General features: G+C 31.7%; 1 protein-coding gene across 1 annotated transcript; it reads left to right on the top strand.

Moving 5' to 3' along the window:
* Positions 1–18,771: 18,771 nt before the first annotated feature.
* On the top strand, positions 18,772–31,585 carry LOC111692132. The gene is made up of 3 exons (XM_023455895.1): positions 18,772–18,945; positions 19,726–20,080; positions 31,389–31,585. Exons 1-3 carry the CDS (start codon positions 18,772–18,774, stop codon positions 31,583–31,585), a joined length of 726 nt encoding a protein of 241 aa, XP_023311663.1.
* Positions 31,586–61,637: the final 30,052 nt, after the last annotated feature.

The raw sequence follows: 61,637 nt of genomic DNA, 5'->3' as shown, positions 1-61,637 counted from the left end.
ATTATCATTATCATTATCATTATCATTATCATTATCATTATCATTATCATTATCATTATCATTATCATTATCATTATCATTATCATTATCATTATCATTATCATTATCATGATCATCATCATCGATATTTCAGTATACCCGTTAATATTCTTGATCGTACTCATTTAAATATAACGCAATTAAAATTTCATGAAATATATTACTTATAACATGTAAGTGACATTAATAAGGCTACAAAGTTTTTCCATGTATGAAATGAAAAATATTCTCGCCATTCCTCTCAAAAGAACTTCTTCCCTGTACAAATCTATTGTACCGCACCACAAATGTATTCTGAGTTGGTGCTTAAATCACAGGGCACGTAACGTCTTGCAAGTAATTTCGCGAAAGAAAAATATGGGGTTCCTTACGTGTGACAACAAATTGATGGAATGTAAATTTCCACAGTTAATTTAACATTCTCGCATAAAAAATATTTGCAGTATTAAACTTCCGTTTCTTCTTTAATCTGACGTAAATTGAAAAAGGCATCATAATAACACCTTTTAATTTCCAATTAATTCTGCTTTATAAAAATCAATTGCGTTCAGTTTTTCTGTTACTAGAAATTAAGATACCTACATTTACATATTTATTTACATATTATTTGAAAAACAAAAGAAAATATTTAGATATCAATTATAATGGTGAAAGTAGTTTTAAGCTAATGCAATATGCCAAAAAATAAGGTCAATTCATACATTGAAATTTTTTTGGACGAAATAATAACGAAATTATTAGAGCAAATTTGTGACCAAATGATAAACCATTATATTATAAGAGTTCAGTGATTCAATAAATAATGGCATCTCTTTTAACAAATGAGGATTGTTTCTGAGATATAAGATGATAAAATATCCAGAAAAAAAAACGAATTGATATCTGTACAATAATACATTTCGTCGCAAATTATCTCTTTTTTTTGTATATATCGGGTCAATAATATATTATTACTATACATATACTTACAGGACGGACCATTAAAATACCAATTGCAGAGACTACTTCGATTTGAATTTTGAAAATTTGGTCCCTATGGTTTTCGGGGTGGTCTCTTTAAATAAAAGAATGCCATTGTTATACCGGAAGCCGTCATCTACTTGCTTATTTTAAATGGAATTTCCCATATATTTTTGCATATTTAGATTCTACGGGTAATTTTAGGGGGATTTTTATTAAGTTTCCCTATATTTATCTCTAATGGTCTTCCAAATATTTCAATTCTATCAAAAAATGTTGCTTTTCGACAGCCTAATTCAAAATTGCTTGTTTTTTATAACATGCAAGTATTGATATTTGGGAAGGAGATAGGGGGATGCCTATTATTTATTACAGTTACTTTAAAAACTGTTTAATTTCACACAGGGTGGTGAAAATTTATTGGCGAATTTGCTAAATGGAACACCCTATATATTTCATCAAAATCTATTTAGAATTATACTCTCTATCTATCCATACTATACCTCCCTATACCTATCTCTTTTAATTTTTCTGTTATTGACGGTTTTTTGTGATGATCAATTAAGATGATCCAGTTTCTTGCAAGGACGGCTGTGAAATTGCTAGCAAACTTAAAAACAAAACAACCAATATGTTACAAGGACTCATTTTTCTTAATAAGGGCAATTACCAAAATAAGTTGAAAAATTTACGATAAATGCGTGTAATAAGATATGTACTTGGGCACGATATATGCCGATGAAATAAGTATATCAACAATAATATTTGTTTTGGGACATTATCGATTTGAGCCTGCTTTAAAATTCAAATAATTATTAATTTCATTCTGAATTGATTGTAACCAGTATTGTCACTTTTCTCCGTTTCTTCGTTACAGTTTCAGCACCTGATGCTAATCTTAATAGAAATAGAACAGCTCAAAAGACTAATCTTCTTAATGGTTTATAGGATAAAGTTCCAGTTAAGATAATATATTACAATCTACGTCAGTTCGTTAACGTACCAGTAGATATACTAAAATAAATTTGTGATGAAACATCGTGGTCCGGGATTTTCGTTAATTAATATAATCTTATCAAAAATAATAAAAAAGTATTAATAATGTTACATTTATAAGCTACATAATTTTAAAATACAAATGAGAATTTTTATAATAATATTTGATAATAATGATAAGTTGAAGGTATTCTGGTATTCTGGTATTCTGCGATACCAGAAATCTAAGCATGCAAAAGATATGACCTAACATACAAGATTCCTAACTGTTGATTTTGCGGGAAACAACTAGGTACTCTATGGGTTGTATGCCTAAGTAGCATTAAATTATATCAGCAATATCTAGTGAATAGCTACTGATTGATAATTAAGGCTGTCAGAGAGAACCGCAATTCAATGGCGTGCCAAGCGGGTCAACCGAGACATGCGTGAGCCACTGCCTCAGAATGCACGTTCACGTCGCGTTAGTGTATAGAAGTAACATACATATAGTATACTTACAATTAGTTATCGTGCGGCTGTTGCGTAATTAATTCCTATCTGTTGGTGTTTATGGTAGTGTATTATAGACAATTTAATTTATTGCTTTTTAATAAATAATGCGTACGCCTATGTCCCGCGGCTCAGTTCTGACAGCTCCATTGATAATTATCAAAAATAAAAATTAAATATAACGAGCGTTCAAATAAAAACGTGGTCGAAGTCGGCTCTGACACATTGGACGTAGGGAGTAGCTTATAGCGACCAACTTAACCTCATTTCTCAACGAGTTGTATAGCAGCTGTCAGTTTCAATAACGTTAATGACTATATAACTTTATTTTAAAGAATAATCGTGATAACAATAACAAACAATTAAAGGAGCTGCGGAAAGTGTCCCCCTCCTTGTTATAACAATAAATTAAAGCAGCTGCTGAAAGTGTCCCCCTCCTTGTTCCAAGCACTTTTCACACCTGTTCCTCAAAGAATTAAAGACATTTTCTAAGATGCTCGGGGTATTGTTAATTTCACGAATCTTGTCTATAAGTCGAGCCTGCAGATGGTTTAAATCAGGAATAGGCAGTTCAAAAATAGTGTTTTTAAGGTAAGGCCACAAAAAGAAATCACACGGCGTAATATCACATGACCTCGGTGGAAATTCATGTTCAGCATTGAGACTTATTAGTCGATTTTGGAAAACTTCCCTCAACATATTCATCGTCTCGCCTGCCGTATGTGCCCTTGCGCCATCTTGTTGAAAGTAAAAGTTTGTAATTTCGTTTTCTTCCAGCTGGTTAACAAAAGGAGCGATAATTTCTTCTCTATACCTTTGCGCAGTAAGAGTACCATTAAAAAAAATAGGTCCATAAATCCTCCTTCGATTGAGAGCACACCAAACTCCAATTTTTTGAGCGTGTAGAGGGCCCTCGACAAAAAAGTTATCTGGTTTTTCAGAAGACCACATTCTCATATTCTGTGAGTTTACGTAACCACTTAAATGAAACCAGGCTTCATCAGAAAAAAAGGTGATATTATGAAGTTCACCGTAGTTGTTTAAAAACCATTCACAAAATACAGCCCGTCGCGGAAAATCAACTTCATGAAGTTCTTGCTGACAAGTTAAACGATAGGAGAACAAACGCAAATCTTTTTTTAACACTGTGTGGCAGGTACCGACTGATACTCCCACCATTTGTGATAAAACACGTACAGAAGTTCTTGGCGCATTTTCCATTATTTGTTGGACATTTTCTTTTAATTCTTCAGTCCGCTTTTTAGGTCGGCCGCTTCCTTCTTTTCTTGTTACACTGCCCGTTTCACGAAAAACATTAACACAACGCTGAACTGCACTTTGAAAACTTTTGTACTCAACAACGCCGGGAAATTGATTTTGAAATTCTATGAAACATTCCTCAATAGAATACTTCCATATTCCATCAATCTTGCGTCCATTTCTAAAGTAGGACTCTATGATAAACACTTTTTGTTCTTGAGAAAACACCATTTTAAACGCTTTTTAAATATGGCTAAATACATATTAATATGTACAAAAATATATACCTGACTTTGCGAAATTTTTAATTTAATTGTAATTTTTCAAAGATACAGGGTATCCCTGGAATGTATGTACCAGCGAGCCACCTTAGATTCTTAAAGTCAAACTACGACGATTTACGCTAATTTATCTACATGCAAAAATGCACCGTAATAATCAGTTATAAAACGAAAAAGCGTTGAACGATTAAAATGGCTATTGTAACGTCAATCACTGATTTGCACAAATGCCTTAAACTGGATACCTCAGTTAAAAAAATATTCATTTTTTGTGTGTATTATCTGATTGTCACAATTTTTTTCTGGTGAAAGCTACAACTTTTTAAAAGGAATTCTGTTTCTTCCAAAATATTAATAACTCGTACCGTTTAGTTTCAAAAAATTCAACAAACGTCCGCCACATGCAGCCCGGTAATTAAAGCGCCTTATGCATTAGAAATAATCAGGTTATGGGATATGACATAGTTTGTTAAACTAATTTTATTAAACATCATTAACAAAAATAAAAATAAATAAATGTGTACTAATGTAGAAGATGTAGGAAATTTTATAACAAAAATTAAAAAAAAAATACGTAAATAATATCATATTAAATGTTCAATAAAACCTCTATTTTGAACAATGCACGTGTTTATTCGTCTTTAAAAAAATTAATGTACCCTCAAGTACATTATCATTTTTAAAGGAGTCAAATCCAGTTACTAAGCGCTCCCACAACTCTTCCTCTGAAGTAACTAGATTGGTATATTCTTGAGCTCATAACGCACCCCACAGAAAAAAATCCAAGGGATTTAGATCTGGTGGTACCCATTGGATTGCAGCACCGTCCTCTACCAATCCATCTGTTTCCAAACTGTTCATGCAGATGGGACCTAACATTTATTGTAATGCATGAACCACATTTCCTTTCTTATAATGGGGGTACATTATCTAGTTCAACAGGTAAAATTGTTTGTAAGGTATATGCTCCATCTAGCATGATCGGGCGAACTGGATTCGGACATATGCACCCAAATTTTACAAGATAGCTACTAGGGAGGAGTAAGCTGACCAAATTTGCTTGCTGGCCAGTCTATTTCTTCAGTGGTTATTATCGTCCCTTTTATCACGTAGAGGCGTATAATCCAAGAAATGGATATACACATACGCCTCTACGTGATAATAAGGACGATATGATCGACAACTGTGTTTCGCGCCAAGTTTTTAGAAGACCTTGGAAAGTTACTGTTTTAGGAAAAGTCGCTACTCTTCTGTTCTTTAATTTCTTTGTTTGTTCGTTTGAATGAGAGGAATCAATCCTGAAAGTTTATGGCAACCTTTTAAAATTCAACAAAAAGCGAAATTTTAACTGTTGTGTAAAAATAAATCAAAACAATTATAATTCATTGCGTTAATCTACTTTAGAAAAAATAAGAACTAATTAAACTAGTTCTATATTCATAAATAATACCGAGCGCAGCTGTGAAACAGATATTAATTTAAATTTAACAAATTTTAGACATTTATCTTCTTCAAATTTATGTGCTTCGGTTTTAATAAGGGCAGCGTATTTCGCGAATGTATTATAAAAGCAGACTGGCGCATCCTTGTGTCACTCTAAATTGAATTTAAATACGGAAATCGCAAATGAAGTATAAATACAACTGAGAAAAGATAAAATGCTACTTCTGTTATAAGAAAACGTACAGGGTCATTTACGTAACATTTTTCTATTTAGAAAAAAATTGTAAAGACAAAAACTTCGAGTTCAAAGAACTATATAAAAAGTGATTGACTCAAAGATATAAACCAAACTTTTGTTTTTTTTTAACGGATTACCCTTTTAAATGGAAGGGGTTTTATAATAACCTCATTCATCAAGCCTATCTTTTACTGTCCCTAACTCCTGCTGGACTTTTGTGTAGTGTTGAAACTTCCCTTTCTCTGTAATACCTTAACATTGCGATCTGTTACATATGAACGTGACATGCATGCTACCTGATGATCCTCGACCAGTTTGTCACATTCTTTTTGTGTACATTTATAATCATTTATCCTGTAAAACTCCGGTGAGGTGTTTCAGTTCAGAATCTAAATGCTTCGGTCCGACGTGGCCGTTATTCTGTTGACTAATGTTTTGATTATAGTATTTTTTCGTGTTTGGTGATAGTTCGAGTTCACTTGTAGTATCACTATTTACTAAGACATCCAAGGAAGCCAGTTGTCCCCCTTTATTTCCTCCATAGTAATAATAATAATAATAATATCTCTACTCCTCATTCTAATTACGAGAATTAGCCCAATAGTGAACCAAATGTTTGGTTTTGGTTTTACCGCATGGCCAAATAATAAACATAACTTCCACATATCGGTACCAATGTGATGGTTTTAGTTTAGCTGTTTGCAATGTTGCTCTTTCAAAGTTTTTTCCAAAATTTGCCATTACCGGATTTAAGATGCTCCCCATAGAAGAATCATCGATTTGTACATAGTAATCTTTTTTTCCATAAGAAGTTGCAGGAGGTTAGAAACAAAGGAAACAACTCAGTAACACGGTTTTGCATCTCATCTGGTGATAAACAAAGTTTATTTATAATAAACAATATTTAAATATAAAATAATATATATATATTATATTTAACAATTTTACCATTTATCTACATAGTATAAGAACAATAGCGTAACAAATAATGTAATATAGAATATATTAAGAATATAGAACCAAAAATAAAAGATACTTCCCTTGATTTTATTAATTTGTTTTTATTTTTTATTATTAAAACTGTATAAATTAAATAAAATTTTTGAGACAGTTTTTCTGATTCTCAATTACAGTCGATGAAAATAGTATTCATAAAAGTGCTGAAAAAATATTTCCATAATCTAACAGAAAAGGAACAAATAATTCCATTTCAGAAATATTTTCTACTTATAAATTAATGTAGTTTGTATTTAAATGAAAGAAGAATATAAAAATTCGATGTTAAGTTTTTTTGAGAAAATCAAATTTGGTTACGTATCATTAAGAAGAGAGGAAGAGGAAGAGAGAAAGACTAAAATTGATGAATGAAGATTCAATGAACGTCTATATTGAACATATTTTGATACGTGGTGGTCATCCATTGGACCTCCAGTATTGGATTTGTTTTGTTAATACAATGTTTTTCCATTTCGTGCATGTAAATTATATACCTATTTCTTGGCAGAAGCGCTATTTTAATACAAAGTGGAGAATATATTGTTTACCTATTTATTTATGAAGCACTGACCATTGGACATTGCGATCTATTGCTAAGCAGATGAAATGCATGTTTATCAACTTCCATGTGGAAGAAAAGTATTTTGAATAGTTGCAAATAGACGAACATATTAAACATACCATCAGAAGGATACCTAAGAATAAAACAATGGATGAATAGTACTCTAAGAAACATTTAGAAAAATCAAAATTATTTCAACCAAGGCAAGGGCTTGGATCTACTTGGAATTTGTAGAAAACATTAGGTATGGATACACGAGGCAATGTCAGCAAGATTAATTAATTTCAAATATCTACTTTATTTATGTTACGTAGTAGTTTTTGTAAGAAATGTTACCTGCCTGCCTTAACTTTTGTTATTATAGCATTTAAAGACTAACTGACAGCTTAGGAAAACTTTATCAACAATTTTGTGCAACTAGTTCAGTATTGTTGAATCGATGCGATTGTAAAACCGTAGATCAGCTACAATCATAGAGAGGAATTAGGCGCCCTCTCTGCGGGTATGGTAGGGTGGAAAAACGTTGACTTAGGTCAATGTGAGAGATTGATTCCAGTCGACGCCGGCGTTTGACCTTCCCCTAATAACTGAAATTTTCCAAGTCGTTCCTGAGCGCACATGCGGCCTACTAAATAATAATAGATAGATATAGATAGATATTTTATTTGACCACTGTTTACATACATCCGTACAAATGTGGTATGTCAATTTTCAGTTAAAATTTGAACTGTACAGTTGATAATATTATAAAAAAAAGTACAATGTATAAATCATTAAACACAACGTTAAAATAATTTAACAAAATTCACACAGAACATAAAATTATTAGATTAATTAATAATTTATTATATTATTAATTATTAGTAGTTAAATAATAGTTGTATCCTCAAAATATTCCCTTACAGAATAGAAGGTTTTATTTGTCTTTATTTAGCCATGGCTAAAGTACGAATTATTTTCTTTTGTTGACGAAAAACTTTTCCGGCCGCACTGGAATTACCCCACAAAACGACAGCGTATGAAATGCCTGAATGAAATAAACTAAAATAGATACCACGTAAGATATCACTATTTACGAGCATACGTAACTGTCTAAATAAAAATATTATACTTGACAACTTTACACAGAGGTTATTTACATGATCTTTCCAGGATAAACCTGAATCAATATCCACTCCCAACACATGCAATGAATTATTATTATTATGTTTGGTCATTTTATTAGACAAAAACAATTTCTGAGTTTTTTCTGGGTTGATGGTTAAATTATTTGCAGAAAACCAGTTTTTTGCCATCTCATCAGTAACCGACAGAGTCCATCAGGGATTCTAAACTGTCATTTGTATTAAACAGAGTTGTATCATTAGCAAAGAGAATACATTTTTTTGGCGACATAAAATGTATAAATTAATTGACATAAATTAAAAATAAAAGTGGTCCTAGTACGGAACCCTGAGGTACTCCATATCGAACTAATTGAATGCTAGAATTACCATCATTAATTGAAACAAATTGTTTACGATTATTTAAATATGATTTCAGTAACAAAGCTGGTAGGCCCCTTACCCCATAATATTCCAAATTTTTAATTAATATATCGTGTGAAACACAGTCGAATGCCTTGGTTAGATCACAAGCTATAATAGCACAATGTAATCCTTCCTCACGTCCTTCAACAATAAATTTCGTTAGGTTGGAGAGAGCATGGGTAGTAGAGAGGCCACTTCTAAAACCAAATTGACATGCATTTAACAAAAGATTACTTTCAAAAAAAACTAGTAAGTCTTTGCTTTAGAATAATTTCTAAAATTTTTCAAAAAACGGGTATGATAGAGATGGGACGATAATTATCTACTTTATCACCTTTCTTAAATAAAGGCACCACTCGTGCAATTTTAAAAATGTCAGGAAAAGTGCCCGTACAAAAACATATGTTAATTAATGATGTAAGTGGTTGCAATAATATATCAGCTGTAGTTTTTACAATTTTACTGTTTATGTCAAATACATCCAGACTGTGAGAATTTTTTAACATACTAATAGCCTCATTTACTTCAAGGGGAATAACGGGATGTATGTAAATAAAAACTATTTTTAGATGCAAGAGTACCCTTAAGAAAAACTTCGGCATCTCCTTTACTTACAATAGAGTTAATTAGAGATTCGGCAATATCGCAAAAATATTTATTATAATCATCAGGAGATAAGCTACTTTTGGGCTTATTTAAATTATAATGCTTATTTCTTTCAAAATTTACCAACCTCCATCCGTCTCTATTTATATTTGTTGATGTACTGATAAATTCACGCTTTTTGTTTAGTATTTAAGATAAGCTTTTTATAATTTCTACGAAAATTTTTATAAAACAACCAATCAGCTGGATTTTTTGAAATGTTACAAACAAGTTTAACAGCCATAAGAGTGTCTCTCGTACTCCTTAGAGTATCATTAAACCAAGTTACTGCTGACTATTGTAAGTATTAACCTATGAATTAGCCAAAAAGTTTACCTGTTTCGAGGGATATTCAAAGATACTCCAGTCTTTCTCCATCAAAGATATTCTAAAATATCTCAAACCAGCCTAGGTGATTATCCTTTTTTCCATTGTATAATTTGGAGTTGTTTCCAATTTGTTATTGAAAGTTATAAATTGACCTAAGTGGTCGGAAAGACAAGGGTCGCATACCCCAGATATAGTATCATCGTTATTTAAATTAGTAATAATATTATCGATGCACCTCCTGGATGTAGGCGTAATTCTTGTGTAGTCAGAAATTAAAAATCTCAAACCAAATGCAGAAATCAAACACAATAACTATGTTAAGTTATACGAGCTATTATTAAAATCAATATTAAAGTCACCCATAATAATTATATTTTTGTCTTTTAATGCATATTTACTTAAAAGCAATTCCAGTTTAGCCAGAAATTTTTTAAAATTGCCCTTACCCGTACGATAAAAACTAAAAATCAAAATTTTACTAGATATTAATTCTACTCCACAAAATTCAAAATTTATCTCAATGTTAAAATCGTCTAAATTCAGAGACTTATATCTGTACCTCAGAGCTAAACTGTATTAAGTGCCAAAAATGAAATTTTAGATTAGATTTAAATATTTAAATTTTGCTTATCATTCCATAACTTCGAACTCTTACTTCTCCTTGATAAAAGAAATTAGTATGATGTGAAGTTATACGTCTATTTTAATATTATTTATTGTAATTTAAAGAATAATTTTCTATTCGTATTTTTTTTTCGAAAAATTGGAGTTAACACTATTTGGCACAAACATGATTTAGGGATTTTATATTATAATATTTACTAATTGTGCGATAATACACGATGAATGTGGATATAATACTAAAGTAAACCAACATGATTTTGATATGTGTGGAGTTAATACTCCGAAGTCAAACTAATAGAATATTAACTCCACATACACCTCTGTTTGGCTCGGACTAAATTGATGTAACAAGGAACTTAATACTGTGGAAATGAGATACGGTTAATATTAAATACACATACGATTCTTTAGCTTGGAGACAGGTTGGGACTTATTATTATTTAGCACTGTCTATTTTCGAAAGTATCATGAGTGGGAGTTATTACTGTTTAGCACGTGAAAGAGCATAAGAAACTGTGTTGGGCTGTCAAATAATCCCATTTTCGTAAAAAATGGAGTTAATACAGTTTAACTCTGAGGTACAGATATAGAATATTATTTTAAAAGAACCCAAATTATATTCAGGTATGTTAACTTTTATAATATTGTGTTGATTTAGCCAATGTTCAGACACACATAGGATATCATACTTAAATTTATCAAGGAAAAGAGAAACATTTTCAAGTTTATTTGAAAGACATTGTATGTTAATGAGAAATGCACTTAATCTACTGTCATCACTCACATGTTCCTTGTGTGAATTAACTACGTCACAGATACGTCCTCCCTTTTTCTCAATTGAAAAAACCCATGCTCCCTCAGGCCATAACATAGGATCCAAATCCCTACGGAAATTGTCCTCATAAACTATCACTTTAAATGACGAACATAAATTTGGATATTTTGGATTTATTGCTTCACAATGAACTTCTGGAAAGGTACTTTTTAATGTCTTTTATATCCATAACAGAGGTACCAACATCTAATCGATTATTTCCAACAACTATCCTCTTCCGGCGACTTTTTTGTTGACTTCTTTCCAGTCCTTCTCGTTGACTTGTTGGATTTGGATTTCATTAACAGAACAAGGCGAGTTATTGCCACTGACATCATTTGTTAAATTTATAATCTCACTGCATTTTAATTTTGTCTTTATATTCAGTATATCAGCTGACATTTGTTGCTCGGTCAGTCCGTTTTATTACAGCAGTTTTTGTTTCTACAATACTTTTTGTAGCTATGTCTTTGTCTTTTATATCTGAGACATTCAATTTTAAAAATTGAATTTGTTCGTTCAATAATTTTATTTTATCATACAATTCGTAAATAATTGTATCCTTCTGCTTAATTACGTAAGAAAATATATTGATATCTACCTTAGTGTCCATTGAAACACTCTCTAAAGCGTCGAAGAAGGCCTCGTTGATATCACAATTTTCTACACTGCAACAGTTTATTGCTGCATTATTTAACACTTTTACTTCTTTTGATAATTTGGCACAGCTTTGATGAAATATACTTTCACACTTAACACATTTTAAAACATTTTTTACAACGTTTTCCCACATCTTTTACAAACAAATGATGGGAGCACATTTCGTGTTCCTTCAACGTCAGCCATATTTTTCGTGATGCCGCCCGCTAATTGCGATTAGAATGAGGAGTTCATATATTATTATTATTATTGGATAAAGCAGCAACTTGCATATTTCTTTAATCATCTTCAATTTGTTGTTAACTACAGCCAACATCTACAATGTAATAAGTAGTTTTATTTTCTAGTCAAATTAATACTTTAAAGAGATTGTTCAGCAGTTCCTGCCATTTTAAATTTTCAGAGTGCAAATCAATCCGTGCTGGAGATTGAAACAGAGCGGATGAAAGCTATGTTCCCTTCGAAATAGAAATTGACATGTCCAGACATTTTTCTTTGTTTCTATTTAACTGGCTCAAAGCGACTGTTTCCAGGGGCTACCTTATAAACCGAAAACTTTGTTGACAGCTTTCAATACTGAGGGTAGTATTATGTTTTCTTCTGATTTTAGGTTTATATATTGTTTTATTTTGTAAATTAATTGTATAAATATTCTATTAGTTGCATAACAAATAAAAAGTCTCATATAGTTTCAATATTTGGATTTATTTTAAAATATTATTGTCTTCGGGCTTAACAAAAGCACATATACTTTTAATATTTGAAATTGTAGATTTAAAATTGAAAATTATGAACTCTTTAAAACACAATACTTTAAAATTATGTCGCCCTGATTTGCAAAAGTTTTAAAATAAACTTATTTACAGTGATTACCTTTCTATATGACGTCATTATAAATAATGTAAATATAATCTGGAATGCCTTGTATTAAAGAATTTTCTGGAAAAATAAAATCAGCCAATCAAAATCAAAATCACATTTTTAACAGTGTACATATTTTATATAAAGGAATAAATTACCCAAAAGAAGTGAACCGATTTACATTCGTGAGTATAATTAAGTCGTTGAGGTCTGAGGATTTAAATATACGTTACAATAATATTATTTAAAAATTCATTAAATTTAAATATGAAAGTCAACGTTTAAAACATTTCTTTTAAACATTTCATTTATGTTAAACTAATAAAAATCGGTTTTTAAATAACACAGGTCAATATCTGAAAAAATTGTGAAAAAAAAATCTGAATTTTTCAGTTTTTTAAATACGACCCTGGAAATTTTATTACATTTTTTGCAAACCTTCATGACCCCATAAATTATTCTACGTCCTAAAAACATAACATTTATTATTCACAGTTTATCTCGAGCTCTCGTAGCGTAAACAAGCCTTTGATCATATTACAATCATAATAAAATGTCCTATCCATTATTATTTTAATTTAAACAATATATATATGCCCAAACCAGATTCAGACGTTTTGTCTCGAAAAATTCATCTTTGTGTTTCGTTTCAAATTTATCTAAAATTTTTATTTAGATTTCTGTTTATTGAATTATCGTTCAATCTATGCTCGGCGGCCGAAATTATAAAGAATGACTAATACATAATATAAAAACACTATTACCGTAATGCGTATAAAATATAAAATGATTTCTATACGGTTCAATACTATTTATCTTTGTGCCGCTCCCCATGCACATCGGTAGAATCTATAATCGTGTATAGACTGAGTTACACTGAACGTCGATCTATATTTTATCTCTGTCTTTTGCACTTGGTAGGGAATAGGGAAATGCTTTTTTAGTGGGTGTAAACGGACTTGATTTGCCCGACCTGAGAAACGTCATAGCATAAGCGTAGACGAGGGGTCTAATTCCATGGCTATAATAAATTTATAAATTAAAAAAACACAACTGGGACGTTTTAAAATGCTGTAATAATTAAAATTGATCAAAGTGCCGGTTATAGCAAACCGTAAAAAATATTAGATGTTATGTTTTATTATGTTTTTTCAATATTTTCTATATCTTGTTGCCTTTTACGCAGACACGCCAATGGATTTTCGTTCCCGGCACGCTTCATCCCCCTTACTAGTCCAAGAGCTAGGATGAATCACTATCTATAATTTTACAATTTAAATTAGTACCACCACGCATTACAATAAAACATTATTTGAGTTTTAATCCCGTGCCCATAATTATTTCTAGGCTTCTCGAGTGTTCAAAATTCAAACAAATTCCGATTTAATTTTTTTCAGGATATTCATACAAATACATAACAGATGTGTTAAGCTGACATGCTATTTCACAATTGCGGTATATTAAATTCCGATAATATTACGCTGATCTTCATTTTCAACTTTGTTAAAACGGAAATGTTTTTGAACATTTACTGAAATTTTTGAATTTTTGGCGTTTTGGTTGTTCATATCCATTTTTAAAAATTAATTTGTCATAATAAAATTAAAATTGTAATAATGTTTTAATTTTGACGCAACAACTTACCGACTTATGTATAATCAGGTGATGGTAACAGTTAATAATAATAAATGTTTAATAATAATAAATGTTTTATTGTAATGCGTGATGGTAATAGTTTAAATAACTAGATGGATTTCACAGGGGTTTAATTCAATAAAAATAGAAATCTAAATAAAAAATTTAGATAAATTCAAATTTAATGCTGGTCCTGGAAAGACGAAACGTTATACATAAAAATTGATCTTGCCATTCGATAGAGGGCAAGAAGTTGCTATAAGAAAGTGTTCTTCTTTTTTAATATCACCTCAAACAAGGCTGATATGAAACAAAATCGAATTTTCAAAATTTCGATTTTTTTCAAATATTTCAAAAACTAAGCATGCCGGCCTTGATTTTTTAGAGGCATAATGTTGGTCCCCTGATTACTTTGCCCCCATTTAAGCTAGTTCGTATTTCTTACCGTTTTCGAGATCCCTGTCGTGAGAAGCGAGTTTGTAACAGCCTGTATATATCAATATATTAAATACAAATAATGTCGAAAATTTTGTCAATTAATATTTTTTTATCCGCTCAACAGAAATTAATAACTTCTATAAAGATAATAAATTTGCTCACTATATTTGAGATTAATTTCTCCCATTTTGATGAAATTGCCTAAGAAGGGAGTAAATCATTGTTCAATTATTCAGAAGATAAGACTCTTGGATACCATAGTGAAAAGATTCCAAACAAAATTTATTAACATTTTAATGAATACGAAAAAGTTGTAAGTAAAGTCTAGTACTAGCATTACTAGCGAGTGAAACTTCAGATTATCAGATTTCCAATGAAACTTGCCAAGATAAAAGATTTAAAAACTCTATTTCAGATATTTTGTTTACGATGTTCATTTTATAAATCTTCTGAACAATTCATACATCTTTTATAATCTCGAAAAAATAACAGTTATCAGTGTAAAATAAAACGAAAACACCATACATGAAACAGATTAAATATAAATGTCAAAAATCTCACCTCATCAAAATAATTAAGAGTATATTTTCTTTATTTGTCTATATTTTCAAACAATATACTATTAACTTTTGCTGACAAAATTATATACGAAAGATAAATGCGTTGATATTATATAAAGAAGTAATTCGCCATCAAAAATTTAATGTAATGTATAGATCAAGAATATTCCTTCTACTAAAGCCTTCATATATCTTCATAAACAGGACATTCGAAGACATTATTATCAAGGTTGTGTTTAATGAAAGAATATTATGAGTACTTTACTTAATACTTATAACTTAAAGACGCCATATTCTTTAAATCGTGTTTTCCACAAAGACAAATAATTTTAAACATTTAATAACTGAATAATCTAAAGCTTATCAAATAATAGGAATGTTATGTCATGCTATTTGGTTATTTTCAAAGACGCCGCAGTAAAACGAATAAACAGGTGCAAAAAAACGATCAAACCATCAAGGTTTTAGGTACTGAAATCTACGAAAATTCTAACTTTTTTATATATATAACACATGTAAATATTCTTATAACATTTACTTGTTTAGTCCTACATAAAATTGTTTACTTTTATTTATAAGTACGTGTAAATAATTCTTAAAATGTGGGATTAGGATAACAGCAAACGCATGTTTTACAAACGTTTTTTTAAGTTATTATTTTATTTGAGTAAATTTAAATAGTAGCAATGAATAAACAAGACACCAAGGATTTTATTTTTGTGCTTACTTTTGTTCTACATGTTTTACTTTTCAAGATTTCAGTACCTAAAAACGCCAGGAATTTGACTATTTCTCGGCCAGGGATATGGTCACCTTAACTGGGTGATGATTCTTATAGAGCTAAAGTTCAAAGCAGTAGCTATATTGCTTTCAGAGACCAATTCAAGTCTTATTGAGTTATATCCTTCCTTTTTATCTCAACCATTCAATTCTCAGACATTTTAAATTGTTTGAACTGTTCTACTTATCTACTTTTAGTCTATAAGTCAATATTACTCATTTTTCATATACAAGTATCAAGAGATATTTAGTGATATACGATTGGCAACATTGCGTTGGACATAATCTCCTCTGCAACCATGTGTTCTTGAATTGTTGATATCTCATTTAGTTTTCGTGATATTATTATTTGAGTGCAACGTGTAGTGTTATTGACGATTTTTGAAATGTTATATTTTCTGGAACTATGCGACATAAAATTTTCCAAGCTATAAGAGATTAAATGAGATTGACTAATCCGTCCCGTGTTGCTACACGGAGTCACAAGAGAAAGGTGTAGGGTAACTTGTAAGTTCAGTTTAGTCCAAAATTGTCCATACAATTGTAAATTCAGTCAATTAGGTATTAACAGGGTATAGTTAAGCCACTTCAACCCCCGATATTCAGGGAGCCCACCAATAAGATAAAAACAGAAACTTCTGGATCCAAGAAATGGGCGTGTCGAAGTGAGGTGTCGAATTCAGAAGAGATCTCCGAAAAAAGGGCAATTTCTCCTTGGATTCCACACAGGGTAGTTTTTTAAATTTTAGAGTCTCGGGTTAATTTAATAATGGATAAAGTCTTTCCAAATTTTGCCATGAATTCGCGTTAGGTTCCCTGAATCTCGGATTGCGTTATCGCGTGTAGATTAATCCATAATGTTTGTTCGAATACGCTGTGTCTCCGTTATTTTCTTGTTCTTTCAACTTAAGTGTTACCCTATACAACCAACCACTGGATTACATTCTACATGAGCGACGTACGGTAAGTGTGTGAAATTCATTCTCTGAACGTACATTTCTAAGTTCCCACGTATTAATTAATGTGTAGATGATAATGATAAACGCCCTTTCGAGAAGTAAATGGTAAACTCTTTGCAAGTTAATATCGTTATGATACTGCTTATAACGGTAGATGGTTAAATAAAGAAATAACCCCTCCGGTTACAATCGTGTGGACGTTTGTCGGCAACTCCTTGAACAATCCAATGAAGAAGAAACATTCATTGAAAATATCACAACGGGAGATGAAAGCTGGGTTTACAGCTACGACATTGAAACAAAAGTTTAATCATCGTAATGGATTGGCAAAGGATCTCCACGTCTCAAAAAAGCACGTCACTCTCGATCGATGTCAAAATGATGCTCACTGTTTTTTCGACCCTAATGGAGTTGTGCATTTTAAATTCTCGCGTCAAGGAGTTTTATAATAGTTATGGTAAAAAAAACGCAAAAAGAGACCAGAGTTGTGACGAAACAACTCATAGTTCTTGCACCCTGGCAATGTGTCCGTACAATCAACTTTGTCAATTCATCAGTTCTGTTCCAAAAATCAGATTATTGTCCTCCCTCATCCCCTTTTTCTTATTTCCGAAATTAAAAGCAGCGCTGAAGGGACGCTGGAATACCACTGGGAAAAGTGTGTGGAGGAAAGTAGTACTTTGGAGACAAGAACCAATAAATGTATAAAATTAATAATACTCATACTCATACTCATTTTATTGATACAGTTATAGTACATAGGTCACTAATCATGAATTAACAAAGTTAGATAAAATAGCTTGTTAGTACTTAAAATAGTAGTTAGTTGTTAAAATGAAATAAAATAAAATTATGGATAGTGCTACGCAATAATTGTTAGGAGTTAGGAGAGAATAATAACTTTAAAAAAATAAAGTTCGGTTATTTTCTGAATAGACCTCGTATTCGAATATATTATTAAATTAAATTACCTATTATTCACTACGAAAATATACAACGTCAATGTTTCTAGACATTCCTGTTTAGTTCTGGTTTCTTGATCCAATTTTGGAATAATTAAAGTTATGTAGGAAACAAACTGTAGGAAAGTTCTAATTTATTGAAAAATTATAATAAGTACCTGAGAAAATTATGTATTAACAGTTTAATTTTAATTCAAGAAATCTAGGGCTCACAACCCCACTTTCAATAATGCGATTTTAATAAAAAACAACTTTTGAAAGAGTTGATATAAAAACTGAGAGACTCGTAAAGTTGGGTTTCGACTTTGCGAGGCTGCCACGCGAGGGAGCCTCGCGCGGCAGCCTCAGGCAGCAGCCGCGCAAGGTTGCCTCAAGTATAATTTCAAAGGTTCGAGGCAAGCCTCGCGAAGCAAGGGTGAGCCATTCTGCCATCCAGTTAGTGCGAGGCAACAATGACACCTACATGTGGTAGTGCGGCGATGGCGTTTATTTTAATTCACACAATTTTGAAAAAGAAGAAAAAGCAACGACAGAGACCGCGTTGGTGGATGAAATATCTATTTAAAAGTAATTTGCATTACGGTAATGGATTATTAGAAGACATGACGTTTGAATCAGTTGAAGATACTGTTAAAAATTTTGTACGTATGTCAATGTGTGATTTCGAATCATTAATAAGTTTAAAAACGAAAAAAACTAATACATATATGAGAGAAGCGATTACTGTTAAAGAAAGACTTGCTATCACATTAAGATATTTAGCTACTGTAGATTCATATACAAGTTTACAATATATTTTTCGTGTGTCAAAACAATCAATATCGAGAATTGTTCCAGAAGTTTGCGATGCAATTATTGAAGCATTGCATGATTATGTAGAGGTAAGTTGATAAAGACAAATTATATTTTATAAGTTTATTAGTTAGTTATTATAAAGTTAAAAACTCGGTAGTATTTTTAGTAATGGTCTCTATATCAGTACTGTCTTGCCTATAGGGTGAATACTGTGAAATAGATGAAAGATTGCGAATTGTTTCAGCCGTCGAAGTTTCTGCAGGTGATTGTATATTATATTCTGGAGATGAATACGTAGGAGTTGAAGTAGCTATAGATGTCGAATTTTGTGCAGGTGAACAGGTATATGTTGAAGATGCATATTTATTATATAAGTACCCTACATTTGGAGACACTAGCCTCCCCATATCGGCTTCAAAAATAATATTATTGGAGGCTTGTTTTACAATAGAAAGTGTTCTGACATCATATTTTCTTAGTTCGTTTGCTATATGTTGACCATATATGCTATATGGATCCATATTACCTACATCGGCACTCTTTTGTAAGAGTTCAAAGGCTCTTTTTAACATAGGATCTTCAGTTGTTGATTTAGATGTGGTACGCTTTTTTGTCGTCAATTCATTCGGAGGCATACTACCTAAACGTCTTTTATTCGTTTTAATATGTTCAGTAGAGCTAGGTTCTAACATAATTTCTTCAGGTTTTTGGGAGTTCTGTCTGAGATTCATTAGTTGTTTGAGAATCCTTGGCAATTTGAAAATTGTCTTGCGAGGATTCCCCCAGTTCCTGCAACAAAAATAAAATGTATTCACATACTTTTATTTTCTCGAAATAATTAATGATATTTTAATTTTTCCTTGCAGTTACCTTCAACTGAGGAAGAATGGTTAGCTGTTGCCAAAGAATTTGAAGAGAAATGGAATTTTCCATGGAACAGCGGTACAGAGTATTATAATTATAAAAACTTCTTCAGCATTGTTTTGTTTGCTTTCGTAGACGCTAACTATAATTTTATGTACGTCGATATTGGATGCCAAGGATGGATATCTGATGGCGGAGTGTTCAAAAATACTAATTTGTATAGAAAACTTGAAAGAAATGAACTTAATATTCCAGCACCATGTCCCTTGCAGGTTCCATATCTACCAGAGGGGCCGTACATGTTACTAGGTGACAAAGCATTTTCATTAAATGAATATACTATGAAACCATTCGAAGGTACTCCAGAAAAGGGATCAGTTGAAAGAATATTCAATTATCGCCTTTCTAGAGCACGTAGAGTTGTTGAAAATGCGTTTGGAATTGTGAGTGCTGTCTTTCGTGTTCTGAGAAAGCCGATAATGTTACAACCAGAGAAAGCATCGAAAGTTGTATTAACAACCATATACTTACACAATTTTTTACGCAAACGGTCAAGTTCATGTAACACGTATACCGCCTGGGACTTTCGATATAGAAAAAGATGGCCATATTCTACCCGGTAGATGGAGGATAGAACAAGAAATACCATTGCGGTCCATTCGTAATGTCCCTCGAAGAACATCACAAGTTAAAAATACACGTTTACATTTGGCAACACATTTTACTACAAATGGCGCAATACCTTGGCAAAATAATTATTAAATAGGAAGTAAACTTACCGTTGTAGATGTTGTATCCAGTGTCTGGCTAGGATCGTTACGGTCAGATAAAATATCAAACCACTCAAATGCAAACGATTTAGGTACATAAACACTGTCTCTCCCTGTAATACAAATAAAATGTTTAGTTATTTTTATAATTGTGCTGCTTTCACATATTAAATAAATTTATCAAACATGCTGCTTTTATGAAAAACAAATACATACCTGAACCTGTTATTTGACTTTGTTTCTGTCTTGACTTTTCCCGTCGGTAAGTACCCATCAGTGATTTCATTTTAGCTTTTAGTTCACCTGCAGGTATTTGAATAATATTTTGTATTTCAGTCCAGCAATCTTCGCGGACTCTCTTATTAAAATAATGTTTGTGTTGTGGATCCCATAAGGCAAGATAAGGATTTTTATATAAGTCAATTAAAAGTCGACATTTTTCATTATCCATTTTTTAACGGAACAGAAAACTAAACGCGCTAGGCACATAAAACAAATACTTGACTATTTACGGTCCAAACGAAGTGAGCTGCTCGCAGCGAGGCGCCTTTGAGCAGAATAGAAAACCGACTAATCTCGGCTCACCCTGCGGAAGCCTCACGTCGCGGCAATAATCGGTGCGAGGCAGGTATCCACAGTGCGAGTCCCGCCTCGCGAGGCTGCCTCGCGCGGCAGCCTCGCAATGTGGATACCCAGCTTAAGGATAAGCCGAATTCAAGTATAAAATAAACCATTCCATTTAAAAAAATCATAAATTTGGCTTCCATTAAAAATTTTGAAATGTAAATCTTAAGGCCCTGGACAACTTTTCTGAATATTGTTTTCAAAAAGGAATTTACTGAAATGTGTAACACTATTGAGACATCCTGTATGTCGATAAATTATTATTTAGTGCCAGAATGAAGAGAACCTCATTAGTTAGGGAGATAGTTAGATGCCATCTAATCTTTTAATACGTCAGATCAACAGACATTTCCTACCCTAGGTTAGCCACAGAGTTGGGTTAACCATTTCCTTAAAAATTGTTCCGCCGCCATTGCTTAAGCTTGCTACTTTTAGGTCGAATTTTTGAAGCATTTAATCATTTAAGTAACAACAGAAGTCGCAAATTAGTGACATTAGATTTGCCCTACAATTTGTCCCTGTCTGAATAATTGAAGTTAATAGAGTACAAGCTTCATATTGTTTTTTGTAACTAAAATAAATGTAGGTAATATAAACATTAACGAGCTGCTTCTGAATAATCTTCTTTTAATTAAGTAATTCAATTTTTCAATTTTATTATTAATTCAAAATTTTATTTCAAATACTTTTTATTATTTTGTCTTTCGGAGGAAGTTTTTAACTACTAAATGATAACTGTTATAGTTTTTATACAGATTGCGGCAAAATTTCTTTTAAGGTTAATTGTGGCTGTAACTTACGAGCGAAATGATATGAAAGAATTGTTAACTTGAAAAAAAAAATAAAATTTATTATTTGTGGAAAGTTGTGTATTTATACAGGATGTTTGTAAATAAGTGTGAAATATTTTAGGGGGTGAGTGCCGAAGTTATTTTGTGAAAAATTGTTCATTTAAACGTAAATATGCTTCGTTTCCAAGATACAGTTTAAATTTTAATTTTTTATTTATTTTTATTTATTATTTCAAGGAATTTTAAAGATATTGATTCGCAATTTGATGGTTGTATTTTATTTAGAATTACTGACAGCAACCTTCTACATAATGTTTCAATAGAAATTAAAAATACACAATAAAATATGTTTTATTTTTTCTTCAAAAACGGTGCATCCTACGAAAAAAATTGAAGAGACCAATTTCATACAGAATTGATGGCGGACTTCTAAAAAAATATAAAATGGGAAAAAGTCAGTGGCGTACCATTTTTTTTATTGAAAAAGTTTATTGCATTCTCGCACGAACGCCACTGGTGGAAGTAGAAATATTCGGATCACCCCAAAAAATGCACATTTATCCCTCCAAATCGTTTTTCAAATTTCGAGCAATACTTTAAAACTCTGAAATTATTAATAAAAATAAATAAAAAATTAAAATTTAAACACTCGGGATCTTGGAAACGAAATTTATTTGAACTTTTTTCACAAAATAATTCCCCTAAAATATTTCGCACTTATTTACAAACACCCTATATGTGAAATGTTACGTTTAAAGGAAGTCCTTGGATTCAGTGAAAGATAACGTGCCTTGATTACCTCGATGCCATGGCCCCGATTTATGTGTCCCTACTGTTTCCTGTGAGGCCAGCTTAAAGATAGAGTTTTCGCTGATAATACTCAAATCTTACAAGATCTAATAACAAACACAAAAGCACAAGCAAAGATGACTGGTATTTAAAAGACACACATTATGCAAGCAAATAAACATTTTTCATATTAACGGTTTTTTGTTTCACTTTATTCGTAACTTTTGCCACATCCTTTATATATCACTAACCTCTCTATTTATTGTATATCGACATTGTCTAACCAAACAGAATTATTTCATCGGTTCCACAAAAGGTTCCATTATTCCTATTTTTTCTTCTGTTTGTCTCCATTGATTGAATTTGACTTGAACTACTTCAGTCCACACTAGTCTTCAATTTTTAAAATTATTAACGGAAGTTTATTACCATTCTATATGAAACGCTTGCAATGTTCGCAATAAAGAAAGCGCCCCATTTTCTATAAAGCTAAGCTGATCAATAAAGTGAAATGTGGAAAGATGAAAAAAAGTACAACATACATTTCTTTTAAAATCTCTGTTTTGATTGTCAACAGATCCTTAAGTATACAAAATATTTGTTTAATATTTAAAAGGTAAACTGAAAACCTCAAAAAATATCTTCTAAACTTCCACAGTCAATATGCCGTTTAAGAATTTTTTTATCTGAATCTATGTATATTAGTATTTAATATTTTCAGAAAATACACGACAATGCCTTATGCTACTATTATTACACTAGATGATTTCATTATTTTGTAAAAATAATGTACAGGGTTTTCCATCGAATACGATCACCTATTTTTTAAAAAAAAGTTTTATGATCCTTTAAGGGCTCACTTCTAGAAAAAATATTTTGGAATTTAAGGGGTGAATTTTAGGGTCGCGTATTCTAAATAAGAAAATACCTCAGCCGTTGTCAGACAAACATATAATACTGTCTCTACAGACGGTATCTAACGCAAAATACCTAAACTACAATATTTAAGGAATGTCAGAATTAGAGTAAAATAAATAACAATCGGCCGAAATTCAATTGAAGATTATGAGTTTGGTCCTTACTTGAGTCGTCTTCTTCATGCATTGGTTCGTCACGTATGTCGCCATGACGTGGGACGTATGAGGAAATTGGTTCATTGGTAGCACGAGCACCACGTTGGGCGCCATGTCGTGGAATATGGGGTTGGCTATAAGCAGTTCACAGTTCACAGTTCAAGATTTGTATTTGAGGGATCCAAAAATTCATTTTAAAAAAAATAATTGAACATATGTAGCTTCTAGATTCTAGATCAAGTTAGGTTTCCTTCTTTTTTAATGAAACATCTTATATCTTCGTCATATCACTATCGTTAAATTTAAATTAAACTGCAAGGGGATGAAATCAACAACTTGAACATGTTTCAAAGTTTCAACAGTTTTTTTAAATATATTTCTATTCAATTCTTTATTTTCTCTGTATTTAATACAGGGTGAGTCAGTTTTTTTAGGTAGGATTTTAACAGTTGATAGAGATTCATTTTTTAATAAGAAAAGTTCCTATAAACGTAGGTCTTAGAACGCTTCGTTTCTGAGGTATAGGGTGTTGAAAACAAACTTTTTAAAAGAATTTTTCTTAATATCTCTAACAGGCCAACATATATTGAACTGATATTTGGTATTAATAACACATTAGTTATGGTGAATAAAACAAAGACATCTGTTATCCATTTCACACACCAGTGACGTGCCTGAGGTGGGTTATTGCCCCTTTTAAAAAATAATTCGTACGCCCGTGAATTTTTCTGGAAAATAACATCATTTCTAAATTTTTTAATCAATTCTGAACAAAACAGATCTCTTTCAATTTTTTATAAAATTAACGGTTTTTGGTTAAATTCATTTGGCATGAAACTGTTCCAAAGATATTGGTACTTAATACATTTGTGAATTAATAAGAAAAATATGATGTGCACTGAAAATCAACAAAAACGATTGAATGAATAATAACAGTTGATAGAGAATCATTTTTTAATAAGAAAAGTTCCTATAAACATAGGTCTTAAAACGCCTCGTTTGTGAGATATAGGGTGTAGAAAACAAAAATTTTTAAGAATTTTTCTTAATATCTCTAAAAGACCAACAGATATTAAACTGAAATTTGGCATGAAAAAACAAAACACAGAACTTAAAAAAAAGAACTAATTGACACACACGTTACACATCGTTTTTGCTGATTTTCAGGGTACATCATATTTTTCTTATTAATTCACAAATGTATTAGGTACCAATATCGTTGGAATAGTTTCATGCCAAATGAATTTAACCAAAAACCGTTAATTTTATAAAAAATTGAAAGAGATCTGATTTGTTCAGAATCAGAATTGATTAAAAAATTTAGAAATGATGTTATTTTCCAGAAAAATTCACGCGCGTACGAATTATTTTTTTAAAGGGGGCAGTAACCCACCTCAGGCACGTCACTGGTGTGTGAAATGGATAACAGATATCTTTGTTTTATTCACAATAACTGATGTGTTCTGAATACCAAATTACAATATATGTTGGTCTTTTAGAGATAATAAGAAAAATTCTTAAAAAAAAGTTTGTTTTCAACACCCAATATCTCACAAACGAAGTGTTCTAAAACCTACGTTTATAGGAACTTTTCTTATTAAAAAATGATTCTCTATCAACAGTTAAAGTCCTACTACAAAAAACTGACTCACCCTGTAGATTAGACTATCGTTATTATCGATGTAAATTAAAAAGCCTTATTTAGTAAATAAATACTTACGAGTATATTACCTTTATATTTTTTAAATTCAGTAACTTACAAATTTCATTAATATAAAGTAATACAGGACGCTCCTTTAAAAAAGTCGCTAATGCAATGTTCAATTACTTTTATTTAATTTTTTTAAATATCATAAATCAAAAATAATAATGGAAGAGTCACTGATGGAAATGATGATGAAGGCAATGAAGGCTGATATGGAGATGGGTCAGGATAAATTAATGACAAGACAGGATGCATGAAGATCTGATATGAAGATAGCCATAGGACGAATTCAAAAGTGATAAATCAATTACAAGATATTACAAAAGATGGCATGAAGAAACAATTAGGTGAACAGGCCGGTAGGTTAAATAACATTATCATTGTTGTTCTATAGTAATTAAATTTAGTAACAAATAACTGTACTTCCATCTAGGCAACAGAATTTGTCACAAAAAAGACTCTTTTGTAACTAGTAGGATAATATGTATAATACTCTGAATTTATAACTGCGTATTATTCAAGAAGAAGATTTCCCTACTTGTATGGTGATGGATTGAACCGCACCAAACATCAAGAGAGATATAGATAACCTGTTCGAAAACATGGATAACCGACTTGGAAGTGTAGATAACTGATTGGGAAACATGGAGAGCATATTTTTTAGATTTTATTTTGGATAATTATTTGTTACAACTGATTACTGAGTATTAGTGTGATGTTATCCAATACTAGTTGGGACGTGTAGCTCATTGAGTAGTTGTTTCCCTTAGTACCAGCAGTTAGCAATCTTGTCTGTGAGGTTGGATATCTTTTGCATACCTAGATTTTTGGTGTCGAAGAACATTGTTTAACTTAATTTGATAAGATTTTTTTTTAATTATTCTTTTGAATTTATTTGAATTAGCCTTTAAAAATAAATAAAAAGATGTGAATTTTTACAAATACGTATATTGCAGTGCTTTGTGTTACTTGTTACAAAGCGTGATATTTTCTACGTAATTGAAAATTCTGAGATCGTATTATGTCTTATAAATCCTGTCTCATAGGCGATTACTGCTATTAAGAAAACTGGAATGAATACCTACCCAAATCGAAAGACGCTTAATTGCCCATTATTCTCAATACAACAATATAAAACGTATCCAATTACGCACAAAATACTGAAAATTGGCATTTTACGAGAATTACTTTTCTTAATACATCCTTTACTATCTACCTACAGTGTGTCCAGAAATTCCGTTCCCATACTTGTGTGATTCTACACATGAGACATGAAAAAAGGTTCATATGAACAGAAGTCCTAAAATTCGTCATAAGGGACCTATGGCTATTCAAAGATGCCAATGAGAATGGGTTTTAGTTACAGCTTATTTTTTTGAAGTTGGCACTATACAGGGTAATTCAGAACTTATCCGAAAAATAATTGGGAATGTACAAATATTGTAATGCAAAGAAAAGTTAATATACGCATTCTACTTTAAAATAAACTTGAAGAAAGATAGATCTGAGCAAAGTTTTTAAAATGAATAAAATTTTGTTACACTAATTTTGAAGACGAATTGCGGTACTTGGTAAATAAAATGGGATGGGTTTAATCAGTTGCATGAATGATGTGTCCTTGCCCATACCCTTTATTTTGATGAGTACAGCAAACTCACCCCCATTAAAGCAGATCAAAAATTACACTACATTAAAAAATATTCTTATTTGTTAAACAGTTTGTCGAAACACTTATGGATACATTTTATAAGAACAAAGATAAAAACATTTTCTAATATTAGGTAACTATTGTATCACTTATGGACGCAATACATTTTATCAAAAACAAAATTAAAAACTTATTCTGGGGTCAGGTAACTGCTGCCATAACGTAATTGGTCAAGTCAATGGCAAATTAAATTCCACTGTTGGTAACTAAGGGGTTGATATTGAACCTGGTTACAGGTTTAGCATGTGCAATATAGCTTCACTGACATTTGCGTCTTACTCATTATGGGAACGTTGCAGATCAGTTAAGGAAATGGATTTTCCTGCAGGTATAGAGAGCTCCTTTTATTATTTAAATATTTATTCATCCCCTTTCTAGAATTGGAAATAACTTAACAAGATATCACTTACTACTGCTTCATCTGAAACTGTCAAAGATGGTTCTGGTGTTTTTTTCACTACCTTCAGACGATTTGGTACGTTACCCCATGACTTAAAAGCCACTTTAATACTTACAGATATTCTTGACTTGATTTCTCCAAGAAACCTGTTTATAAGTCGTGGAAACACCATCTTTTGTAAACTTACGCTTTGAGGATCAGTTAAAATAGTAACTTATTTTAGAAAAAAGGTACAATTTTCTCACAATCCTTTTATTTTTAAAATACTACGGGTTTCGAGATCAAACTTTACAACTCAGCTCCAGGTCTTACAAGGCTAAAATATGGGTCCGCTGAATTTGTCTTAAGAATCTATGACCAAATTTTGTTGCAAGAATTTCCGGACACCCTGTATAATAATATTTTTTTCTAAAAATATGCGAGATTATGTTTAATTTTAATTTTATAGAAGTTAAATTGTTTTATTTTATTCACCTATTTAATAATTATTAATTTTTACAAATATAGACCATTTGATTTTTTTGAATTATTTCTTAAGTTTTACCTTTCTTAAAAACTGTTAAATTTAAACATAATAAATATAAATTACAAAATAAAACTTTTTTTATATACAATACTTATATATCACAATTGCAGGAAAATTCAACCATATAATATATCCAAAACATTAGAATTTTGTCAACAAGATAAATTCCACTTTTTAAAAAAAAAAAATTAAAGTTAAATAATTTAATAATTTGAAGTTAAAATTATTCTTTATGTTGTTTTGGTAGGAGCAAATTATGCCACATCTAGCGCGTGGCAAAGATGCGTGGCAATTACAGGTAGAAATACAAATTTTATATGTAGTTCCTCATAGGCATGTATAACTTTATGGTTGAAGTGGAAACTTAAATTGTCTGGAAGAAGGACCTTCCAATCTATTTTTCCAGGAAACAATAATTGTCAAAAAATGTTCCTCAAAATTTTCTCCATCAAACCATCCCGACTTTGTTTTCCTATATCTGGTTCAAACGGGTCCTCTTTCAGTCCATATTGTCCAAATGTGCTCTCGTTTGTTTACGACATAACAAGATAATATTCTCCCAATAGCAGAAATCGTAAACATTACTGATACGAGTTCATATTTCTCTGTCCACCTCTAAATAACATTCTTTTACCCAGGGTTATCAGAGAAATTCGTCTCATCCAAAATTCATTATATTTGAAGATGGAATATTTTTAGAGACCTATAGAAATGGAAACAATTAGATATTATTTCCTTTACTCTCATCGCTACTCTAGTTCTATTCTTCTAGTTACATTATATTATGACATTTTCTAACTTTTTTGAAAATTCCTATTCCACGTATCTAATGACAGATTATTATCTTTAAATTATGGTATGGTGCATCCACAGGATATTCCTTAATAATAAGCCTTATATCCGGAGCATCTAGCTGCATACCCTCATTTGTACATGTACATGTTATTATGTAATTCGTTAAAAAACATATATTTTATTATTAGTTCTCGCATTTTTTTACTTTATTTTGAAGGTATTAAGCCATTTCAAAGAAATTCAAATATTTTTTTAAATTTGATCAAAAAAGAGTTTTAATTAGAATAGAATAATTCCTCTAAATACTCAACTGTCAGTAACTAACAACTGAAAAATTTAAATCAATTTTTCTCTGAAACGATCATTTCATCGACATGAAACAATTTTTACAGTAAACAAAGTGATGCTTCTCTTCACAGAATATCTGCAAAAAAAAATGTTTTACAAAGAAACAAGACTGTTTCAAGTATTGTTCGCGACCTCTCTATTTTACGTAAAAAAAATAGTATTCATATTTGGCCGCCTCAAAGAATCCCCCGCACTAGATTTCATTGAAATATCTTAAGAAGTTGATAGCAGATAATGGAACTATTGATCTTTTTAGGTAATATAGTAACGTAATCTCAATAGGTTTATTTCGAGGAATTTAGTATGGCCCATTCAATTCCTGACTTCATGTATAGTTAATTCATCTTTTTATTTCATAGAGAAGACATGGTTTAGGTACTTAACATTTATATTAAGAATATATAATATATTTTTTTATAAAAGTAAAAAATAGCGACATCAATAACATCATGAATTGCAAACCTATGAAATCTTAAAATAATGAGGTACTTCTGAAGTGACTATAAAAATATCTCAAATATTGCAATTTTAATTCTAATAATGCATATACCAAAAAAGTGGGTTTAATTTTACACATCCCAAGCAAAAAACATAAGACTTTTTATTTAAAATAAAAAAGTTTTCGTGGTCCAACTTGAGATAAATAGCCGGATATAAAATGGAACACTCAGTATATAATTCTTGAATTTTTTCCACTTAACAGATAACATTTCCATCTCAAACTGTAACATCTCATACGAAATTGCTAAAATCGAAGTTAAGATTTTTGTATAACCTAGCATTTTTTTATACAAATATCAATATAGGAACTCTGGAAACACTGATTCGAGACATACCGTACGCCACATGTTTTAAACTAAAAATATTGTTTTAAAAATGCAGTCAAGATTTTCTATTTACAATAATTAACTTTCAGAAAACTTAAAATATTTTAGTTATAATTCTCGTGATCGACACTCTAAACATTTTTACATGACAGGGCAGTCAGTTTTAATACTTCCAACTGTTAGATATGGTTGGTTATAGTTGTTTAGTTTAAATGTTGACAAAAATTATCTGTAATAGTATTTCTATCAGTTACATTTAAAGTTACATTCAGGATTATATTTTAAACAAGCTTTATTTCTGAAGTGCAATTGTTCAAACTGCTTTGTGTAGAAATCAACTGACTAAACTGCAAGGAAGTTGAATTGCCAATATACCTACTTCTATAACGCTACAAATATGCTGGAGGAAAAACATTCAAATCGTATATTAATCAGACAGGACATATCGTACCTAACAATAGGTGAAGTAATTTTGATTGTTAGAAAATTTTAAGCTGTAAAAAATTAAGAGTAAGAATTAAGTAATATTATGATTGAGTGTATAATTACAATATTACATCAAGTTTAGAGAAAATAAAGTACTGGCTAATGAGGAAAAAAGAGATATTCATAGTATTCATATACTATTGCTTATGACTAATGGACTCTTTTTATACCACTAGATCACTGTATAAAATTCGCCAATAATCCAGGAAAATTAAGTAACATAAATTAACCTTTTTAAACCATCACCACCACCGCCAATAGAAGTAGGTACTATAAATTTCAACTTATATAATCCTTTTTTGGAATAATCATAAATTTATGACACTACGTAATATGTAAACCCAGTTAAGTAATAAGTTACTGGCTTAACGTTAAAGCAGATAAAAGAGCTATAAATTTTTCCATTATTCGACTTTATTTACTAAGTAAGTCCGTCATGTAAAATGTACTTGGCGCTGTAGAAGTTTTCTAAAAAGCGGTCGACCGTGTTCAGTATATCAAGAGTTAGTTATTAATGATGCAGCTTGTATTTTGTGCTTTAAAGATTTTATCGAAAGTTGTGCTATTTTCCCACTGTATTAAATGGACATGAAAAAGTGAATAATAGCACATCATCAAACAATTATTACACGAAGAATGCCTCAATCTACAAATTAAAAAGATTGTGCCTGGGGTTCATAAATTCAACTTCCGTGTAAGATAGTCACCAAGAATCACACCAAGTAGTTTTGCATGTCCTTGTGTGATTAAAGATATTAAATTTCAAATTTTAATTTAATAAAAACATATTTGTGCGCATACTTACAGTGCGATGGTTTTTTAGGCTTTATATCGTGGCCTCTGTACTTGGTCGTCGCCAGTTACAGGATTAACTTTTATTTCTCTCCAAATGCTTCACCGCAACTGAAGAGGACTCAGCGGGTTCCGTCTCTTACAATTAGAGCCAGTAATAACCAAAATGAAATCAAGACGGGCCTAAGGGTTCTAATAGCAGGTCCACCCCTACAGAGCCTAGCCTGAGAACAACAAGAGCAGGCCTAAGATTCCTACCTAAGGTAAAGGAAGTGAGAGGTATTTCTGTAACTGGCGGCCACCAGGTATTCAGCCCACGGTATAACAATCCCAAAAACCATGGTAGTTTAAATAGCACGGGCTGTGAAAGTTTTAAAACCACTTGTGCTATTTCAATGTTTTCTTCAGAAAATAAAGAAAGATAGATTCAATTATAGGCAGGCGCATATAGACAATGGTAAATAACGTACTACAAAAAGGTATTATAAGTGGAAACAGATCATTAACATATGCAATGAAAAGTAATGGCCCCAACATGGACACCTGTGGAACTCCAAGATACACATATTCATAACCTGGATATGAGTTATTTAAATGAACAACTTGTCTACGATTACTTAGGAAAGATTGAATTAGTGTCAACGGTACACCTTGAATGCCATAAAAAGATAATTTCCTTATGAGAGTATCATGTGAAATACAGAGGAAAACCTTTGTCAGGTGTATTCAAAGTATTGAAGTTTGAAAAACATTTTTTTTGTCATTACAAAATAAAAACAGCAAAACAGTTTGATATAAAGTTGGACTGCAACTTTAATTCTTTTATTGTCTTAAAACCATTTTTTTGAATTAAATGTAAAAATATCGATATAATATATAATTCTTGTTGCTATATTAGATTAAAAAGCTTATAATTCCAATGGGAATTTTGCCATTTCTAAAATAAATAGATTTGTTAATGTAATCATTTTTTAAAGAAGCTCCTTTTTTATATTCAGGATTTTTATTATAAAAAAACTTTTGTACAACTTATTTTACATACAGGGTGTTAAAAAAAGAGTGTAAAATATTTCAGGAGGTAATAGTATGAACCAAAATAAGCAGAAAAATCGTAATAAACATGGATCCGCAAAGTAACGGTTGCGGAGATATGGACCACTATTCGTTTTTCAAACATTTTATATTATTAGGAATAAACCGACAAAGGAAGCTTTTAACAAACAAAAAACAAAGTTACAGAAGATGTTCAAAGTGCCCTCCGTCCATTTCCAAGCAGGCACGACATCTTCGTCTCAACGATATTCGAACTCTTTCGAAAACACCTTGGTTTGGATTTCTTGATACTTTTGATTCATCCGTAGCTGCAGCTCTTCCAAGCTATTTACAGGAGTACCATACACTAATGTCTTCAAATTTCCCCAAACAAAGAAATCTAGAGGGTTCAGATCAGACGATCTTGGAGGCCATAAAACAGGTCCGGTCCTTCCTACCCATCTATGTGGAAAAGTTTGGTGTAAATGCTGTCTAACGGCCATGGAAAAATGAGCTGGAGCACCATCATGCTGGAACCACATTTGTTGCCTCTGATTCAAAGGAATGTCTTCCAAAAACTCATACAGTGTGTTCTGCAGAAAGTTGAGCGCCTGTTAATCGGTTTGGTAAAACAACAGGACCTAGAAACCTGTCACCTACAATACCCATCCAAATGTTTAATGAAAAACGTGCCTGATGTCCAGATTATATTAGAGCATGAGGATTTTCGTCGGCCCAAATATGCGTATTGTGAAAATTAAACACTCCATTTCTTGTGAACCCGGCCTCATCAGTAAAAAGAATGTTTGCAAGAAAACGAGGGTCTTCAGCATCATGACGTAGAAACCAGCGGCAAAAAACCAAACGTGCTTGATAATCATTTATTGGATTTAAGGTCTGTACTCGTTGCACATAGTATGGATAAAGCAGTTGCTCGTGAAGGATTCTCTAAACAAGAGGACCACTAATTCCTACCTCTGCTGATATTCTCCGCACACTCGTACCTGGATTCTGCTCTACCAGTGCTAGAATTTCTTCTTCTTCTCTAGGAGTGGATACCAACCTTGGTCTTCCGGATAAATGGCACTGTTTGCTCAAGGAACCGGTAACACGCAATCTATGGTGAATTCTTCCAAACATGCGTTGTGAATGAATCTGGCGATTTGGATAAGTGTCAAGATAAAGACGTCGCGCTTCGGTGGCGTTCCCATTAGCACGACCATACATGAAATGCATGTCTGTTAATTCTGCGTTAGAGTAACCAGCCATAGCGAAAGAAAACTTGTGCACTGAGAACTGTCAAATACGTACTGTTTATTTCACTAAACATCAACCAACTATTTTTGCAAAATAAGAAAGGGGCTCAAAAAACATAAAACATTCCATATCTCCGCAACCGTTACTTTGCGGACCCATGTTTATTGAGACTTTTCTGCTTATTTTGTTTCATACTATTACCTCCTTAAATATTTTACACTCTTTTTTTAACACCCTGTATATAAAATAAATGCAATATCAAAAACATAAACAAAGTAAGTTATTAACAGATCAACTAAAAGGAAGGCCTCCTTACATTTATATTGCAACACAACACATAAAATCAGTTACAATACTATCACATTCATTTAACTACATTTAACATTTCTCTGAATTTAATAAATTTTACATTTCCTAATGCTTTTGTAAATATATCTGCGATATTATTTTCTAACTCTATCTTTACTACTTCAATACTTCCTTGCTTAACATTTTCATGTATAAAATGATAATGAACCTCAATGTGTTTAGAATTCTTTATAAAATTTCCATATTTAGATATAGCTACTGCCCCTGAGTTATATCTTCATATATCCTAACTGGTTTACAAATTTTAGTAAACATTTCACTCATTAAAGAAATAAAAAAATGTATCTCTGTTACAGCAATGTACTCAGTAAATGTAGAAGACTTCGTTACACTATTCTGTTTCTTTGATTTCCAAAAAATGGCATTTTCAAAAAATCTAATAACAAATCCTGTGGTAGACTTTCTATCTACAGTATCTCCTGCCCAGCGTCCACAAAACAATCCACAATATCAACATTATTATTCTTACAATATTTTAATTTAAGATCTTTCGTCAAGTATAAATATTTTAGGATACGCAGGGCATATTTAAAATGTGCCTCATTATAACAATTTTGGAATCTACTAAGGTAATTTACACTGAAAGATATATCTGGTCTAGTACCAGAGCTAATATACAAAAGAGATTATTTCAGATTGCTCCAGTTTTAAGTTTATTTCCATAGGGGTTTTAAATAATTTTGCATTTTCAATATTATAATGTTTAGCTAAAGACTCCATATAAGATTTTTGACTCAAAGTTAAGCTATTATCTTGATCATAATCATATTCAATATTAATACCAATATAATTTTTTACTCTACCTATGTCTTTCATTTTGAATTTGTCAGATATTTTGTCTTTTATGTCAGCAATAATTTGTTCATTCTTACAGCAAATTAATAAATCATCAACAAATAATAAAATGTAAACAGTCCAATAATTTTCTTTTTTAACATACAGACAATAGTCATGTTTACTTCTGTAAAAATCAAGAGTTGTTAAAAAATCATTGAAACATTCATACCATGCTCGGGGACTTTATTTTAAACCGTATAATGATTTAATTAATTTATAAACTCTGTCAGTACCATCTTCATAACCAACTGGCTGTTTAACATATACTTCAGACAAAACCTTGCCATTTAGGAAAGCTGTTTCTACATCCATTTGATGGATATCCAAAGAATTTTGACAATAATAAGACAACAGCAGTTTAAGAGTCGGCATTTCAGCAACAGGAGAATAAGTATCATCAATACTTTCAGTTTGTTGGAAACCTCTCACCACCATCCTGGCTTTATATTCACTTTCACTTTTCTTTTTGTATACCCACTTCACATAAATTACTCTTTTGTCCTTTGGAGGTTTGTTTACAAGTGTCCACGTTTATTTTATTTTCCATAAGACTGTTCATTTCACGATTCATTGCTTCTTTCCATTTCATTGACTCATCACATGCAATCGCCTGAAAATTTTCTGGAACCATAGCATCACAAAAATTACTATACAGGGTGATTCATTAACAATGGGAAAATCGAAAGCTGAAGATACTACACGTGAAATGGTGACCATTGGCGCAAACATGCCTTATCCGAATGTTGTTAGTTTCAGAAATACAGGGTGTTGAAAGTTAAAATTTTAAATCGTTTTTTTGTGATTATTCTGAAAATATGTAGGTTAGGAACTTGAAAGTTTGTGAAACTATATTTGTTTAGGCGACGAATAAGATGCTTGTTGTAATTTCAGCATTGCTCATAGAGGGCATTTTACCGAAAATTTAGTTAATAACTTTTTACCCTGTATGTCTAACATGAAACTTGATTCAAAACCTGAAAGAGCAATCATTTTTCCATTAACTATGTACTCTTGTTTCATTTCGGTATCTCGATCCATTTTCGAGAAAAATCGATTTAACGAACACTATGTTTTGATAATACGAGAAATTAAAAGTGAAACAAACCAAGTGTTTCTTCGTGTTATTACAGCAATTAACAATAAAACAAATGAGATTCGTATTAATGATTTAAAGTCGAAGAATTTACCGTTGACATTTACACACTTTACACAACGTTTTCTGAGAGATCTTCGAGTTTGAAACAACATATTGGGATTGCGTTTGACTTTGTTGGCAGCGATTTGTATTCTTTGCCACAACTCTTCAATAGATTTTTCCAAATAGAAAAATGAAGAGGATTGAAGTCCGGACTTCTAGGTGGCCAAATAAAAATGCTTCCACGGCTTGAAGAAATTCCACTTTATTTAAGAAAAGACATGTGGTTCATGCACGACGGAGCTCCACCGCATTTTTCTTGGCCAGTGCGTGCATATTTAGATGCAGTTTTTCCAAATCGCTGGATTGGCCATGTAAGCATTTTTGCTTGGCCATCCAGAAGTCCGGACTTCAATCCTCTTGATTTTTCTATTTGGTCTCGAATGAAAGATATAGTTTACAAAGAATCTATTGGCTCGTGTGAAGAGTTGTGGCAAAGAATACAAATCGCTGACAACAAAGTCAGACGCAATCGCAATATGTTGTTTCAAACTCGAAGATCTCTCAGAAAACGTGTAAAGCGTATCAGTGTCAACGGTAGATTCTTCGAACAATTACTTTAAATCATAATTACGTATTTTATTTGTTTTATTGTTAATTGTTGTATTGACACGAAGAAACACTTGGTTTGTTTCGCTTTTAATTTCTCATATTATCAAAACATAGTGTTCGTTAAATCGATTTTTCTCGAAAACGGATCGAGATACTGAAATGAAACAAGAGTACATAATTAATAGAAAAATGATAGCTCTTTCACGTTTTGAATCAAGTTTCATGTTAAATATACAGGGTAAAAAGTTATTAAATAAATTTTCAGTAAAACTGGTCGTAAGTGGCGCTCTCTATGAGCAATGCTGAAATTACAACACGCATCTTATTCAACGTTTAAAAAAATATAGTTTCACAAATTTTCAAGTTCCTAACCTACATATTTTCAGAATAATCGCAAAAAAACGATTTAAAATTTTAACTTTCAACACCCTGTATTTCTGAAACTATCAACATTCGGATAAGGCATGTTTGCGCCAATGGTCACCATTTCACGTGTAGTATCTTCAGCTTTTGACTTTCCCATTGTTAATGAATCACCCTGTATATGCTGTAATAACTAAATTCCTCATTAAAACGAAGTGGAGGTTTAACTTGTCTTCTTGATCTTTCTCCTCTCACCTTTTGTTGATCATTTTTTATTTCATCATCACTTCATGTGTATTATCATTGTCTAAGTGTTTTGTCATGTTCCTATTTTCTTGATTTGTATTGATTGAATCTTCTCTTTCGTTTATTCTTAATGTGTCTTCAAGCTTATTTTCATCCTCTTTTTCAAATCCACACAAAATTACATCTTCCTCTACGACATCACAGTGTCTAGCAATAATTACTCTGTTATTGATCAATACTCTGTATCCAGTGTCAGTATATCCAAGTAAAATCCCAACTTCTGCTTTCTTGTCCCATTTAGATTTTCGTCTTTCTTCTGGAATTCTTACAAACACTTTACTTCCATACATTTTCAAATTTTTAACTGATGGCTTCCTTTCAAAAAATATTTCATATGGTATCTTTCTTTCAATAGTATTAGTCAATGTCCTGTTTTTAAGATGCGCAGCTAGTTTAATTACTTCTGGCCAAAGTTTTCTTTCTACCTTTGCTTCTGATAAAAGACATCTGCCCATGTCCATTAACGATCGATTGTATCTCTCTGCGGTTCCATTTAATTCATGGACATATGCTGGGCAAGGTTTTATTACTATACCCTTTTCTTTTGCAAACTGAAAAACTCTTGCATTTAAGTACTCCTTCCCATTGTCACATCGCAGTTCCTTTATCATTTTTCCTGTCAAGTTTTGTACCTCATTTACATATTGCACTAAGTAATCATAAACCTCATCTTCTGTCCTAATACAGTAAACTTTAACTAATTTACTGTAGTCGTCTATGAAGCTCAAAAAATATTTTTCTCCATGATTTCCTGTAGTTTGATGTGGCCCATTTAAATCTGTATGTATGATCTGTAATATCTTCTCTGCTCTTCTTCGATTATTGTGAAATGGTAAGTTATGCATTTTGTTTTTGATACATGTTTCGCACTTTAAATAGTCAGGTTCAGTCTCTTTAGGTAATCCCTCTAATGACTAATTTTTGCACATTAATTCCAAGTTATTAAAATGTATATGTCCCAAAGTACGGTGTAGTTTTTCTTTTATAGTCATATTACTTTTACTCATGTTCGCTTGCAATGTTTCTTGATTCATTTAACTTTTCATCTTATATAGTATCTCGTCCTTAATTGCAACTGCTATAATCTTTCCATTTGTGTTGGAAATTTTTGACAATCTCCCTCTTGAAACAATTGAATATTTGTTTTTGAATAACTCTACAAGTTTGCCTTCATTTCTTTGACATAAAAGACTTTTATCAATGTCACTTCAGCTTTTTGTCCATAAACCAGAAAACAAGTTGTAATATTACCAACTTTTGTAGCTTCTAATATTGTTCCATCACCAATTTTTACTTTTACAGGTGTTTTTAATGTCTCGCAGGTATCAAAGTACTCATCAGTGTAATAATATGGTCCGTACAGTCGGCTCCACCCAAATGTGAACGGCAATATTGTACCGTGTAATTTAAACTTCAAATCATAGTCATAAAATTCAATAGTTGTCAAATATACATATATAGAGCAAACGTAATTAAATGTAAACAAGTAACGTGAAATATGCCGGAGCATTTAACTGAAGCACATAGAGCAAGGGCTATAGCTAAATTAGAAGATAATTGGTCTTTGAGTGAAGTGGCTGCTGATTTAAATGTCAGTAAGAATTGTATATTTTATATTAAACAACGCTGGCGAGAACAATAATTACAAAGATCTATCAGGCAAGGTGTCGGGAAGGTTTACAGTGACGCGGAAGACAATGCCCTGGTCGAATTTATCCATAAGAATACCCTCTATGTGTTACGCCACTAAAAAAAGTCTGATATACTACGATAAAATCCAGATGAATATCCATAACTACCAAAATGCGTCCACATTTGGGTGGCGTCAACTGTACATCCACTATCGAGTAACCATTATATTTGATCTTTACTTGGCTTGTCATTTTCACTTGTTGTGTAAGTATTATTTGCAATTATAGTACGGAAACTACTACTTTGACTCTCATGACTAGTATGATGATAATTTCCGCGTCCTCTAAGAAGATTTCTACCATAATATGATCCACGTCCTCGACGACTAGAAAATCCACGTCCTCGACGAACAGAAAATCCACGTCCTCGACTACGATTTACATTTCCGACAATCTCTTTGAATGTGTCCTGGCTGTCCACAGCCAAACTGATATGACGACCTGACTTCTGCTCGAAAAACATTTGAAGTATCATTTGACGTGTCACTCACATTCTCTGCCTTTTTTAATTTTATTTTACTTTTCAGATAATCAACAGTTCTTTCACCTTCTGGCAAATCATCTATTAAATCACCAATATAACTGTAATTTTCTGGTAACGCTTTTAACATATAATTCAGTTTTTCCTGTTCTGATACTGCTGCACCCGCTTGTTTTAGCTCGTTTATAGCTTTCTCAAAGTCATCAAAGAATAAGGTTATCTCTGCATATTTTTTTAATTTGATACTTTCGAGGTTATGTCGGCACACTATTTGTAAAGCTGTTGACTTCTTCAGGTACATCTCAAACTTTTGGATAATCTCGTAAGCTGTATCGAATTCACTTATATATTCTAGCTGTTTGTTTGTTATTGCACTATAAATGTAATTTGTTGCCTGGACATCCCGTTTGTCTCATTTGTCGTCGTCGGTTTCAATTTTCACTCTTGTTACTACATCTCTGCACTTTTTGAATTGTAAAAACATTCTTATTTTTCAGTTGCTGTAATCAGATCCATCAAAAATCAGAATATTTATGTCACTACTTTTAGTTGCCATTTTGATGTATTAATTTTACTTAAATTCTCATATGACTTTTCACTTCTTACTCTTTCCAACCACGCTCTGCTACCATGTTAATGTAATCATTTTTTAAAGAAGCTCCTTTTTTATATTCATGATTTTTATTATAAAATAGTATATTAAACAAAAAGGTTTAAAAACGACTCTTTGCACACGAGCGAGACATATTGGTGGACCGAGCCGAAGGCGAGGTCCACAAGTCGAGCGATTGTGCAAAGAGGTTTTCAAACGAATTTTTTTACAATACTCTTTATACGACTGCAAACAGAGACCACAAAAATCAAATTTTAATTTAAATCGTTTTTATTACTAAAATTGCCAACGCATTAACAAAATAAATTAAATACAACTTTTAATTTAACTCGTTTTTATTAAGAAAATTGCTAACGCATTAACAAAAGAAACTAATATTTAATATTTATGGTAACATTTGAACATTCCTTCAAGGTTACGCTGGGAAAAGCAGTATTATCACAGACAAAATAGCTATCGCCACAGACCGCTACTGGAATAGGTCGGCAGTTTTAAAATTCCGTATTGCCGGTAGAGTACACCACCAGCAGAATTTTAGGAAGAATCAAATGCAGTGGCCCTCATACCCACTCGTATCCTAGCAATATATAAACAAGACTTTGGTAATGTTGCCAGGCGTACTTACGGATATCTTTTGTACACTTTCTTATCAATAACTGTCTTTTGCGTTACTGTATTTACTTAAATGTACGATGTAGGTATTGATAGAAATGTTTTTAAAGAATCAACGAATATCTATGTAGTTTCATATGATATTCTGCAGCGGTGTTACAATTAAGTTATTATTTAATCATAATTTCGTTAATTAGCTACCTACTATTTTCATTTTTTGGTATTGAAATACTGCAGAAAATATATTTCCAAACAAATAAAATTCGAAATAATATTTTAAACAGCTTGTAATATAATTTTTTTAATATTTGATGATGACGATAAATTTATTTAATATACAAGGTGGGTTATTAGTACGTCGCGGAATGTAGGTACAGGTTTTTTTTTGTATTTTGACATCCACTTACAGGTTTAATAATTAAAGATAGAAAGAAACTTTAAATACAAATGTACGACTTTTCCTTTATTTCATTTGACATCAAAATTTGCTGGCATAAAATATATATGTTGAAAATTAAAAAAATCATTAAAAAAAATTAAAATTCATCCTTATGAAAATAATAAACCACGATTTTTATAACTAACCTTTACAACAACATAAGGAGAATACCTAAAAACGAAATAACATTAATATACCTACAATATTTACAAATCAACATGCAAGTGATTGTGATGATACAGTTGAAAATATGTTTTAATTTACTATTAATTGCTTCAAAAACAAATTCAAAATTATCAAGCATTTCGTACTGTATTTTTCTTTCAATACTTGTAAATTTTCAGGTAAAAAAAAAATATGTCTAAAGGACTGACAATGAGATCGGGGCTGTTTTTTGGCCACCTAAGGTTTCTAATAATATTTTTAGTGTTCGTTGACGGGATTCTTCCTCCAAAGTAAATTTGCCAATAATCTTGAAGAACTTTTGCACATTATTGTTATTTGAATAATACAGTTAATTATGTTTTATTTTTCGTCATCAGAATAACCCATTGTAATTTTTTTAATTTTTTAAATTAAAATGGGTTATTCTAATAATGATAAATCCCATGTATTTTTAAAAGAAGGTTTGTTTCTGTCGTTTTTGTCTGATTGTGTGCGAGAGAGATAGAGTTATAGTGCGCGATAGACATAGAGTGACTCTGTCCTCATAGAGATAGAGTGACTCTGTCTTCATAGAGAGCTTATGTCTCTCTCTCTCTCTGCTGTATTCGGGAGTCTTCACAGCAATTTCAGGACACCTAGGGAGGGAGCGTGGGGTAGAGCGCGTGCCCTTTTTAGCCTTCGTTATCGATCTATGATGTCACACAGTATAAGAAAAAAAAACGCTTTTTGCTCGTAACTCGGAAATGGCTAGAAATATATACAAATTTCCCCTTGGTTCTGATTAGAGCACTCGGTGGGTGACGTAGAGCGGTGTGTCACAATATATGAAAGAAAAAAAACAGTGAACAAATAAATCTCCCATGGTGAACCAGTGAAAAACGTCAAAACCCGCATGTAAAAAAAAAATCGGGAGCAATGGTGTGTGACATCATACGATAAAAAAGTGTTTATAACTCGAAAAAATAATTGAAAAATGTCAACCCCTCCCTCCCGGGTTCTGTATGTTCCTTCTGCGTTGAATGCAAAAGGTCCGAAGTCCGTATGTCGAAAATAAATTTTGGAAACAAGAGGTATGTCGTGTTATAGTAAAAAAGCCGTATAACTCCGAAACGGTGCGTTAAATCGAAAAATTAATTGAAAAATTCTCCCCACACCTCTGGTTCTGTGTGTCAGTTCTGCGTTGAATGGAAAAGGTCCGAAGTCCGTATGTGGAAAATAAATTTCCGAAAGAAGAGGTGTGTGAGGTGATACAGTAAAAAAGGTCTTATAATTCGGAAACGGTGCGTTGAATTGAAAACACAATTGATTGATTGATAATGACCTGTATAATGCAATTTTTTTAAACATAGGTGTTAATATCGTACCATATTGGAAGTCGACGCACAAATCTAGAAACATTAATTTCGAGTTTTTGAATTTTCCCATTCCAAGGTGATAAAATAAATAATTAATTAGGTAAATCCATAGTTTTAATTCTAACTTGATTTATTTTATTTAACATTTAAGGCAAATGTGATTTCCAAACACAAGATAAGTCCCTTTTCTCTTTAATTACATAATTGAAAGCATTAAATTTATTTAGCAGTTATTATTTGGCAACAAAGCCACCGCTGGAACTGCCGCCTATTACCAAGTAGAAGAGTTCCTACGCTAAATTTTATAGCGCTTGCAACTTTTTATAGCTTCCAAGATCTATGTTGTGATTGGCACTTAACGTTGACTTGAGCATCGAAAAAATCGTCCACAACGTCGAAGTTTTATATTTCTTAGATAGTTCTTCAAAATACACCATTACTGCGTTTTCTGTGAAAGTTTGGACATTTTTGGCTAGTCGCCAGTCCATAAATCGGCTTAACTCAGCTTCATACCTGCTTCTGGATTTTGTTGGCAGCAGTTCCGAACATATTTCGCTTGCTTTCTGTAAAATCTCTTCAGAATCACACATTTTTACATCCAAACTTCGGGAATTCAACAATTTTTGAAGTATCTAATCAACAAAATATAAGAGCCGTGACGGTTGCTATGAAACTCAGCCAACTTGAAACATTGCTTAATTTGGGTGACAACATCAAACAAAAATCACAATCTGGAGACGCGTGTGCAAAGATGATATAACCGTTGCAAAACATAACATTGCAAAATGTTTAGCACACGGCGTGTGCAAAATACCGTTTTCAGAGCGTGTTTTCCGTGCGCAAAACTTCCCTTTTGCAAGGCAGTCGTATAAAAAAACATTTTTGTACAACAACTTATTTTACATAATATAAAACAACTGCAATATCAAAAACATAAACAAAGTGAAGTTACTTACAGATCAACTAAAAGAAAGGTGTTAACAATATGAATGTATAGTAACTAACAAGATTAATTAATTAAACAAACCCACTCGCCAGAGAATCAAACAGGAATTAGTTTGCAATACATTTACTTACATATGTAATATGTAAATGTTTCTTGTTCTCGTCACAGAGAAACTTTAGTCACAACTTATATATATTTCATGACACAAGTAAAATTTAAAGTCTATTTTGCAAAGTATCTGTATTTGCATAGGAAAAGAGAATTGGAAATTTACTATTTCAGTCGGTTATAAAGAACTTGCCTTTTGTGTTACCTTTGTATCATAAACGCAAAGCCTTTACCCTTTCTTATTCAGGCAACCAGAAACATTTGTATACTTTTATACATATCTCTCATTTTATACCTTGTTGCTTTAACTTTGTTAGAAAATATTTTATTTCCATTTGGAAACGAAAAGTGCACTTTTTTCAATAATCTGCATAAAGTTGCATCTATATAGTAGATATTGGAAGAGGGCAGAATTTGCTTAAAACTAAATGACCGTTACGATTGAAGTTATCTGCTTTTCAAGTTCTTTTTATTTATAATTTAATTAACAATCAAATCGCAACTTTTGGAATCTTAACAATTATGAAATATACCCGAGTGCCTACCTACGAATTAAAATTAAAATGTTCCAGAAAGTGCAAGAACGTACTTATAACATTTTCGAACAACAAATATTTTGTTTTTAACAAAGCAGTGAAAGGTGATACTTCTATTAAAATCTGTGATAATTTGCAAATATCTCAGGGCTGGAAACAAATATTTAAAAAAAAAACCAAAATTATTGGTGAGCATCGTTAAATAATCTCGGAAACATTATACCTACTGTATTGTTCCTTTTTAAACATCATAAAACAAAAAGCCATTAAAAAATTTATTAAGAGTTGACAGACTCAATTATTTGTCTAATTTAATATTTAAAATTTTATATCCTGGTAGCTCAACTGGATATTACGAGCTCAGCTAACACTAAACGTCCATATTTTTAGTCAGAAAATGATTTTCCGCATTTGTTGCAAAAGCATGTCTTCACTGTGCAAATATCACCCAAAGTTACACTAAACCAAAATGTGCAAGGCATCTTCTGCAACGACCATATCAATTGATCTCGTTTCCACAGCTAGAATTCGTAATTTCTTACATTCGTAAAAAATAGCAGCTGTACACAAACGATTTATGTGCGCATAATTGGTAAATATACATACTGTGTACAGAACATTTAGGAATATTTGGGAAGATATGTATTTGTCATGAGCTCATATTTCACATCGGTAGTCGTATGTATGATATAATACAACTCGGCGTTACAGATTTTAGCCAAATAATCTGCAAACATTTATTTTTTATGTATGTTTGACGAGGGACCGCATCATCTGGAGCCTGGAAGGGGCATTATTTGTTACATGTTGCTATTTTAATATACAGTACACAAAAAGTAGCTTGACAAATTGGGCAAATATTTGTTTAACGTGCCTGCTATGGTACAGACCTTCATAAATTATTACAAGTCCGTCGAGCATAGACAACCAACAATACAGGGTTGGTCTATCAACTGAAAATCCCTAAACCTTCGTGGAGTGGTTGAAGGGGTAGATGTAATTAAAACAATTTTTTTTTAAATTTTTTATTTTATTAAACTTAATATATGCGATTTAGTATTACACTTGTGAAAAAATACTTTATATTTTTTTGTTGAAATAGTTTTAACCTTATTAAAATAAGAAAAACTATCAATTCTCACTTGTTAATAAAAAAAAGGGAAACATTTTTACAAAAAATTAAAACAAAAAGGACAAGTTGTGAATCCATAACAATTTCTTATTTTTTATTTTATTACAAAGTAAAATAAACAAAGAGATTTTTTTCTTATAGATATAATATTATAATTGCTGCTTTTAGTTGTTTAATGTTTTACACTGGTGTTTTAAAAATCTACACAATCTAATCAGTCAATTTAAATAATTTCAAAAATGTTAATATGTGTTATGTTTGCCTCAATAGCTTCTTGTCGAAATGACTTTCTAATTCGCATCACCATTGGACATTCCAATATACAAATAAAAGCGAAAATGCATTACAAACATTATTTTTTCACGAAAAAAAAGAGAAATACTCATCAATTTTTAATATGTGCAAAAAATATTTTTATATAAAAATTCCATCCTTAATACAACACCCCCTCTATGTGAGTTATATAATTTTTAAAATTTATGCATGCTGAAAAAACTAAAACTTCATTTCATACGGGCATTACGTAAATAAGCAGCGCTAGTTCTATCCAATTCCGATCACGCTATTCTTCTTAACGTAATCTGGCTGAACTTCACAACAAAATTTTAAATTGAATACACTGGAGGCAGTTTTGTACATTCAAATGAGTTCGAGCAGTTTCAGTAATAAATTCTGCTTACCATAACATTTAAACATAATGGTTGGTTATCTGGAACACCATCTCCATAATAATTTATGTGCATTTCAGGTACGCCAGCCCCTTAGCGACTATTTCTTACTTATTCGTACGGATATCCCGTGAACTTACGCAACAGAGTCCTGGGGCAGTGATAACGTTCGAGGCTCGGTGTAAGGAGGGTCGATCGAGGACCGATTCTCACTCAACCACTACGGAATTCCGGTAAGTATGACAAATTTCATTTCAGCATTCAGTTTTTATCGCACTGTCAACAATCCCGTGAACCGCCGCCCATAAATTAGTAGGATCATTTTCCCAGTGTAAATATTTAACAGCATCTTAGTCAAATTTCCTCTTACTAAGTTTCGCGGTAAAGTGAATTGTCAACTAAATCGCAATTTATAGTGGTATATGCTGCAAATGGTGTAAACGCGACCTGATTCACATTCGCCTCAAGGCAACGAACGACTTTTCATCTGCTAAAGCGGAATAGAAAAATAAACCCCTTTAGAATTCCCGTAAATATTTCCGTTAATATAAAACTTAACTACTGTTATTATCACTTTTAATACAGGGTGTATCGGAAAGATCTATTAAAGTAGTTAAGATTTACAATTCATAAGTTAAATAGTTTGTTAAAATGATTCTTTTTTAAACAGAAAAAATAGTTACGCCACTTTTTATCCTTAGCCTACTGTACACACAAACCCAATATTAAGCCGTTTGCAGATCCCACCATCTAGCCATCGTTGTGAAGCATAAGATGCTGAGCGCAATCGAAATTTTCGTTTATGTTTCGAATTCAACTTTTTCGTTTATAGTGTAACATTCACTATTTGTTTAGTATGTTACAATTTATTTTAACTATAATTCAACAAGTAAACAGTTTCTTGAGATCTTAGCATCAAATTTAACTTTGTTATTACTATTAGTTAGTATTGTTTCCACCTGTATACTGCTATATTGTTGTTGCATCTGTTAAACAGTGGCGGCTGGTGAAGGAGGTCTCTGGGACTCCGCCCCCCCCCCCCAGATATTTTCAAACTATAAACTTAAAATAATGTATTTATTTAATAGCATGCATTCAATATCTCTTGGATGTTAGGTTGGTTGCATAAAGTGCATGTACTCCGTGAACGTAGCTCAGATTAATGCCATCTGCCATCTATGATCGTACCAAAGAGTTATGTTTGACCGCGCGCGCAATCCCCACTCCATTGCGGACTGTCAAATCTTGAGTCCATCCTACAAGCATATTTTTACATATGATTGGATAAATTGGCACGTGGAGGGGATAGGCGACGATAGTCTCGCGCACTTTGTTTTGGACTTTTTTTGGTTATACGTGTTTTGTTTTTGCTTTTGCGCTTTTTAAGACATTATATTTTATAAGTTCAAGTTTAAAATGAGGATTTGTGAAATAAAAAAACTTGTTATTAGCAATTTAAGTTCAGAGGAAAAAGTAGAATTGAAAAATAACGGACGTCCAACGCCAGTGTTGAATTTAGTTCAGGTGCGGAAAGAGTGCAAAAGTAGGCCGGCTTTTATTCGCAAATTTGATAAAAACATTTATGTTGTGTGGTTGTGACGAAACAAATAGATTTTTTTGTTTTGTATGTTTATTGTTCGAAGGAGGCGAAGAAAACTAGACGAAATCTGCAGTTTCTGACTTGAAACATTTACCAGACAAGATTAAGATGAAAATTCTCCTAAACACAAAAATAAGTTGGTGAGTTTTTTACTCTTAGGAAGAGTAAATATTGCTTCTTGTTTAAGTAGTGCTTATGCGGAACAAATAAATAGCCATAACGAAACAGTTAAGAAAAATCGATTGCTTCTTTAAAAAATTATAGATATCTTAAAATTATGTGGTACATGTACCCTTCCTCTTCGTGGACATAATGAAAAAGTGACTCGGTAAACAAAGGGGTATTTTTAGAACTGATAGACTATAGTGCAAAAATTGATACCGTTTTAGATAAACATCTTAGTGATGCCACGTTTTTAACGGAACTTCAAAAACTATACAGAATAAACTATTACAGTAATCTACATAATTATATCCTAACTGGGTTGGTTGATCGATTATCCACTTCAGCCCCCACACGTTGGAATTTTACTTCTCGCATTGTATCTAAGTACCTACTGTACACACTGACAGTATTCATTTTGGGGTACTTGCAAACACAATGACCTTCAAATTCCTTTAAAATTTTCGCCTGCGGCGCTGAGCGGCTCTTATCATGTACGTCCTCTTTTCAAAATGTCCTCCCTCGGGCCGCCACTGCTGTTAAATCTTTGTCATACCCTGCAATTAGTTATAGAACTCCAACGTATCAAACTGTGTGCAACAATTGTTTACTATTTACCTGTATAAACATGGAGAAACTCTGTGTACGAATTGTAATTATGTTTGTATTTATAGTATTTCCTTTTAATATTGTTAACAATTAGGTTACTTGGTTGTCATACATTGAAGATTATTATATTTATTTTATTCTGTTACCATTGACCCAAAGACACATAGAATGGAGTGTATAGTTTGTGGTTGGTCATAGAACATAGTCAGTGGTAGAATACGTTCGAGGTGATTAAATAGCAGTTGCCTAGTCTGAAATGTATTTCGTTCAACCGGCCAATCACATCGATTGAGTATTTTTTTCTTAGAGTTGAATCAATAAAACGGCTGCCGGAGCGAATTAAAGCCTCTCTCATTTTGTACTGGTATAAGCAACTAGCTCGCGAGTGATTATAATAAAATCTCGATTATTTTACTTAAATTAGTGAAACGAAAAATCTACACCTACTACGAATTAAATGTTAAATTTTAGTTTTCTTTAATTTGATCCAGTAAATTCCAGCCTAATTAACTATTAGAATTTTATTGTGTGTTTTTGTAAAACCTTCGATGCTGTGCAACCACGTGCTAATTGAATTTTGTTTCTTCCATTTTCTCTCACCAGAGCTTACCAGAAAAATTTTCAAGAGTTAAAAAGTTAAAAGTAACAGTAATTTTCAAGAGTTAAAAAGTTTTCAAGAATAAAAGTAAAAAATTTTCAAGTTGAAAAGTTTAGTTTTCAGAAAAGTTAAAAGTTTTTTTTAATAGTTTTGCATAAAAGTTAAGAACAGTTGTTCTTATTCAAATTTTAAAGACCTATAAAGTTTCGTATTTTGAGAAAGTTTCAAATTATTTATTGTATTAAAGTTAGGCGAATATAGTAAAATTCGTTGTAACTAGTTTCTTACATCGAAATAACGATCATTTAGTGAAGATTCAGTAGCTAAAATTTTGGTTAGTTACGTCACTGCAAACATTAGAACAAACATTCAACTTTTTTTTGGTAAACCAGGAAGGGAATAGGTCACCTTGAGCTCCAGATTCGAGTTTGCGGTCCAGGACACCAGGACATCAGAGACCCGTATCCCGCCGAACACCCGGCGAAATTAGAGAAATATACCAGTGAAATTTTAGTGTGCTTTTTATTTTATTTTCTCCAAAACGTTAGGGGGTTGTTTGCTTTTTTTTTGTAGGTTGGCGCCAATTTATATCTTTTATCTTCCCCTTAACGTTCTCCTCAAACTAATAAATATATATGCTGCGAATCAATCATTAGAACCGACCCACTGCCTATTGCCGCCGCTATAAGAGCTGCCGTTCGCACTTTGTAGTTTGAACCTAAGAATAAACGCTATAATGTTTTGAATTGAACTTCTGATAAACCGCTCCAAACATTCTAAGCTGCAGCAAACGACATCTGGAGAACCCGATGCTTTTGGCAGAGCAACCATGCACGACGCCCAAAGCAACTCCTAAAATTGGCGAAATTTGAGCTGGGACACGAGACCGAGGTAACCCACATAAATCTAGAATAACAGTCAGATTCCACGGGGAAGTTAACAGTCATGAGTCGCCCCAGTCTAGAGAGGCCAGATGTCAGGATCCAAAAAGAACAGCAGTCTCCGAGAATTCACGGAGCCATACCGAAATATGAACGAACATTGAATTCTGGAATCTCGCAGTTTTGTAATCAGAGCGGAAGTTTCTGGTCAGTGTGAATCCATAACCTGAAATCAATACCTTGAGGCCATCCTTGCTTAATTAAAAGAAAATACGTACCGAAGCTATACTGAGGGTTTCAACGACAGGTCCAATAAACCTGAAAAATTAATTACTTTTTTTTAATTCGTTAACCGAATTTCAACTTTATTCAAAAAGTTGCATTCTACAGCACCCCCTTACCAATACATTGCTAAACATGTGGAATAATAAACATTTTTTTACCATTCAGGACATTGTTATTTGTTTCGAACTATATAGATCAGTTATCTGGCAGTCAATCCGCTCAAGACTTTCTGTGCCTATGGTGAAGATCCTAAAAGACTAAGTTTAAAAAGCAGCGCCACAAGGGCATAGACACACAACTAATGACAAGACTAGCCAAAGAGTCATAAATCCTAAATATTAAAACAATTCAGTTAAAAGCCTTTCTTCCAAACCAATGCCATTTCCAGAATGTATCCAGTGTTATAGATGAATATATTAGGACGTGAACCATACCCGTAGGCAAAACACCTCGCCGCGCCACTCGTGGAGAACAACCGCCTAACGCGACCGACGCTATCTCTCCCAGGCATCCGTTGTGGATGGTGCCATGAGAGAGGCATCCGACAGTACCATTTACCACTTTGCAAGCTTCAAAATAGAGATCTAGAAAAAGTAAAACTTTATGATCTAGTTTGTTAGAGTTCTTGTTGCTGATCTATCTTTTCTTTAATAACACATTTGTTTGCTGTAGTAGATATACTATATCTATTTTTATATGAACAAAAAATAGTCTACCTTATCTACTATTGACACTATATGTCAATTCCACCAACCATTTCAATTGGTCAACGCTGACTTGTGACTGCTGCCAATAAACACCTTCATGTTGAATGTACAGGTAGGTACTTCTGATGAAAACATCAATTGATTACAACTATTTCGTTTATATTGTTATTCTTTAATAAATACTCTTAGAGGTTTGATATAATATCTCTAATATAAAACACAAAAACATGATCAAAATAAATAGTACTGACAGAAAATTATACTAAAGAAAAAAAATCTTCTAATAATTTAGCTATTTGTTCTTTAACAAGATCCATTTGTCCTCAGAATAATTAAATAAAAATGAAGTAAGTACCCAAGTTTTTTATTAGCATTAAACAAAAAGTTAATGTTGTTCGAGATTACAATTCGAAAATATGAATATATTTCGAAAGATGGCAATATAATAACATCTTCTCATTTTTTTTTTAACTAGAACAAAGAGTCTACGACATTTACAGGAAAAAAGCTGTAAAATTTTTATTTAGGACATAATGATTTATATTAATAAGCGTTAATCATCATTCGATACAGGAATTAGGAAAGCCTCACTAGTTAGGCGGGCAATTAAATACTAACGAATGTTAATCTCACACATCAATCAACAAGATCGCAGAATTAATTAGCTACTCCCTCTTTACAAGTTGAGTTAATTTAGTGCTTTTGAATATGAACTGCACCCTGATTTAGAAAGTGATTATTAGACAATGATATATTGTTTGATAAACATTTCGGTAACTAAAATATTTGTTTAAAATTTTATAATTAGAATAAAATTGTTATTCTCACTATTACAAAAACAATCTTAAACATGTAAAACAAAGTATAAAAGTGTATGAAAGCTTCATTTTTAACACTTTTTTGTATGTCATTTAAACAATTCTGCATTTATCCAAATGCATCATCTTTATAAAATATTAATTCATTCATTCATATTTATACGCAGGGTACCTTTGACATTTAGGAACACAAATCTGTAGTTTATTTTTTCAAATTCCGTCGTAAAAAATTTAAATTTTTTAAAAAGTACTTGGCAGGTAGGTAATCTATCAGAAAACTCAAACAGTAATCAATGTAAATGAAATACACAAAAATAAGTAAATAATATGTTTGCACAACTGATTTTTACAGCATATGACATACTTGAAATTATGTGGCTAATTATCGAGTGCTGGACCCTTTTTCACGGCGATTAAAATTTATGGTTCCAAATTTCTCATTCTCTGAGTTTCTTCCCGTCTAACATTAGCGTATTGGCGTTCAAACCTCCCATAATCTCATAAATATTGAACAATCTTACAAACATTTTCTTATCATATCATACAAAACTTAAAATAAAAACACAAAAATACTCTGTACCGTTACTAAACACTGAAGTAAATAACATTATAAGGTCATATATTTACATCACACAAAGGCACTTTACGAACAGCAGCCGCCTCTCAAAGGCGGTACGGCATATACGCAGCACAGCTGTGGCTAACCTCCGTGCCTTTCGGAAGCGTTCGGAATATGATGGAATTCTGGTTAAATTTAAACTGTTATAGTGACGGTAATATAGTTCAGCTACACTAGGCCAGAGGTCATTACACTGACATTCACAAATTAAATGCATACACTGCTTAAAAAACACATAATTGTTTGTAGCAACAAGACACGTTTTAAAATAACATTTCATATTATATATCAGATTAGTGTTCTTATTTATTTGTTTCGTTTTCTTAAACAACAATAACAAATATATTAAAACATGAATTAGTTTATTCATTTTATTTATTTATTTAAAATAACGCCGGTAAGTTATAAACACAGCTGGCACTGCAGGAATGCAACTTAATATGCTAACTCCGGGCTTTAGCAGTAGCGGCGTACACAGGAATAATTAAAATATAGTTTAAAGTTTAACTCGACTATTTATTTGATAAAAAGAAAAGGAATTTCAGATTAATTTTCAGGAGAACACGTACTGTTACCTTAAAAATCTGACCCCCCACTTAAAGCTACACCCTGTATATAAGGTGTGAAAATACTAAAATAAGCAGAAAAACTAATAACAGTTTTTTTCCCAATCTGGAAGCACCACAGTAATAAAAAGAATATTCAATTCAATATTTATAGTTTCAAAACAGTAAATCCATTTTTACAAAATATTATCATAAGCTAATGATACCATAAACATGATAAATCCAATATAAACAATATACATAATTATTTAACAATTACATGTTCATTTTATACTTACCACTGTTTGCTGAATCATTGGTTATCAAATATGGATATGGAAATATGAAAGTACTAGTTAATATTTATAATGTATCTAGGTAATTAAATGCTGTATTTATAATTGAATACACCTCTTCCATAAATATAAAATATATTCAGGGAAACAGAAACATTAAACTGATATAAAACTTTTTAATAATTTATATGGTTTTATGCCCGATAATTGGATGCATTTTCTTTATAGATGTGAATACTGCAAAGAAATTGACTGACTGCAACTCGATTCATGTTCAATTTAACAGTCAAAATTTCATGGCATGGCCCAATTGAGACGCTAACCTCTTCTGCAATTTCTCTGACAGTCAATCGGAGATTTGCATTCACCAGATCTTTGTCTTTGTCAACGTAGCAATCATCAGTTGATGTCGAAGGCCTTCCTGGTCTAGGATCATCGTCAATTAACTGACGACCACTTTTAAATCGTGAAAACTATTCGTAACATTGCGTTCGATCCAGAGCATCATCACCGTAAGCTTGTTTTAAAAGTTGAAACGTTTTCATGAAAGTTTTCCCCAGTTTCACGCAAATTTTTACATTGAATCTGTTCCAGATTCCAGAAAATCGCACATTTCAAAAATCGTCACTAAGGTCTTCCTAATTCCTAAGGTCTTCAAATAACAAGATGAATCTCTAAATATATTCTTCTTGCTTGTATTGCATTCTAATGTCATTTTTAAATTAACATAAACTATTTTAGTAATAATAATATACATTAAATTGTTTTCTGCTGAAGAAATATTATTATATTTCATATAATATACAGGGTATAGCAAAAGTACCGGAACGGCAGAATAACTCGGCGGGAGAGCATTTTGGAGAAAAATGTTAAATACAAAAGTTTCAGGATTTTTCCCTGGCTATCCGAAGGTGACCTTGACATTGACCTTGACCTTGAAGATAATTTCAATGTCAAATGTGATTTTTCAAAAGGGACCCTATAATTTTTACCTTAGAAATGAAAAGAGAAAATCCACTCGCCAGACGCCGAGGAAGAATAAACGGACCAATAAGATAATCTCCTACGATTCCTGCCCATACATTTAAACTAAAATTATGTTTAAATTTGGATGTACAAGCTTTGTGAGGATTTTCGTCAGACCATGAGTGATTATTGTGATGGTTCACTAAACCATGTCTTTGAAATGACGCTTCATCACCAAACAAAATACTGAATAAAATATTTCTGTTTTCCCTAGAAATGTTCATATACCATTGACAAAAATCTATCCTGTTAGGTAAATCCACAGCAGTCAATTCCTGCACAGATTGTAGATGGTAGGGGTATAAGAGATTATCATTCGCAATTTTCCAAATATGTGAAGCGTTATACTGTGTCGCCAATTTTCTGGTATTAGTTTCAGAGTTCTGATCTTGTAAATTGTCAAGGACAACTTCTTCAAGTTCTACATCGCGAAGAAGACGTCTTCTACCAGTACCTTCAGGACGAGGTTGAATGTGTCCGTTTCCTCGAAGTCTTCTTTCTACCGCCGCAAAAGTTTTTCTAGCAGGAACATGACGATTGGGATATCTGGCATGATAAAGTCGTACAGCAGCAGCACAGTTCTTGTACAATAAAAAAATACTTGCAACATATCGACATACTCGTCATTAGTATACATAATTTGTTATTTTATTCAATTCCAAAAATATTTAATATTTAGGATGCAGGTAAATAGTGACTAAAATCAATTAACATTTTAATCTAATACTTCAAAATTGCAATTTACGAGTATTATCAAATAGCATTTACCTACTCGATTTTTTTATTTATTTAAGCAACTCGAACCTTAGTATTCGTGAAGGTATAAATTCTAAACACTAATTTATGAAATTAAAAATATCTCCTCAATTGGCTTTAGCCATTTTCAATATGTATACCTTTTTTGTTCAAAAAAGTCCAATATTTCATAATTTGTTACTAAAAGCTGTATACGGGGGTTGGCAAAAAAGTTACTACATATTCAATGCATGACGTTGCCTGCAGAGGACGCCTCGTACTCAACAATCAAAAATCATTATCATATTATTTTTCCCATCAATAAAAAACTTCTCTGTTGAAAATTTGAAACATTTCTGACCAAAAATATAGAAATTATTAAGGAAAAATCATTTTTTATTTTTCACTTTGACACCCTGTATCTTTTTTATTATGCGACTTGGGATATAGGTATGTTAGGTTATATCGACTTATCTTCACCCGAGGAATATCTGGTATCATTTATGCCCCTCCATTTAAGTACACCCTGTAAAGAGAGGTGTTTTTGTATTTTGTAATTGATATATTTGGTTAGGTAAAATTATTTTTTATGAAAATATTCCTTGACTATCCTTACTATCTTGGAGCAAGTTCATTTAATTAAAAAAAAAAAATTCAGTTGGCCAAATCCCCAATAAAAAAAATTAAATATCATTTATAGTTTAAAAAAAACAAAAGCGATACTAATAGTTGAATAAAATACCGAATAACAAAGTATTTGAAATAATTACATAGGTATTATATTTAGACTATATTATTATATTATTATATTATTATTATATATATTTATTTTAATACTTGTAGTTTCGGGTAGATAAAAAAAACAAAATAATTAAAAGGAAATTCTAGTTAAGTAACTAAAAAAATATATAAAAAATGAATGCAGTATAAATAATGTGCCTATGTTATGTTAAAATTGCGATCCTGGAATAAGAATATATAATATTTGTTTTTGTTACTACCATTTAGAAAAAAAAACAAATAGGCAGGTATGTTTAAATTTCTACAACCGTAGAAATACTAAATACTGCTAAAGTTATAAATAACAATGATATATTATTGGAAACTAGAATGTTCATCTTAATTACATATAGTACATATTTCTATTGCCAAAAGGTGATGATTTGATAATTAAGATTATTGAAAGTGATGACAAACTGTACAATTAAACTGTCATATTTAAAATGAGAAATAACATATATTTCACTACATTCAAATAAACAGTTGTTTTATAAATAGGAAAGATATATTTCAAAGTGTCAGCTCATTTTTTGTAGCTTTTTGTTCGTCATTTTCCCCTTGAAAATAGCTAGGTATCTTAAAGTTATCGCTGTTCAGTAAACCCCAAATAGTTCAGCTGTTTTGTCATTAAAATTTACTTTAGTATTTTTAGTAGTAGTAGCTGTAGAGTGAATTATATTTGTGGTAGGTTTGAATAAATCAATTCTCATAGAATACCTACTTCACATTTATTTCACTAGTTACAATAATAGACTTGCCTAATTGAAGACTTATTCAGAACTGGTTTTAGAATCAGTCTGAAATTGAATTTATGAAAACTGTTATCTTGTTTTTTTTTTAGATATGAGATTTCTTATTATTCATCATTCGTAACAATATTGTTATACATTAAAGTACACAGGAAAAACAATAAATAACAACGATAAGTATGATAAGATGTTTCTCCATAACTCATCCCTCCTTTAAACGGAAGTTGGGGACCTTGGAAGTCAACTGGATCAGGGTCTTCCTTTTCTATTGTTGCGTTCTTGATATTTTGTCGTTTGTTAAAGGAGGCAATTTGGGTTTTCACGGTTTCCTTCGAGTCCAGATGAAGTAAAGGAGAAGAGAATTAGTGTCAGGGGAATGATGAGCCATAAATAATTGAAATTAGAAGAATTTTGGGTCAGTTTTTTTATGTGAACTAGTTTTAGAGAACCAATTCTATCACGTAGTTGGTGTAATTATTTTAGAAAAATTTGGTCAGGTTCGCATGAATATTCAAATTGGTTAAAAGAGACATTGGGGAAGAAATAAATTGTAGTAGACATGAAAGGTTTTTGGTAAAGGAACGTTTGATTGTTTATGCGAAATTCACAATGTTGGGTCAAAGAGATTTTTGTTCGTGAGTAGTGTTTTAAGTTTTGGAGTGTTGGATTGAATAAACTAAGACAATGTAGTATGTTGAAGATAGTTTGTAGTGGAGGGTAGAAAGTGTGCAGAATTTCTCAGTTGGTCTTCTGCGAAGTAATTGCATGAAGCATTCCCAGTTTAATTGAAAGTGGTCATTGACGAAGAAGATGTTTTCAATCATTTTTGGTAAAGATGTCATCCACTGGTAATTGTCTTCAGAGTCAACAGCCAGGTAGGGATTTTTAGGTATAATTGTGAAATTTGAAATAGGAATAAGTAATATAGGGAAATTTGGGTATTTTCTTTAAAAATTGGTACTTTGATACTAATATAAAATATAGCTCTTTCTTGATGGAAGTTGCATTCTAAGAGTTCATAGTATGATAGCGTGTATACAAAATCAAGTAGATTAGACATTTTATAAAGCAACTATGAATTGTACATGACCGTGCTAAGGTCTATTGAAGTTAATAGCATTGTGTTTCAACAGAGCGAGAGTTTGTTGAAAATAATGTAAAATGAGTTTCAATTCAAACTTGTCTCATGACGGTATAATTATTGATTTTGAGAAATTTAAGTTGTTCATGTAATTGCTGGTCATTGTGGATGATTTGATTCAAAATTTCGGTTGTTTTATTAACAAAAGTGGAAAACCACGAAATACGGAAGTTCAGTTCTGTCGTTACGGTTTTTTCACTTCAAATTAAAGTTTTGATTTTATTTTTCAGTTGCTACACCCAATAAGTTTTTGTGAATATCTCCATCAGAATTAAATAAACCACGTTTGAATCTTCTAGGTAGCAATTTTTGGTATTCTTGAACAATAATCTTTCTTAAATTAACTCTTGATTAAGGAGGCCTTTATTACTACTTGATAATTTAGTAAGTGAAAGTTCGATGGTAGTGTTGGACAAAACAATAATTCTATAGAAGATGTCGATGAGGATTTCAATATTTATTTTATGGATAAAGTGTGGTAATGATTAATTGCGCAAGTAGTATTTCTAAGATTAAGGTAGATTGTTGGATGTGTGATGGAGTCGAAAGTTATATCGCTGAATATTGGAATGGAAAAAATAATTTTGTCAGTGTAATCCTGTCTTGCAGTGTCCTGGAATAAAATTTTTGTTTTTGAATTTTGTTCTTGTGCGTGAGTCGTGAAGTTTATTGGACTCTTATATTGTTATCTTGGAGTCTTTGTAAATCGGAGAAGGTGTTTTGCAACTCGAGTACCTGTTTTGATATAAACATTTTGGTTGGGTTGAAAAGGTTCGAGATTATTTAAATTTTCGATTATTTTCCTAATGATTTTTTCTCTATTCGTTTGAATTTTAGTTTAAATTTGTTCATCTAGACGATGCATATTGTCTTTATGTTGGTCTACAAATTGTAAAATTAAAAATTAAATTGAGATCTCTTAGAGATTCCATGTATGATTTTAAAAGGGGACATGTTTGTAGCGGAATGAATTGAGTTGTTATATAATAGAACGGAAAGCGTCATTAAAAGTTTTAGTAGATTTTTGTTCTGTTTTTAGACATTTTATTGAATCAATTATTGTTGAATATAATTGTTCAACGGGTGAGTCAGAGTTGGATTGATATGGGGTCGTGAAATGTAATTTTATTTATGTAATAAACAAGTCTCTAATTATTTGGTTAAACTCGGTACCGTTGTCAGAAGTAATTTTTGAAGGAAATCCCATGTAGGAAAAGAAAAGTAACAAGTTTTCCATTATGGAAATACTATTTTTGTGCTCCAAAGAATATGCTTGGCCAAATCTGGAGAGAAGAAAGTTCAGTTTGTCAATAATGAAAGTGTGTGTGTCGCATATTTCGCGCGGGTATTCGTTGATTCAGTCATGATAATTTAATAGGTTGATCTGAGTAAGATAGCGTGAAAACAGGATCCCCCAGGGCTGTTTGTACTATTTGAGTTCCTGTGTTATTTTCGTCGTTGTGGTTTTGTTCCGGCTGTTCTGCCAGGACTTCGTCGATTTGGACATTAGTACTTAGATTATCGTCAAGGTCATCGAGGTTTATGTTTTCCTTAGTTTCGTGGATATGACAATCTTTTGTTTTTACTCCACTTACAGCGTCTGCCACTGCGTGGTGTTTACCTTTCTTATATCTTATTTTCTTCTAATTTAAGGCACCATTTAACCAATTTAGAATTGGGTTCATTTAAAGAAAAAAGCCATTTAAGGGGTTTGTGATCAGTGTATATTATGAATTTCGTTCCATAGAGATATGGGTTAAATGTTTGACATGCCCAAACTAGTGATAGTAATTTATTTATAATCGTGGAATAATTGATCTCTACGGGGTTAAGTGTGCGTGAAGTATAACATAAAGGTTGATTATTTTGTGAAAGTACGGATCTTGTGGTGAAATTTGAGGCATCAAATGTTTTTGATAAGTTGGGATAACCTAACATGGGATCATTAGCCAATAAATTTTTACAAGTTTCGAAACATCTGATATTCTTCATTGATAATGATTTTAGAATCTTTTTTGGACATTGTCTTAATGGTTTAGTTATCTTTGCAAAGGTATGAATAAAACAGCGGTAATGTCCGAGTAGTCCAAGAAAAAATTGAATTTCTTTAAGTGTCTTTGAGATAGGGAGATTTGAAATTGCCTTAATTTTGTCGAGGTCCGATAATTTGATCCCTTGTTTGTTAATGAGATGTCCGAGAAATGTAACTTTTCCTTACAAATTTGTCAAATTGAATTTTGAGGTTATGTAGTTCCAGATTTTGAACGATGTTCTTGTAACCCATTTGAAAATATGATAACATCATCCATAGAGACCATGCATACTTTATTCTGCAATTACTTTAGCATTATATCTCTGGAACGTCGCTGGTGCATTTTCAGCCCAAATGGCATTCTGACATATTCATAATGTCCATTACTTACTAAAAAGCTGACTTCTCATGAATTACGATGCATCTCTATTTGATGAAAGCCTGATGTTTTTTTTTTCAAATGGCAATATAGTTTTTTTGTTATTTATTATTGTGCAGATTTATTTTCTGAATTCAACGATGTATATGAACTTTACTTTTGTAAAGCATTTATTACAGAAAAGACGACAAATAGTCGATACCGCATTCGGCGCCCGGCCACTAATTCATGATAAATGTATTTTAACTAAGCATCTGTGCCATGGAAAACAAAGAATAATACAGCAAAGCAAATAAAACTCAAAACAGAATTTTGTAGTTAACAGAAAAGAAACAATACGGTAAATATCAATTAAACGAAAAAACAATTTAAAAACAATTTAAACAAAAAATAATAAGTAAAGCAAATAAAACTCAAAAGAGAATTTTGTAGTTAACAGACAAGAAACAATACAATAAATATCAATTAAAAGAAAAACAATTTAATTAAATACATTAACCATTATACAAAGTTCAACACGAAATAACATTAATTAAACACAAAACACACAACAGACACAAAACAACTAAAGAAACAAATTGTATTCATCCTCTTTTGCCTGTACTTTTTGAAGAATGTTTGGCTTGAATTTGTGCTTTTTCAATGCTGCGTGTACAGTTCTCTTTGATGCTGTATTATTATTAGAAATTTCCCAAATGGAAGTTCTTGGGTTTTCTTCAACGTTAAGAAGAACATTGAACTCGATGTTTTCATTAAATTGGTGTTCTTCTTGCTTTGGTTTCTTAAAAGCACCATTGTATCTCAAATTTTCTTCAAGTTTTACAAATCTACGTGGTTCTGGAACTTCTCTGTGAAGAAATAGTTCTCTGTAAAGACGGACTCCTGCACCACGATTTTTATTATACCGAAACTATGCCTGAATCATGTCCGTCAATTGATTATTAGGTCTCATATTTCGCACTGTTGAGCTTATTTTAATAAATAACCTACTGTAAATGACAGAAACAGAGAATAATGCGTAAAAAACTGGGACACGAACGCTAAAATGACATGCTTTGTTCTTGTTGTATTATTTTTTGTTTTCCGGGTATACAAGCTTAGTCAAAATATGTTTGTTGTCAATTAAGCGACCGGGCGCTAATAATATTTTCATGCTTTTTCTGCAATACATGTTTCACAAAAATAGACTTTATATACATCATTGAATTCAGAATAGATTTCTGCACAATAATAAATAAAAGATATATACAGGGTGTTTATTAATTGAATGCCGATACTTAAGGGTGTGAATTCTTGGGTCATTTTAAGAAGAAAACTTAATATCAACATATGTCCTAAACCTCTTAATTTTTGAGCTACAGGGTGTTACAGTTTTAAGAAAAAATTTACTTTTTTATTATAATTTTCTTATCACTCCAGAAATTTTTATGAAATTTTATACACACCTATTAATCATTAAGGAGCAATGTTTGATGTAAAAAATGTTTTAAAATCTTTGCCAATGACGTCCGTACGAGGTTTGAACTAAACATTTTTGAAGAAAAAAATGGTACGCCACTGCTTTTTTAAAATCTCCATTTATTTTACAGCAAATTCGGTCCCTAGACTTACTCTCGTACGACGCACCATTTGCACGTAAAAAAATAAAAACCAAAAAAAGT

This window comes from Anoplophora glabripennis, unplaced genomic scaffold, assembly GCF_000390285.2.
Source record: "Anoplophora glabripennis isolate ALB-LARVAE unplaced genomic scaffold, Agla_2.0 scaffold897, whole genome shotgun sequence".
Lineage (NCBI taxonomy): Eukaryota > Metazoa > Arthropoda > Insecta > Coleoptera > Cerambycidae > Anoplophora > Anoplophora glabripennis.
This window is presented reverse-complemented; position numbering and strand designations above follow the sequence as displayed.

Bases quoted from the DNA above. Each gene is read 5' to 3' on its own strand.
- LOC111692132 (XM_023455895.1), top strand. From the start codon at position 18,772: ATGAGAGAAGCGATTACTGTTAAAGAAAGACTTGCTATCACATTAAGA. The intron at 18,946-19,725 runs GTAAGTTGATAA...TTTTCCTTGCAG, and splicing joins CATTGCATGATTATGTAGAG to TTACCTTCAACTGAGGAAGA. The intron at 20,081-31,388 runs GTACTCCAGAAA...ATGGTTTTTTAG, and splicing joins TACTATGAAACCATTCGAAG to GCTTTATATCGTGGCCTCTG.